The sequence below is a fragment of the Adiantum capillus-veneris genome, chromosome 15, assembly GCF_014529385.1.
Source record: "Adiantum capillus-veneris isolate H3 chromosome 15, ASM1452938v2, whole genome shotgun sequence".
Lineage (NCBI taxonomy): Eukaryota > Viridiplantae > Streptophyta > Polypodiopsida > Polypodiales > Pteridaceae > Adiantum > Adiantum capillus-veneris.
This window is the reverse complement of record NC_140945.1, coordinates 38,150,886-38,217,082: the sequence shown is the minus strand read 5'-3', so window position 1 is coordinate 38,217,082 and position 66,197 is coordinate 38,150,886. Positions and strand designations below refer to the sequence as shown.

The 66,197-nt window shown below is 41.7% G+C and overlaps 2 protein-coding genes across 2 annotated transcripts; both read right to left on the bottom strand.

Annotated features, from left to right (window-relative positions):
* Window positions 1-21,269: 21,269 nt before the first annotated feature.
* LOC147440538 (uncharacterized) lies at window positions 21,270-26,939 on the bottom strand. Its single transcript, XM_086483534.1, has 2 exons — window positions 21,755-26,939; window positions 21,270-21,674 (listed from the first exon to the last, which is right to left on the bottom strand). Exons 1-2 carry the CDS (start codon window positions 22,070-22,072, stop codon window positions 21,537-21,539), a joined length of 456 nt encoding a protein of 151 aa, XP_086339660.1. The 5' UTR covers window positions 22,073-26,939; the 3' UTR covers window positions 21,270-21,536.
* Window positions 26,940-30,647: 3,708 nt separating this feature from the next.
* On the bottom strand, window positions 30,648-39,944 carry LOC147440537 (large ribosomal subunit protein eL19y-like). The gene is made up of 5 exons (XM_086530256.1): window positions 39,784-39,944; window positions 31,900-32,022; window positions 31,499-31,812; window positions 30,993-31,042; window positions 30,648-30,885 (listed from the first exon to the last, which is right to left on the bottom strand). The coding sequence occupies exons 1-5, from the start codon at window positions 39,893-39,895 to the stop codon at window positions 30,861-30,863; spliced, it is 624 nt and encodes a 207-aa protein (XP_086386382.1). The 5' UTR covers window positions 39,896-39,944; the 3' UTR covers window positions 30,648-30,860.
* Window positions 39,945-66,197: the final 26,253 nt, after the last annotated feature.

The following is a 66,197-nucleotide window of genomic DNA, read 5'->3' as shown; positions in this document are numbered from 1 at the left end:
GTAGGTACCAAGGTTAAATGCTTCAGATCCGACAATGGAGGCGAATATTGCAGCCAAGCTTTTGAAAGCAATGGAATCCGGAGGCAAAGGACAACCCCAAGGACACATCAACAAAAGGGAATTTTTGAAAGGATGAACAGAACAATCATGGAGTGAGCATGAAGCATGCGGCTACATGCAGGAAGTACGTCTGTGTACTTGATTAACCGATCATCCTCAACGGCATTGGATGGGGGAGTTCCGGAGGATGCATGGATTGGTAAACCAATGAATTATTCATTCCTCACAGTTTTGGGTTTGAGGCTTTCATGCACATAGATAGAAGCCTAAGATCAAAGCTAGATGCAAAGTTCAAAAAGTGTTTTTTCATTGTCTATGGAGAAGGTTACTTTGGGTATCGCCTATGGAATCCTGAAGATGGTAAAATCTTTAGAAGTAGGGATGTAATTTTCAATGAAAAAAATATGTACGAAGATTACTTGGAAAGAAAACAAACAAAAGAAACAGGTGATGAGTACATGGAGCTTGAGGACGGTGAAGACTCAAGGAGTGCAAACTGTGACAACGTACAACAACGTCAACCAAATGAGGAGCCTCAACCTATTCCCCGAAGATCTACAAGAGCAATCAGATCTCCAAAAAGGTTTATTCCTTCCTTCAACCATCTCTTTATCTCAGATTTTGGAGATCCGGAATCATACAAGGAAGCTATGCAACAAGAATCCAAAGAAGAATGGTTAAAGAGCATGCAAGTGGAGATGGACTCATTGCATTGCAACCAAACACGGGAGCTGGTTGAGTTGCCTAAAGGTAAGTGGGGACTTCAGAACAAATGGGTGTAAAAGCTGAAGGAAGAAGAAGGCAGAAGAAAAGGTACAAGTCTAGGCTTGTGGTAAAAGGGTTTTCTCAAAAGAAAGGTATCGATTTCAATGAAATATATTCTCATGTTGTAAAAATGAACTCAATTAGGCTTGTGTTAATTCTTGTGGCTGCTCATGATTTAAATCTCGAGCAAATGGATGTGAATATGGAATTCCCTCATGGTGACTTAGAGGAGGAAATTTTACATGCTTCAACCAAAGGGGTATGAAGTAAGGGGTAATGAGAAAATGGTTTGCAGATTAAAGAAGATCTTGTATGGTTTAAAGCAAGCATCAAGACATTGGTACTTGAAGTTCGATCGATGGATGTTGGATCATGGATTCAAAAGATGCAATTCAGATCATTGCATCTACATGAAGAATTCGGGAGATGGGAAGTTCATCATCATAATGTCGTATGTTGATGACATGTTGATTGCAAGCTAAGTTGCATTTATATGCCCGTATATTATAAATTGTACGTATATTTACGGATTTATGCGATGTATATCCATATTATACGCGCATATCCAAATAAAAAAGAGTTTGATCGAAATATATTTATACTTATAAAAAAAGAGACGCCGCGGCAGTTCGAACGAACTGTTGCGATTGTGATTGCTAGAGAGATAGAGATAGAGTTGCTAGAGCTTTAGAGAGAGAAGTAGACAGCGAGCACAACACATCCAAAGCGAGTCACAGAGCAGGTAAATTTTCTTTCAGTGTTTTTTCTGTTTTTTTTTGCTGTTAATTTGTTAACACTGTTGTTGTGGAGCTTTGCTCGCACCTCAGTGTTAGTTTGTATTTTGTTTTTTGCTAGCGCTGTTGCTGTGGAGCTTTGTTCACACCTCAATGTTAGTTTGCAGGTTTAAACACCCGTCCTTGGCTGTGTTGATCCTCGTGACACACTGCAAGGGGGGTTAGACTTTAGATGCTTCGTCCTTGACTGTTTCTGACCTCTGTGTCGCACTTCAGGGAGTAGCTTAGGTTGTACAATTAGACTTTCTGTCCCTAGTTGTTGCTGAACACTGAGTTGCACTATAGGGAGGAGTTAGCTATCATGCATCTTTTCTTCCTAGTTATTGCTGACCATTGCGTCGCAATATTGGAAGATTGGATTTAAAAAAATAGATTCCTCGTCTTGGTTGTTGCTGACCATTGTGTCGCACTGCAGGGAGAGGTTGAGGGTTGTCAAATCCATCGTCCTTGGTTGCTGCTGACCATCATGTCGCACTCCAAGGAAATTAGATTCAATAGATTCCTCGTCTTTGGTTGCTGCTGACCATCGTGTCACACTGCAGGAGAGGTTTAGGATTTTTATATCCATCGTTCTTGGTTGTTGCTGACCATCGCGTCGCACTTCAAGGAGATTGGATTCAATAACTTCCTCGTCTCTGGTTGTTGCTGACCACCGTGTCGCATTGCAGGGAGAGGTTTCGAGTTTTTAAATCCATCGTCCTTGGTTGCTGCTAACCATCGTGTCTCACTCCAAGGAGATTGGATTCAATAGATTCCTCGTCTCTGGTTGCTGCTGACCATCGTGTCGCAGTGCAGGGAGATTTTAAATCCATCGTTCTTGGTTGTTGATGACCATCGCGTCGCACTACAAGGAGATTGGATTCAATAACTTCCTCGTCTCTGGTTGTTGCTGATTATCGTGTCGCACTGTAGGGAGAGGTTTTGAGTTTTTAAATCCATCGTTCTTGGTTGTTGCTAACCATCGCGTCGCACTGCAAGGAGATTGGATTTAATGAATTCTTTGTCTTTGGTTGCTACTGACCATGTGTCGCACTGCAAGGAGAAGATATATATTATACATTCTTCAATCTTGAATGCTTTAACCATCACGTCTTTCATTACTGTTGTATTATGATGCATGAAATGTTTAGATCTTTGATTACTGGAGGTTATTATTGGCCATGAAATGTTTTTGTTTAGATTTATTAACAATCATATATGTCAAATTTATTAACAATCATATATGTCAAATTTTTATCTATTCTAGATTTACCTTACTTATTTTTATATGTTTTTGTTTAGATTTATTAACAATCATATATGTCAAATTTTTAGATTTTCTGGATTTACCTTACTTATATTTCCTTCATGTATTTTCAGGCTTCAGTCATGGTAGAGACAAAGTTAACGCGTCAGCATCGCAAAATTATTAGTGATGCGCTTATTTTGTCTCTCTATGGAGCTTCATACGATCATTTGCGACGAGCATTTGATCCACTGCAGGCAAAGTTCGATGATTTTGTGATTGAACTTGTGGAACATTGTTGGCTGAAGTTGTACAGTGCATTCCCAGTTTCGTTTGACCCAGCTCTGCGCACTAATGGAGTGATGCATAACACAGTAAAGCAATTATTAAGCCAGATCACTAGAAGTTTTGAAAGTATGGTTCATCCAAAAATCAAAACCAAACCTGGAATCAAAGAGCAAATGCAGCTTGTAGCACATCTACATTCAGAATTGAAGAGCAAAGATAAGATCGAAGGCTCTTCAAAACGTCCTAGGACAGAGGAGGATGTACCTCCTTCATCAGGTGCTCAGTCGTCCGCTGTAAACCTGGTTGATCACGATGTGTCCTCCTGTCCTACACTTACTTGGGGAGCATTCCATCTTTCACTTGCAAGCACCCCATTAGGTGAAGGACGTTTTGCAAATGTGAAACAAGTATCAATGACTCATCCTCTCTTCAAAGATCCCGTCTATGCGGCGAAGATATACAAAGGCCAAATAGGAAGCAAGCCGACATTGCAGATCGTGCTAGAGGAGGCAACTACTACAACTGTTTAGCATTGTGGCATGATATTGCCCCGTGCTCTTGTTCGGTATAGCAAAAGACCTATGTTGATCTTCAAGCTTTGGAATGGAGGTCATCTTGAGCAATGGAATTGGCCATGTCATCATGATGGAAGCAAGCCTGCAATCAGAGAGTTCCAACACACTGGAACTATACAACAGTTCACACACAACATTTTGCCAATATGCAATGCTCTTCTACAGACGATTAAATTCGTGCATAGTCACGAATTTATGCACAATGATCTACACACTAGACATATTCTACTCCATTTTGGTGAGCAAGGATTGTATGCTGGCATTGCGGACTGGGGACAAAGTACACCATCAAACACTTTGGCAACATTTCCAAAGCTGCCAAATCTCACCCCTCAATGTAGAGCTCAATTTGAGCGAGATTATCCATGGACTGCCCCTGAAAATATCAGCGCCAATCCTCCTCCATTCACCAAGGCATCTGATATATATAGTCTCTCCTATATTCTTAGGCGCTTGCTTGCATGTATTCCAGAGCCCGTCGAAGTTCTCAAGCGCGAATTTTTGCGCAATGTAAACCTCTTTTTGATATGTAAATCTCTGTTTGTTGGAACAAATAGATGTGACAAATGTTGTTGCAATTGTGTAAGTTATGTTCTCTTTACTACCCTCTTTTTAACAAAGAGAGAGAGAGAGAGAGAGAGAGAGAGAGAGAGAGAGAGAGAGAGAGAGAGAGAAGGTATGGATTGTAAAGCTAAACTCCACATAATTTTTGCATTGCAAAATTAATTGATAATATAGTACAAACTTTACAGCTCATCCGTCCCCTCAATCACAGGCACCATGTCATCAATTTCTTCGACATTTGAAACATTCCGGATCAATATCTTCCGAGTTCCATTCCATTTCATCATCAGAGTTGAGCTCATTTGCAACTGCTTCGTGTGTTTGGAAGCGCCCAAAGCTTTCTTCTATGGCACATGTGGCTAACTTCGCAGGCTTATGCATAAGTCGCATGTTACAAAAGACATACACCAAGTCCGCAGCTCGTTTAGGACTTAATCGATTTTGTTTTTTAGTATGCACGAAAGCGAATGAAGACCAGTTTCTTTCATAGCTACCACTTGAGGCGGCAACAGACAATACTCTCGCAGCCACATGTTGAAGTTCCACTTTTTCTCCACCGTACTCTTTTCACCAAACTGGTGCGCTCATCGTCTTGATAGCATCTATATGCCAAGGATCCCCAAACGTTCCCTCTCTACTAGTGTATGCCGTCTTCTGTGTGTATGCCACCTATCCATCCACATTGCCTAATAGTTGAGCACACACTTTCTTGAAATCACTGATCACTTCATTGTTTGAAGATTGCTCATGCATCTGGAACTTGGGATCCAAGACAAAACCTGCTCCATGTCAAGGAGTATGCAACTGCTCCCATCGTCTTTTGACAAATGTCATCATCATGGCTTTCTCTTTTCCTGCATAAGATGTACTATCTTTTAGCTTGCGAGTGGCTTCATGCATGTAGCAGTAAACCCGTCCAAAGATAGAGGCTTCTTTGTCCACTAATCGTATCAGATAAGTGAAAGGTTCTGTGATAGTAACTATTTTGTCTACATTTCTCCAAAAAACAGGAGAGTTAACAAGCTGATAGCATTTGGAAGCAGCAGGTTCATACTTGGGATATTTATCAAGCCAAATGTCCCATCTTCTATCTGCCACTGTTTCAACAAGGGCTACTTTTACCTGCTCTGTAGTGTGGAGAGAACGTAATATGCTGTCGCAAAGCGGGTCACACAAAATATCTGTAAAGTTTTTGTTGGAGACTTTGTTCTAAACAAAGCGTAAGAAAATGAATGCTCTCTTATAAACTTCACCAAGTGGTTTGCATCTAGAAGAGTTTGCTTAATAGAAGGAACTTTTTCAAAGTCCTTTAAGAGCAAATTCAAAGTGTGAGCAGCACATGGAACCCATGTAATCTCTGGATACTTTGCTTCAATTGCTTTTCCAGTTGCTTTGTAGTTAGATGCATTATCTGTGACAATGGCTGTCACATATTTAGTTTTCTCCCTGCTCTTCTAATCAAACGCTCATAAACACCAGCAAGATATCCACTAGTTTTTTCTTTCACGGATGTATCGATCGCTTCAAGAAAGAAGGCACCTCTTGGACAAATCAACATCACATTAATCAATGGTTTCTTCTGACAATTTGTCCGACCATCTAGAGCAATTGTGCATCCATACGCCGACAAAATCAAGAGTTGTGCGCTGTAAAATATTCTCTGATGTTGTTTTTACTTTATCTTAATATTCTGTACGCATCTTATTATAATCAGGAACCACAAAAACCTTCTTCGCCGTGCTCATTAAAGCATCTTTGAAGATAGGATTTCGAATGACATTAAAAGGAATTCCACATGCAACAAATGCTTGAGTCCACTTAAGATGGAGTTCAAGCAGCCATTGTTTCCCAAATGCTTGTTGCAAAGTAGGATCACTTGGTGCAAATTTTCCTCCAGTCCATGCTTCACTTCGGCTTATGTTAGCAGTTGAGCTTCCGGTAGGATTAGAGCTACAATTCCCAGCAAAGGATGAATGGCACCCTCCTTGACTTGTTCCTTGACCTGTAGTAGGGGTCGAGTGAGGGTTTTGATCATTCTCGAGCGTCATCTCGATGTCCCTAACCATAGATGGAACCATCATTTTGGGACCTCCCTTTTTTTTGCCCTCAAGAATTCTCTTTGCCTTGAGCGCCCACTCGGGAAAATTTTCAGCAATACCTCTTGGGGGGTATTTGCAAGCTAACACGTTTCCAGGGATTTTGAAAACATGTTCTTTTATCTTGTGAGCGTTTCCACTAAAATTATGGCCACAGGTCTTACACCTCAGCTTTGATGTATTCTTCCCATTCACCAATTCATCTACGTAGTTCCACTCGTATCCTTTCACCATCTTCTTCAGATATGCAAACTCAAACAGAACTAGTTACTAAACGCACATCTAAAATCAAACTCTAATACCATTTACATTACTCTATTCATCAACGTTTTGTCCTTCGTTAAATTATAAATACCAAAAATAAATTTTTAAGTGTGAGCTTTCACTTTACACATGAATCATGATAAATAAATCGCTAAATCTATCTCAATAACTTCCAAGTGTGAGTAAACTCTACACAAAGCAAGATATCTTTAAAAGACCTATCCAAATTGCCTCCAAGTGTGAGTGTAACTCTACACGTGGCAAGCAATCAAAATTCACTACTCTGTAAATCTCTTCTAGGTGTGAGAATACCTCTACACAAAGAGAGAGATTATTATTTAATCTACCTAAAGTGTCTATAGTGTGAGTATTACTTTCCACATGACAATCAATCATTAGATAAATCTAACGTAAGTTACTTTTAGGTGTGAACATAGTTCAACAGACAACAAGTAACTTTTAATTTTAACTATTTAACTAAAGTTACTTCTAAGTGTGAACATAGTTCAACACAAAACAAATAACCGCTAACTTTAACTACCTTGAATCACCTCCAAGTGTGAGTTTCCTCTACACAAGGCAAGTAATCATTAATTATCTTACTTAACTTACCTCTCAGTGTAATATATACTTCACACAGAGCAGGTAACTCAAAACTCCAAAGCCTATAAAAAAAATATATACAAGCTGTCATAATAATCAATATCTAATTCTCCTAAATGATTTTCTCATATTAAACTGATCATTTAATGTGGGGAAGACCAGGGGAGAAAAAGCTAGAATATTGGTTAAGCTAGCAGACCGGCCACAGTAGGGATCCAAAGGAGGGAAAATAGGGATCCATAGGGGGGGCCATCTGCAAAAGAGCCATGTGCAACAATGGGCTAAAAAGACCCTAAGGTTCAACCCATTAAAACTTCCAAAATGCTAAGGTTCCAAAATTCAAAGGTTGTGTCCAAAGGTCAACCCTAGGGAAAATTGGATGCTTTGTGTGTGCCCTAAAAGTCTTTGCACATCCCTACATGGGAGGGGGCGAGGCCTAAAGGTAGGGGATGAGAGAGACAGCCACACACACACACAGGCTCCCTTTACACAAACGGAATGAGGGACACATGTCAGCTCCCTAGGCCAGATGCCCACAAGGTGTGCCCAATTCCTATTGGATGACCCTTGAAGTGGACCAATGAGAATTAAGCTAGAGTAAATCTAGTTTAATTAATTTAAAAACATATAATAAAAGAAACCAATGAGAATTAAGTCTCCTAGAAGACTATTGGGCAGTCTCCCAAGGGGTCCAATGAGCATTCAGGAGCCCCATGGCTTGCCTGATTCATATTGGCCAAGAGGCAAAGGGGTCCAATGAGAGTTTAGTTTAATTATTTAATTACCTAAAGCTCTCACAAAAGGGGAAAGGGGGACACATGTCAGAAGGCTATCACTTATGCTCCTTAATTGTAATTGGCTTGACTTGGGGAGGGCCAATGAGGCTTCAGCAAGAGCAATTAGCAAGAGGGCTCCCCCAAGAGAGAGAGGGGGCTGATTTTTGCAAGGCATTATCACACACACACTCACACAAGCTCATGTGTGAAGAAAGAGAAGACTATCTCTTCCCAAGCTTTAATGGAGAACTCATCACCTACTCCAAGCTTGTGAGATAGAACCTACATCAACACTCTCTTGGCATGTGGATGCAAATCCAACCAAGAGCCAAGCTTCAATGCATGCTCATCTCCTCTACCAAGCTAATTACTAAGCTAAGCTATGCTACATATGAGTGATTATGTGAGGAGATGTACATCTTTCTCGTAACATACTCCTTCTTCCTCTCAATCTACTCTCATACCCTGCTAGCTCTCACCATCTTCGAAGGTGTGTGAGGTCTTGGGTCTGAGAACGGGGATAATTCAAGTTGTGTTTGTTAAGTGTTTTGCTTAGTGCATGAAGTTTCCATCTTCATTGCACTAGCTAGTCTTGAAGGAACACAAAGAATTGTATTGTACAATGTCTCTCTTGATGGGAGAAACCATAATACAAAGCCTTTTGGAGGGGGGACCGGCTCCATGAAAATCTGGTCCTCAACTGTTGTCAATAGCTTAATTTCTCTCTCTTTTGAAAGTATTGTCGATGCTATCTTACTAGGTGTTATGCTTTTTGTTGCTCTCTCCACCCAAGCACTCTTGTAATTCTCATTAGGAATCTATTCTAATGAAATGCCCACTAAATGTTACATTGGTATCAGAGCTCAAGGTTTCTCTTTTCTTGCTCAAGAAGGGAGGTCCTCAAGCTAGCTACAAATGGTTGGTATTATTAATTGCCTGTGAGTAAGTAGAATAGGGATTTTTCAGCCTTGCAGTGCGCCTGCCTTCGTGCAGTTAACGGGGTATCACTGTCGAGAGCTATGGTCTTAATAGTGGAGTCCTACGGGGCTTGCCTACGGCTTAACCACTATTGAGCTATGAGAAGCTTGACAGGAGCCGGTGCTGTTTTGATGTCGAAAGACCCTCTCTTCTATTCCTTGCAATTAATGGTATTCGAGCCGCGGGTACAGTAGCTTGAGTGCTTTTTCTAAAGGGGTAAAGAGGAGTAGCAACTAGGGCTTGAAGTGCCAAAGTACACCTAAAAAGTTTACACCTAAAAGTTGTTAGAATGGCTGACAATAGTAAAGAGAGTGAAATTAATGTTGATAACTTTGATTTTGCTCATGAGCAAGCTACTAATGATGCTTCAATGCTTGTTAACTATCTTGTTTCTAGGCTTCAACAAGCCATGGGCAATCCATCTCTCCAAAGTGAAATGCAACGGTAGCTTCGTGCTCACAGGATTCTCCAAGCTCATCACCATGACGAGAGAACACCTAGGAAGCCTCCTTGTGAGACTACCAAAAGAGGTCTCTCTCCGATTCGGGAAGAAGAAGAGAATCCATATGAAGGGCTCAAGAATTTACTTCTTGATGATGCATCTCCTTCCCAAAGGAGAACTCAAGAGCTTCCACCGAAGGAACGAGAAAGAAGCAAGTCTCCCGCCACCTCGGCGGAGATGGCTCCACGAAGACGGCGGGCTAAACGCTCTCCATCACCACCAAAGCGGAGAAGACCATCACACTCTTCTCCACGCCATAATTCAAAGAGGGATGATAAAAAGCAAGAGAAGAAAAAGGCGAGAAAGAGGACACCCTCTTCTCCATCTTCTTCATCCTCTTCCTCTTATGAAAGCTATGGTGAAGACGACAAAGATCAAGACAAGAAAAAGGAGATAAAGAGGTCACCCTCTTCTCCACCTTCTTCAAATTCTTCACCTTCTGAAGAAAGTGATGGTGCAACCTTTGAACCATCAAAAAGAAGAGGCCATAGGAAATCCTATGCCGCATGGAAATAGTCGTCCAAGTTGAAGAAATTCAAAGAGGGAGAGAAGAGCATCTCTTTCCTTACCTATGATGGTACCTTTGGTGCTACGGACAAAGTCTTGTCCTTTATCCAACAATTCGATGCGGCGTTTGGAGATGAGGGCTTCACGGAGTCCTCTAAGCTACGCCATGTAGCTATGCACTTTCAAAAGTCCGCTAGACAATGGTGGTCTAGCCTACGAGCCAACGGTGAAGCTCCACGAACATGGAAAGCTTTAAGAGCTTCCATTATGAAGCAGGTTTTGGCCACCGATGCCAAAGACAAAGTACTAACCGAATGGCGAAGCCTAAAGCTCTCTCCCAATGAATCTATCCACAAATATGTAGACAAGTTTTGGGACCTAAAATTCAAAGCCACTGTCTTCAAAAAGTTGGATTTTGGAGAGCAAAAGCAACAATTTTGTGTTGGCTTAACCGAAGAAATGGCGGAGTATGTCAACTCCCAAAGACCACGTACCATATCGGCGGTAATACACCACACTATGGTCGCCTCTCGAATCAATTTCCAAATGGGGGCAAAAAGAAATAATAAGCCCCTGGAAAACAAGGGTTCCAATGAGCCTAAGGGGAAGGACAATGTCCAAAAGTCTCCTAAGGGAAACTCCAACAAAGCTAAAGAGAAGGGAGTTTACAAAGGTAAGAATAAACTCTCTCCTGAAGAGCTTGAGCGTTATTGTAAGGATAACCGGTGTTTCAAGTGCGGCGAACAAGGGCATGCGTACGGCGCTTGTCCCCAAAAGAACGACCGCCAAGATCCTCCTAGAGCTTCCTTGGTTGAAATCCAAGAGGAGGAGACTCACCAAACTCACCACAAAGGATCTCCTCTATGCCATGCTTGGGGAAAGGTAAGAGAACATGATGCTTTTATTCTCTTTGACCCTGGTTCTACTCACAATTTTATATCTATAAAGTTGGCCACCAAGCTAGGAATACAATCCTACAAGATGGGAGATGTCCTACCCGCAGACATTGCCTTCAAGGGGCAAGAAGCTTCAGTCACTCCCTTAATCGGGAAATTGAGGCTTCATGTCCAAGGCTATGTGGACAAAGAGGACTTCTTTATCTCTCCTCTCAAGGATGAGGATGTAATCCTAGGGGCACCATGGTTTGATCGCCTGGCTGCCGATGTTAAATTTCCTGAAAGGAGAATCTCCTTTAAATTCAAGGAAAAAGACATGTATATAAATGCTAAGGAAATGGGTAGCACCATCCCCATTGCACATACACCAGCTTTCAACAAGTCAATAAAGAGCTCTATTTCCGTGTACATGATTTTTGTTAAAGATTCTCAAAATGAACCTAATGCTTTAACAAAAGAAAATAAAAGCACCCAAAAGGAATTAGAGTTATCCAATTTTCTCAAGGGGTTTCAAGATGTTTTTATTGACGACATCCCTTGTGAGCTACCTCCTAAACGAGGTAATGATGACCATGCAATTGAACTTCTTCCAGGAAGTTCACCGCCTAATAAACCTCCTTATAGAGTTTCTCAAGCTCAACAAGAGGAGATTATGCGGCAAGTGCATGAGTTAGTTGAGAAGGGTATGGTTAGGCCAAGCTCATCTCCATTTTGCTCACCTGTGCTATTAGTACAAAAGAAAGACGGCACATATCGTATGTGTGTCGACTATAGAGCACTAAATAGGATCACTATCAAGAATAGGTTTCCCGTTCCACGGGTAGAAGACCTATTTGATAAGCTACAAGGATCGACCTACTTCAGTAGGGTTGACCTAAAAAGTGGCTATCATCAAATAAGGATAGTTGATCAAGACATTGTAAAGACCGCATTTCGTACTACATTTGGTCTTTACGAATACATTGTCATGCCTTTTGGCTTGACCAATGCACCAACCACATTCAACCGCTTGATGGAGAAGCTGTTCAGGCCTCATCGAACCTTCACTGGAGTGTTCTTTGATGATATTATCATCTACTCTAATTCATTGGAGGAACACAAGCAACACCTCCAGGTAATATTTCAAGTTTTAAGAGAGAATAAACTTTATGTTAATCGAAAGAAAAGTGAATTTTTCTTGCAAGAGATTCAGTATTTAGGTCACATTATCTCTCAAGATGGCATCCAAATGGATCCTTCCAAGTTAGAGGTAATAAAAGGATGGCCTAAACCAAGGAATCTTCATGAACTAAGAAGCTTCATAGGTATGTGTGCATACTATAGACGCTTCATAGAAAAGTTCTCACAAATTGCTGGACCATTACATGACCTAACAAAGAAAAGCGTTAGGTATACATGGTCTGCTAAGGAGAACAATGCTTTCGAAAAGCTTATCTCTCAACCTGTGCTTACACTACCGGATCTCTCAAAACCATTTGAGGTCCAATGCGATGCTTGTGGTGATTGCCTTGGAGATGTTTTGCTCCAAGAAGGGCACGCCATAGGCTATGAGAGTCGAAGGCTCGACCCTGTTGAGCAAGCTCTAGGCATATACGAAAAGGAACTCCTTGCAGTTCTACATGCCTTAGACTTATGGAAGCACTATTTATTGGGGACTCCTTTCATTCTGCGAACGGATCACCAAAGTCTTAAGTACTTCATGACGCAGACCAAGCTCTCCGACAAACAAATGAGGTGGGCAAATTTCCTTTCGCAATTTCATTTTAATATTGCTCACATTGCTGGCAAGCATAATCAAGTAGCTGATACACTCTCAAGACGGCCGAGAGTGAATGCGGTTTCCATAGCAACTCACAATGATCTATCTTCAATGATAGATGAGTATGCTATTGATCCCGATTTTAGAGATGTGATTTCAGCCCTTGCATTAGGGAAGAAAGAAGAACCATTTACTTTACAAGATGGTTATCTTCTCTATGGCAATAGACTATACGTTACTAACTCACTACGTGAGAAAGTAATGTATGAATCTCATGCTCCACCTTATGCGGGGCATAGAGGGATTCAGTCTACCTTAAAGGGAATTGAAACATATTTCTATTGGCCTACCATGAAAGTGAACATACAAGAGTATGTTTCCAAATGTGTGGTATGCCAAAAGACAAAATTTGATAGAGGGAAGCAACTTGGATTGCTTCAACCCTTGCCAATCCCTAATTCACCATGGGAGAGCATATCCATGGATTTTATCTTTGGATTGCCTAAGTCTATCCATGGGAATACGGGAATATGGACGATAGTAGACAGGTTTAGTAAACAAGCTCATTTTATACCTGTCAAAAAGACTATCAAAGCCCATTAAATGGCAACCCTCTTTATTTCACAAATTTTCAAGTACCATGGCTTGCCCATGTCCATAGTGTCGGATAGAGATCCTAGAATGACCAGTAATTTCTGGAAGGGTCTCTTTGAGAATTTAGGAACAAGGCTAAACTTCTCTTCGGCCTATCATCCACAAACCGATGGCCAAAGTGAAATAGCGAACCTAACCATTCTCGATCTACTAAAAGCCTATGTAAAGGAAGTAGATCAAAGATCCCAATGGGAGAAGTACTTACCCTTAGTGGAGTATGCTTACAATAACACTGTACATACTTCCACGGGAAAAGCACCTTTCGAGGTAATTGAGGGAAGATCAAAAAGTCCCTTGCTACTTAAGGTAAATGGGAAGATCTTCGCTGCAGATGAGTATAGCCGAGACCTACAAGAATCTTTCCAAAAGATTAAGGATGCTATCTCTATCTCACAGCAAAGGCAAAAGGCTGCTGCTGACAAGCACAGAAGAGCCCAAGCCTTTAAAGAAAATGATTGGGTCTTGTTAAAGTTTCCCAAGGCTCGATTGAGGCACACGACGGGCAAGAATCCTACGGGCCACCAAAAGTACTATGCTAAACTAGCAAAAAGGTACTATGGTCCCTTTCAGATTCTTAGGCCAATCAATGAGATGGCCTATCAACTCAAATTGCCCAATCATTGGCTCATACACAATGCTTTCCATGTGAGCCTATTAAAGCCTTACAAAGGAGAGCCACCTCAAGAACCAACTATTGAAGACCCACCGAAGATCGAGGACCAAGAGGAGGTGTTGCAGCCCGAGTCCATTCTCCGACATGAAGACAAGGTACTAAGAGGCAGTAAGACTATCCGACGATATCTTATTAAGTTTAAGATATATCCTTTTGAAGATGCTAGATGGATACAAGGCATACAATTAAAGGATAACCTAAACCTTGTCAATGCTTACAATGCTTCCCAAGAGTAAGCAAATGTACAAAATGTTAAAAATGAACAAAGTTTTTGTCTTATAAGACTCTCTTTTTCTTTATTTGTGCACAAAAATGAAGTAGTATGCATGCTTAGATCAAGTTTGCGGAGACGACGTCTCCCAAACACCAAGTAGAGCTTGTCACTCTACTATGGAAGACTGATACGACTAATGTGCAGACATGCTTGCGGCAGCCTCAGGCTCTCAAGCACCAAATGGACTAGTCATCCATTGCGGAATGATGTTGTAGGGTAACATAGGGATCCTCTACCCACTAAGAAAAGGACTCATGAACATGCTTTATCTTCTCTACACCATAGTCGAGGACGACTATGATTTCAAGAGAGAGGTAATGTCATAATAATCAATATCTAATTCTCCTAAATTATTTTCTCATATTAAACTGATCATTTAATGTGGGGAAGGCCAGGGGAGAAAAAGCTAGAATATTGGTTAAGCTAGCAGACCCGCCACAGTAGGGATCCAAAGGAGGGAAAATAGGGATCCATAGGGGGGGCCATCTGCAAAAGAGCCATGTGCAACAATGGGCTAAAAAGACCCTAAGGTTCAGCCCATTAAGACTTCCAAAATGCTAAGGTTCCAAAATTCAAAGGTTGTGTCCAAAGGTCAACCCTAGGGAAAATTGGATGCTTTGTGTGTGCCCTAAAAGTCTTTGCACATCCCTACATGGGAGGGGGCGAGCCCTAAAGGTAGGGGATGAGAGAGAAAGCCACACACACACACACACACACAGGCTCCCTTTACACAAAGGGAATGAGGGACACATGTCAGCTCCCTAGGCCAGATGCCCACAAGGTGTGCCCAATTCCTATTGGAAGACCCTTGAAGTGGACCAATGAGAATTAAGCTAGAGTAAATCTAGTTTAATTAATTTAAAAACATATAATAAAAGAAACCAATGAGAATTAAGTCTCCTAGAAGACTATTGGGTAGTCTCCCAAGGGGTCCAATGAGCATTCAGGAGCCCCATGGCTTCCCTGATTCCTATTGGCCAAGAGGCAAAGGGGTCCAATGAGATTTTAGTTTAATTATTTAATTACCTAAAGCTCTCACAAAAGGGGAAAGGGGGACACATGTCAGAAGGCTATCACTTATGCTGCTTAATTGTACTTGGCTTGACTTGGGGAGGGCCAATGAGGCTTTAGCAAGAGCAATTAGCAAGAGGGCTCGCCCAAGAGAGAGAGGGGGCTGATTTTTGCAAGGCATTATCACAAACACACTCACACAAGCTCACGTGTGAAGAAAGAGAAGACTATCTCTTCCCAAGCTTTAATGGAGAACTCATCACCTACTCCAAGCTTGTGAGATAGAATCTACATCAACACTCTCTTGGCATGTGGATGCAAATCCAACCAAGAGCCAAGCTTCAATGCATGCTCATCTCCTCTACCAAGCTAATTACTAAGCTAAGCTATGCTACATATGAGTGATTATGTGAGGAGATGTACATCTTTCTCGTAAGATACTCCTTCTTCCTCTCAATCTACTCTCATACCCTGCTAGCTCTCACCATCTTCGAAGGTGTGTGAGGTCTTGGGTCTGAGAACGGGGATAATTCAAGTTATGTTTGTTAAGTGTTTTGCTTAGTGCATGAAGTTTCCATCTTCATTGAACTAGCTAGTCTTGAAGGAACACAAAGAATTGTATTGTACAATGTCTCTCTTGATGGGAGAAACCATAATACAAAGCCTTTTGGAGGGGGGACCGGCTCCATGAAAAACCGGTCCTCAACTGTTGTCAATAGCTTAATTTCTCTCTTTTTTTAAAGTATTGTCGATGCTATCTTACTAGGTGTTATGCTTTTTGTTGCTCTTTCCACCCAAGCACTCTTGTAATTCTCATTAGGAATCTATTCTAATGAAATGCCCACTATGTTCATGCTAATTTCCGCTACACATAAGTTATTAGGCCATTAAATGTTACACAAGCTCTAAATTTTCACTAGAAAAAATATGCATATTTAAACTAACATTTTTATATTTTTCTTCGTGTTGTAAGGCTCACCTATAGGTGAGATGAGGGAAGAGAGATCAATGGAATGAGCAAATTAGTCCGTTTCAACGTATATAAACAAATGTATTTCGATCTAATTAATATTTCGATCGAGTATGATTTCGATCGAACTAATATTTTGATCGAATTGTTGAGAAATTATACAATACGGTGTTTTTGCTGATGTGGCACCGTATAAGACGACCGAATAAAAATGGGTGTCGTATAATACGCCTGTTTAAGGCGTATTATACGTACACTGTATAACGTACAATGCAACTTAGATTGCAAGTGCTAACATGAAAGACCTAAAACAGGAGTTTTCTAAATCTTTTTCAATGAAAGATTTAGGTGCTGCAAAGAGGATACTTGGTATTGAGATATCAAGGGACAAGATGAAGAAGACATTAAAGCTATCTCAAGAGGTTACATCAAGAAGGTACTAGAAAGGTTTGCAATGAAAAATGAAAAAATGGTTTCTACACATTTGGCTTGTCACTTTAAACTAACCAAGGATATGTGTCCAAAGACACAAGAGGAGATAGCCTATATGTCTAAAGTTCCATATGCTACAACGGTAGGTTCTCTTATGTATGTTATGATCTGGACAAGGCCAGACATTGCACATGCAGTGGGAGTTGTAAGTAGGTTCATGGACAACCCAAGTAAAGAGCACTGGCAAGCTGTGAAGGGGATACTTGGGTATCTGAAAGGGACAACAACCAATGCTTTGTATTTTGGAGGAACTGATATTTTTCTTCAAGGGTATGCTGATGCAGATATGGCAGGTGACGAAGATACTCAAAGGAGCACTACTGGCTATGTATTCACAATTGGAGACACAACAGTAAGCTAGCCTTTAAGGCTGCAGAAAGTGGTCTCACTTTCTACCACGAAAGCAGAGGATGTAGCAATGACAGAGGCAAGCAAAGAAATTATGTGGCTTCACATATTCTTAGAAGAGCTTGGGTTCAAACAAGATAATTGTGTCTTGTATAGTGATAGCCAAAACGCTATCCATCTTGTGAAGAACTCAATTTTTCATTCAAGGACAAAGCACATTAAGGTGAGATATCACTCCATATGCATACTTTTGAAAGAGGGACAGCTAAAGCTAAGATAGGTGCATACAAGTGAAAATCCCATAGACATGTTTACAAAGGTGGTCAACAAGGAGAAGTTAAGCTTCTACTCATCTTCAATCAGCATTCAAGGAAAAGAAGCCAGGATGGAAAGTAGTCACAGGTTTGGTGTGGAGATCAGTCTCCAAGTGGGAGATTGTTAAGTATGGAGCCTGATTTGCCCCTTGTAAATTTTTGTATTAAAAACGCACATTTGTAAGGCAACCGTTAAGCCATGGTGCGTGAAGAAAAATCACTCGCCGAAATCCAAAATTTTCACAGTCATTTGCCGGAATTTTATGGCCGGCTGACGACCAAAAAGTGGTCGAAAAATGGCCAATCGGTTGGCTGGTGACCGATAGTCAATGACCGGTGGTCGGAAGTCAATGGCTGGTGGGTGGTGGCCGAATTCAATGGCCGATAGCCGATTTCAAGATGGAGTTGGGCGGCCACACATGGACACATTGGAGAGTCCAAGTTGGACTTGTCAACACAATGGCGTCTACACACGGCTGCCTCTCATGAAAGAGGGCAACCCTTTTGGCCTATAAAAGGAGGCCTCTTCTACACACAAAAATGGATTGTGAAGTATAGTGCATTGTGAAGTTGACGTGAGGTGGTGAGAGTGAAGCAAGGCGAGAGCTCCAAAAGGCTACAATCCCTATGTAATCTACTTCTTGTTTTGAAGTATTAAAGCCATTGAGTGGCTGTTTCCCGTGGACGTATCCCACATTGGGTGAACCACGTATATCGTGCTCTCTCTCTCTCTCTCTCTCTCTCTCTCTCTCTCTCTACTCTATAATCTCTCATGTGTGAAAATTATATCTCTCCATTAAGTAAACTACTCAATTATCTACTTAGCTACGTCATATTTCCTAGCAGCATTCTCTCTCTTTCTCTCTATCTCTTTTCAACTTCTCTGCGGGAAAGGTGAAACTAAGCATGATTTTATTGAAATCTTTCTATGTCAATACAATAACAGGAAGGACTAATATCCATCAATTGCCACCTATTTTGGAATGATTAATAGCCATCTGTTTGTAATCCATCAATGATTGCTTTCAAGATCGAACAATTCTATTCAATTGAGTACACATCGATTTAATGAACAAGCAAGAGTCTTTCCATTTTTTTGGACATTATTTTAGCACTGCACACTTTAAGTGTGAAAATCAAGTTGAGTTTTTGAACATTTTGAACTCATAAGGGCTTATCTACCAAGTGTTTAGATTAAGTCATCATTTCATACAACACGAAGTCGTTCACAATAACCCAAGATTATGGATTTTTGGGTCTGAAAAAGATCTAGTTGTGAACACGATTCCAACTTCAATGGATCTCCTATTTTATCTATAGCACTAAGAGTGTCTATATGAGTACAGTTTTGGGGTAAGACCCATCTCGTGACTTATTAAGAGTTGATGGTCGATTCTTGGAACTTTCACACTTGTAATTTTAAGGTAAGAAACCCACAAACTACCAAGGAGTAGTGGACAATTTCAAGTTCAAAAGTAATGCAATGCCAAGGGCAAACCCAAGGGGGGTCACGGACACAGGCTAAGGGCCGACTGCTAGTTGAGCAGTTTTCTTGCAAAGTTTAACCAAGGGGTTTGACAATGTCAATTTTAACAAAGAGGTTTGGATTGCAAAAGCAACACCCAAGGTTATAGCTGCAATACTACTTGCATTTCACTAATTTTCAACTAGTATTCCTAGGCCTTTGTAGGCGGAAAATTTGGGCAAGTGCCTTTCACTACTATAGATAAGTAAACACTATGTTCAACCTCCAGGTACGCATCTGATTTGGTTTTATTTCTTTTTTTAATATGTTTTTGTTTACTTTTCCAAGAAGGATGCATAAACTTCTATGCTTTCTTCCATTTTTGCTCTTAAAATAGATGACAAGATCATGTAAGAGCCAAGAATTTAGGACTGTAGTGTCCAAAATAAGATTTTGCATTACGCAGTAATAGACCCACTTGTAGGGTTTGATTTGGCACATGTTGTCACATGGGATACAACATGGTCTAGGAACTCAAGGAGTTCGGTTTAGCCAGAGTGGAGTAAGGATAATGAGGGTCCCTCTCACTCATGTCGCGGAGTGTTTGCAGTTCTCTCCACACAAAAGTACTTCTACTTGAAGGATGTTCTTTTTTCAAACATCTTTACATGAGACATATTTCCACATGTGGAGAATATGAGTCTCTGGGATTGACATTGGCGTCTCTCATATCAATTATGTGTCGCGATAAAGTACCTAGGTGCTGGTCAAATCCGTTTTCTAGACCATTTTCAGCTTGACGTATTAGGAAAAATGTCAATGGCAAAAAATTGTTAGATACTCAAAATGACTTGTTAAGGTACAAGGGCTGCTAAAAAAGATTAACGAATGGTAGTTTATGCTTAAAACAAGGCTATGTGTTGTTAACGAATAAGATTGTTTTTACCTAGAAGTGATTTATGTTTCACCTTCTATTACGGTTCAAACGTTTCAATATGGCTTGCAAATGATGGCAGTACATAGTATTTAGTTCTTTCTTGCACTATTTACACTCCTCTTTCATGTGTGCTATGAGTATCACATTTTCCATAAGTATTGGAAAGTATGATTATGGATATGGAGGTTTGGATCCATTTTTGCTAAATGCATGCATACTAGGTGCTATGGGCCCTAGCATTTAACAAAGGATGATTTGGATCGGCATGCATATTCATTGCATTAGTTGCTTATGAAGCATTCTTCACTCTATGTGTAGTATCTATGAGACTACTTTTGGATCTACCAATCACCAATAGAGGTCATGGCTCCGTTTGGGTGCTTGTAGGTATTTCAAGTTAACCATGATGGTTATTTAGGACATTGTTGATTCCTCAACAATGTTGTACGACCTTGTGATCCCCGTTTATCAGTCATTTGGGAAGACTCTATGTAAATCGTGGGGAATCACACACACCTCACTACTGTCAATATCCAAGGGGATAGGTAGATTATAAAACCTTAGTCCTACAATATCCAAGGTGATAAGCATATTACAAAGTGTAATCTTGTTTTTAATTCATTTGGCACTTCACTTCAGGTGTTTAGTATGTAGTGTCGAAACACCTGAGAGCAAAGACCGTGCATACGCAAGATCACCTTCTTGCCTTCGTTATCCAAGATGATACCGCCGTTGATGTCAATCGAGTATGGGAAGCCCTCTTGCCTGTGACATGTGAACCTGGGAGTTTTAACAGGGGTCTCGAGTGGTGTCTCTAGCGGCATCTCGATGGGGGTACAGACGTCAGGTGTCTCCACTTGAGTTTGGGCCCCGAAGCGAAGAGTGTCGACTGGGGTGACTCTCGGAGGAGTAGCTGGTGATGTGTAGCTAGGAACGGCCGATGGCTGCACAAAACTTGGCGTGGATGATGATGTCGTGGCTGGTGTGGGGGCAGACAAAGAAAGGGAAGGTAAGGAGCCTCGTCGAACAACACGAGGCGGTGTCGAGGCATCAGCGGTGGCATCCCCACAGCAAACGCCACTGCCACCGCTAGAGTGTCGGTGCCTAAACGAGTGTGAAGATCGTCTCGTCGACACCAAAGCTTTGGAGCACATTGAATGCTTCGAAACAGAGGAAGACGTTGAAGGAGTGGAACGACGTGATGGTGCTCCAGAGCAATGAGGCTCCTTGTACCACCTCCTCTGCTGGGGTGACAAAGAAAAAAAAAACTCATCATCATCCATACCTGCATTAAACACACAAACATTTAATCTTAATATTGAATGGAGAATAAAATATGGACAAGTTATAATCTATACTATTAAACATATTGAACAAAGTCATATGGACAAGTTATATGGACAAGAGAGAGAGAGAGAGAGAGAGAGAGAGAGAGAGAGAGAGAGAGAGGAAACAATGACGATTAACACAATTTAAGTATCTCAAGTATACATATAGACAAGAATAGACAAAAAGCTACGTGAATACAATGTATATTATAAAATGGAGAATAATCATTCAAATATAATGTTTATGGCTTTAAGAGGTCTCTCTTTCATCCTCGCATAGCTCAGCATAACTCCCTATGTCTATATAGAGCTCTCCATTTAGGCAGATGTCCTCCGTTTTATTTTTTAGATCCACTACATGCACCCCATAGAGAGTAGCAGTTTGATGCTCGTCTGGCACCACCTTAACGGCTTTTGACTAAGCATCCTTTCCGATCTCCTTCATTAATGCCGATGTGATTGGCACATGGTAGCTCTCATACGTCCGTGCACTACGAGGGGCTACTTCTATGACGTACCACCAGTTTGATGCAGACTTTGAAGGATGAAATATCACCTGCCAGAGCCACATAACTTACATGAGTGCTTCTAGGTACATAGCTTCTAAAATTGGATGTTAAATATTTACAGACTTACTTGTTCACAATGCTCAGGTAGTACGAAAGTGTCTCTTAGGTTGGTCCATTTTTTAGTCGAATCCACCTCAAGGAAACCAGACTCTCCTCTGCGCACAGTAGCATTGTGACCCTCCATGTTTATCTTGAGCCATTGCACATCGAACAAGTCCACATAAAATCCTCTGTAATCAATCCTTAAAATCTCTTGTAGCGTACCGAAGTAAGTGAGTTCCGCCACCACGGGATCTGCATCAGAGGACCGTTGTCGAATAGACTGTTCAATTTTTGCCATGATTCCACAATCTTGTGTAAAACACTTTTTGTCGATCCATTCCATCCTTAAATGTCGACCTTTACACCATGCTGTTATATGACTTACACTATAACCAACAAAGATTATAAGTGGTCGTTTAAAAATCTAGAAAGTCGCGAGTCGTACATTGCAAACTTACCTTGGTTGCACAACCCCAAGAGTACTCCAACTCCTCCTCAGTCACTTCTTCACCGCACTGTTGTGCGTTTTTCAATTGGTTGTGCAATCATCTTAAGCTCATGAATGTTGGTAGGCTCTCCAGACCTACCGGATAATGCATCGGTGGTCGTCTTTCTCGTCTCCACTCGATTTGTGCCCTTTGTCGCTCTTACTTTGCATCCTCGTATTGTGAAATCCACTTTTGCATCATTGGATTGTGAAGCATGCAAAATCGATTGATTTTAGCCTCGTATAATGCATCGGTGGTCGTCTTCCCCGTCTCCACTCGATTTGTGCCCTTTGTCGCTCTTGCTTTGCATCCTTGTATTGTGAAATCCACTTTTGCATCACTGGATTGTGAAGCATGCAAAATCGGTCGATTTTAGCCTCTAGATCTTCTTCTCAATATCGATATTGCACATGACAATCCCATATATGCGCTCATCATCTATGGTTCGCCATAGCGTGTCTCGGGCTTTATCAAATCCGTCTAGCCACTCTCCAATGTAAACTAGGGACTCTAATACAGCGAACCTTCTACCATGCTACCCTCCAGACGTGCCTTCTGACACACATATCCCTTGAGCATTTTCATGAAGCGTTCTAAAAATAAAATCCTTCTGGAATGTATTGTGCCTGCTATTTCCACCTCATCAACTATGTGAACAAGAAGATGCACCTGAATGGTTAGCATGGTAGTAGGAAAGTGTTTCTCAAACATGCACACAACCTCCGCAGCGTTTAGTTTGGCGAATGGTATGGAGTCTACATTGATCTCCTTTGTGAGATCCATTGCACCAACTTCACAAGTTTGTAGATTGTGTTACGAATGTCAGGAGACAAACATCCCTCAATGGCCACCGGTAAAATAAACTACAAAACACATCTAGCAATGATATTAAAGTCCACACACGAATTTGTTAGATAATTTCCACTATGATATATTCCACTTCAAACATACCTGACACATTTTATGCCAGTCGTGTGACTTCAAACCAGTAGGCTTCCCTTCTTTAGTGAAACATCGGAGCGAGTGCATTATGCCATTGGGGGTCCGCACAGATCGAATGGTCTCTTTTACTTTGCATTCTTGGGCTCTTGTCAAAATCCATGGCGCTTTAGGGAGTTTTATCGATCCATCAGGTGCTGTCTGCGGCCAATAGTGCTCCATATGATCCAACTTTGGCTCCCAAAGTAGCTTTCTTGCCGGTCAAATGGTCCCACAACAGATTACCCACATTCTTGAATATGTGCATTGGATTGAGCAAGTGATTGACCATGAGTCTGGGCCAATATGGTAACTCGTACCATAGAGAGAGTCTCTTCATCCCTGGGGGCCCGTCATCACACATCTCCTTCTGCTCTAACCATGCTTGTGCAGACATCCTCGCTGGCTCTCTTCCCAAAAAACCATCGCGCAACTCATGATTCTCTAGAAGATACGCTTGATGACCTTCGTAGATTTGCTTCTTCAGTGAGAGCGCCCGACGTGCATTAAGTCTAGGTCCACATGTGACACATGCTCTGTATCCACTTGTTTGAAGCCCTGCATGTATACACATGACAATAGATAAGCTTGAGAAAAACCAAGACTTATAGTGTTTGAGTTTGAGTATAAATCACTTAAGCATTCTGTTAGTCCGGGATAGTCATACATGGTTCACATTAGAATGCCTCTGATCAAAGCATTCCGTCGACCTGTATGTCGGCTCATATCCACCACTTCTATGCTAATCCACAATTGTTGTAGCTCTTCCAATAGTGGACAAAGATACACATCCATATTCTTCACTTTATACCGCCCCGGCACAATCAAGCTTAGAAACAGGTGCCCCTTCTAGTCAACCACGGGGGAATGTTATAGTTGACGATGACAATGGGCCATACATTATAAGATGTTGACCTCTAACCCAATGGATTTACGCCATCCATAGCTAGGCCTATGTGCAAATTTTGAGCTTCCCTGGAAAAATCCGGCCATGTATCCTCTATATGTTTTCAGGCTGCACAATCTACAGGAATCTGTAGCGCACCACCCGAAGATCTATTCTCCTTGTGCCATGTTGCTAGGGCAGCCATGGACTTACATTCAAAGAAATGCTTGATGCAAGGAAGCAAAGGAAAATGTCGCAAAATCTTTTGTGGAATTTTTGGTCCGTGGAGATCTACTCGATATCTCTCGGAATCACATTTCGGACACTTCTCCATGTTTATGTATTCCCCTCTGAAAAACAATGCAGTCGTTAGGACAAGCGGGAATCGAATTGTAATCCATCCCCAAGTTTTGTAAGATCTTTCTTGCTTCCTCTTTGGAATCTGGCATCACATTATCAGCTGGAAGTATGTGCTCTTTGAGCAATCTACACAACGAAAAAAATGCGGTACACCTGTGTAGGTAATCTATCAGATCATTATACATCTAGATTTTTTTATTGAAGTAAACACATTGTAATAGATCACCTGAAAGCGCTGTGACGCTAGTTTCACTCCATCCAAACTTTGCCTGCATGTTGAAAAGAACTAGGAGCGCCTTCAATCTAAACACACATGCTCCATCATACAATGGCGTATCGGCTTCACTTTTCATATCATCATGGATAAGCCTTTTTGAATCCATATCGTCTCGATCATTTCATCGATCTCGTGCTCAAACATAGTCTCATTGGGAATGTGGTCTGCATGATCATCCTCCGAGCTATCAGAGGCTACATCTTGTGGCCTCACGTATGCTGCTTAACTAAAGCGCCTGCGAACACGTCTATTGGGTTGCAAGATTGCTGCCTGTTGGCCAGCGACAGAGTCCGACAAGTTATAATTGGCAACAACACGATCTATAATAAATGGATCAAACTCGCCAAATTCACGAACGTGCTGCAAAGAAATGCGTCTTGTCCGTCGCACAGCATGTTTGCATTGATTACAAGGACATAGGATTCTTATTGCGAGATAGGTGTTTCGGTTGGACGGCCCCACATCATCGTCACTACTCATAATGAATGTAAAAACCTTATAACCTGGACATAAATTTAATCTTCTATTGGCATCCTCCGTCTTTTATCTCTCTCTCTCTCTCTCTCTCTCTCTCTCTCTCTCTCTCTCTCTCTCTCTCTCTCTCTCTCTCTCTCTTTGTTCACACTGTAAACTACCTCACATTCTCTAGTCAAGTTCGATCCCCGCACACCTCGGTCTAGAGGTGCACGGAGATCAGAACTCCGGGTTGTAATCTCATCTTTATTGGTCAATGCCTATATTTATGGGTACAAGAAATCTACACACCCACGTTTACATGACACTGCATGTAGTGGACAAAAACCCTTCGCCTCTTCTCTAGCTGTAGCAATTCACAGCATCTTAACATCTCTTCACAACAGATCCTTGTTCGAGGGATTACTTAGCACATTACATGTTGGCCTCCAATCTGAGTATCATGCCGTCGAAAGCTTTCCAACTTAAGGTCGCATCCGTAGAGAGAAAGAGAGGGATCACCTTTTGCCTAACTCTATTTTTTTCAGTAATCTCGAAGGTAGACTTTAATATAAAAACTAAATCCAAAATCTAATCTTAAATCTAACCTAATTGAGCATATGGTGATTCTGCGCTAATTGGACATGGTTAGTGGATGAGTTAATAAATGTCAGATTTTGATGAGAATATACATATTGTTGTATACCTAGTGTTTGCTCTTTAGGCAAAGCCTTGAGCTTAATTGGAACTCCCCCTTCATTCACATGCTCTAAAATCTAACATAAATCTAAATCTAATCTTATTTTAAATCTAACCTAGCTAATCTTAAATCTTGCCCTAATCTTAAATTTAACATAAATTTAAATCTAATTCAATTTAAACTCAACATAAACCTAAATCTAATCTAATCTTATATCTAACCTAAACCTAAATGTAATGCAATTTGTAGCTTGCATTTCGTGTAGCTCTTACCTGCAGGCAGCAGAGGTGAGTTATGCTAGTGCAATCATGCTGAGAGAGAGAGAGAGAGAGAGAGAGAGAGAGAGAGGTGCCTTTGTTTTGGAGTAGTGCTAACATGATTGAGTTGCAAATGCACGGTGCGATTGGGAAGGTGGCAACTTCGGCCGGTCGTGTAAGAACGCAAGGCTGTCTGTAGGCGGGGAGTGGCTGAGGACCGACTGCGAAAACGCCAATGGGGCAATGCAGGAGAGTACCATCTACCTCAACGACAAGGTGTTCAACAACAGAGGCCAACTCGTCTGCCACAACTGCAAGGGCAGGCCCTTCAATGCGCTCATGAAACGTTGCGAGTCCTCTCACTCCTGCTCCAACATCAGCCTACAGGACAGCCCCGTCCTTTCCGCCTCCTGCACAGCCCCCAAATCATCCTCTCGCGTCTCAACCTCCCTGCACCTCAATCGCTGCATCACCAACAAACATGGTGCTTGCAAATACGTCTTTTGGGTTGCAAGATTGCTGCCTGTTGGCTAGCGTCAGAGTCCGACGAGTTATAATTGGCAACAACTCGAGTTATAATCTAATCTAATCTTAGACTCAACATAAACGTAAATCTAATTTAATCTTAAATCTAACATAAACCTAAATATAATCTAACCTAATTTTAAATTTAGCATAAATTTTAAATATAAGTCAAATGTAATCTAACATAATCTTTGATCTTAATCTAACCTAATCCTAAATCTTAATATAACATTTCATTAATTCATATTTTCTCTACGTTTTTTATTTATCTATCTCTCTCTTTGTTTTTTCCCCTTACCTATCTCTTTTCGTCTTCTCCCCTCTCTCTCTCTCTCTCTCTCTCTCTCTTTTCTTCTCTCAATGTGTGTGTATGCATTCTTTGTTTATGCATATGTGTGTAATTTTTTGTACATTCAATGTGTGTATATGTGTTTTGTTTATGCATGTGTGTACATTCTCTCTCTCTCTCTCTCTCTCTCTCACTCAAAGACACAATGTGTTTTTGTGTGTGTGTGTGAGATTGAAAGGGAGAGAGAGAAAGAGGGGAAGGGAATATGAGAGGGAGGAGAGGGAAGGAGCATATCTGGCTCTCCTTCTTCTCCTCGTGTGTGTGTGTGTGTGTGTGTGTGTGTGTTTTGGGGGAGGAAGGGGGAGAGAGAGAGAGGGAGAGGCGCGGGTTTACCTGTTTTGCTAGAGCGCCAAAACTCAGATCTGAGATCTGAGTTTTTGGGCGCTCTCGGTTTACTTTTTACCCTTGTTGGCGTCGCTATGCAACAAAGAAAATAGCGATGCCGTGGATTTTAACTTTTGAGCCTCGCACTGCGAGCGTCGCTAATATGAAGTACCTCTTGTAGTGTAAGGGTTTCCAGACCATTCTACTTTGACTCTAGCTAACATAACATTTTGAGTATACATAAAAAGGGTCAGATGATCCAAAGCACATTCACACATGCCACTACCCTATCATGGGTATAGTAATAAGGGTTCCCACTATCACTTGTCTAGTTTGAATCTAGCAGACTGATTATTTTAGATATAGATTGATAAGTCATAAAAATACGTGTTAGAACTTAGTAGAGCTGGTCTAGCATAGAATGACTATCCGGACGTTCATTAAGTAAAATTTTCTTATATCACCCGCGTTCACCAAAATGGATTTTAAGTATCCCTCATACCTCTCTTGTACACATGAATCTGTAAATTTATAATTTAAAAAAAATCCCTTCAATTGAACGCACGTGCTATGTTACATATACTTTAGTGAACTCCCTGGGAATGACTAACTCATCCATATCATGGCAAATGTTCCATTTGTTTAGAAATCATGATAGTGTTAGCATTAAATAGTCTACAAGTTTGAGAGGGGAAGCAATAGAGGGACCCACAACTATCTTTTTCACACGTTTGAGAAAGAGTCGTGGTGTTGTTTTACAACTATACCGCCACAACTAACATCACTAAACTACAACAGCAAGGAATTCAAATTCTTCAATAAAATTTAAGTCTTTGTCATGGTTAGAGCAACAATGCAATTGTGCTCTACAAAAAAATGCTAAGTTCATATCAATAAACAAACCATAGTGGACAATATTAACTCGCTTAGACATTATAAATTGCAGCCATTTCATACAAAATCAAATTTGAGTGATTTAATATGTGTGTGTGTGTGTGTGTGTGTGCGCGTGAGAGAGAGAGAGAGAGAGAGAGAGAGAGAGAGAGAGAGAGGCAGATCCTGTCGTACTACATACATCAAGTATCACTACAAAGTAACCCCCCCCCCCCCCCCCCCCCCCCTTTTTTTAAGTACTTGTGATTATGGTCCTAGTTAGACTAGTGATGTCATTAGTTATGTTCTTTCTCATGTGCTTTTGATTGGCTTTATATGATAGCTTGCTCTGACCCCCTATCCAATGCAAGGAGGGCTCTCACAAAGTGGATGTCTATCTCTTGGTATTTCCTCAATGTAAAAAAATATGTGGAACCTTTGGTGTTGAAGACTACCTTATGGCAGTGCCAAGGAAAGCGTCCAAATAATCAAGTACACCTAACCACAAGATGTCTTTTGGAAATTAAAATTATTTTTTCTAGTCTCTTACAACTAACACACCATACAATTCCTCATTAATATCGTGTTACTTAGCCCATTGTTCATAGACTTAAGTACAATGCATAGCTTGGGCTAGAGCATGTACCAAAAGATTGCTTGAATGATTAAGATTCCCACTATATTATTATCTATAAAACTATATATCAATGAGGACTAGACACCTTTGCAAATCCTTGGCCTACCATTAGTGCACACCTCAAACGATCCCCATGTACATATCTTTAGTAGGCAAAGCCTTTCGAGCTTTGTGACTTTGTCCATAAAGTGATAGTTAGGTGTACATCATTGCAAGGTTAGTGGTCCCGATATAAATACATCATTGGTGGTCCCAATGCAAATCATTCTGAATCAAGGGAGACATGATCCTACGGAACATCGACACCATTAGAAAAATAATCCTCTTTAGCAATGTCTCACCATTGTCCCTAGTATTCTTATTGAATCTAGCATGGTCCTCTTTATAATAACCAATACTAAGGACCTAGCAAGGAGCTTTGTTTTGTGCTATCCACCAAGGCTGATTGGCAAGATCATGACGACTGTGTGTGTATTGCGATTCACCCACTCATAAACGGAGGTGAGTGTTGTAATCTAAAAATAGCAACCACGAGGTAGAGAGTATAATTCATGTAGAAACTTCTTCTCTCTAAAAAAAGGGGGAAAAACAAAGGGATAGGGCTAGAATGCTAAGGAGATGCATCAAGTACCAATTGACTTATATTGTGTTATCAAACCTCACTCCATGTTCTACACTCCTTGACAAGCTACCAAGACTCTCCTACCCACTAGTCCTCCTCGGACACACTTAAAAGGACACATAGGAACAAAAGACACAAGATACGACACAACATGTCATCCTTACGAACTCTTTAGTGTTGATCATAACATCTCCAAGTGCATGTTCGGATTAAGTGCTACTTTTAAACAGCCATCTCTTCCAATTTTAAGTTTTGAGTGATCACAAGGTCATGTACTATCCAATTACAAGCGGGTTGCAATACAATCCCAAATTTACCCATACCCACTCTGTAGGCTTTGACTCAATACTTCCATCTCCTTTTTGGCATGCTAAAATGTGAACTTATGAATTTCATATCTTTTGTTAGATTGTGTCAGTGTCCATCTATTCTCCATTAATTGGCCTCATGTGACTTACTTCAAAATGCCCACATAATATCACCTTTTTACTTTTGAACATCTCCCTCCAATAAGGGCTCTCATGTCCTCACACTTATGTGCAAAAAAATAACCAAGCTATACTGACTATGATCTTGTTTCTAATAACAGACGATTGGAAACAATGAGTGTTTCTAACCCTTTTTTAAACTTTCAGAGACCTTGAACTGCTACTCAATATTAATCAACTTAAGCCACATTTCAAACTTCTTACATGGATATAAGGGTTTAATGAAGGGTTTAATGAAGGGTTTAATGCCAGAACTTCCCCTCATGTGCTTGTCCAACAAGAAAAAGCTCCATTTCGGTCGAGACCGTAGGATAACCAGTTGATCTTCACAAAAAAGCGTGATCAGCCTTGATCATCTTTACTTCTCAAGGTGCACTTTCTGATTTTCATGTTATTGCTAAGTAATCATCTCTTGCCATGTTTCACGTACATTTGTGCGATTCTAAGGGTCAATCCACGACCTTATAATATCTCTCTCTCTCTCTCTCTCTTTTGCTTAGTTTTAGGAGTCGGGTTTGGGTACTCTTGGCTGTTCCCCTCATACACCAAAAAAGTGCTCCAAAAGAATGACCGAGACTATGCACCCAGGCTCCTAGGGCAGACGCTTCTCTCTCTCTCTCTCTCTCTCTCTCTCTCATTCATACAACACACATGTACACAAAAAGAGCCCGTCTCAACAGCAAAGCTTTTCCACATCAGAGTGTACACAAAGAGCTTTTCATTTACTACTTGCTTATACAGTACAAAAGCAAAGACTTAGAAGTAAGTTTAGATTCATAAAGCATCCCTCTTTCACTACACCTAAAACTTCTTGTTTACACTCTCTCATGGTAACCGCAATTTCACTCAACTCACACAAAACCAAAAACGATCTAGCTCTCCAATTCCGCAAAGCTCACTTATCAAAGCTCGGGTCACTTCTTCAATTTCTTTGTAGCCCTGTGAAAAAACAAAAAATATGAGCATGCCTTTGTCCAATCATGAACAATCAGAGCAGAAAAAGAGGGTTGGAAGGGGGGGTTTAAAGAGCAGCAGTCGCATCTCACTCCTGGGCAGTAGTAGTTGTGACAGCAGGAGGCGTCAGATCAGCAAGACCCTGCAGACAAAAACCACGAATGCTTGTATTCAGACCGTCATTCGGATGCTGTGTATTCTCCTAATGATCCCACTTCCTAATGACTATCTTATGAGTCGTATTTCTTCATGCTTTGTTTTGTGATGACTATCCTTTGGTTTAAGGGCTTTCCTGGCCTGTGGGATTCTGCCAATTGTTCCTTCCCTAAAGGATAACCTCTAAAAACTGCCTTCTCTGGCCTCTTTACACTTCCTACCATGCACCTCTCTTATTAAATCATGGACTCCTATGGTTTTGAATTTGCAGTTCACAATACTTAAAAGAGAAACAACAAGAAAAAAAATCCCTTCAAATGAGTAAACAACCATTCTCAAAGCACTAAAATAGTATCTACCTCCTAGAGACTTCAAAAGTGATCAAAAGCCAAGTACCAAACAACAAAGAGAATTCTTACTGCAAGATAAAGCTTATCCCTACCTGTGCTAATCGCTCTTCTCGCCTTGCACTTTTCCTCTCCCTGATGGCTTTGCCTTTAGCTCTCCTCGCTTCAAACTGATCTGACAATGTTTTCTCGCGAACCTTCTCAGCTTTGGACTTGTGAATGCTTTCCATCAGCACACGCTTGTTCTTGAATACATTACCCTTGACTTTCATGTACATGTCATGGTACATGTGCTTGTCAATCTTCTTGGCCTCTCTATACTTTCGCAGCAAGCGCCTTAGAACACGCATTCTTCTCAGCCACAGAATTTTAGATGGTAGCCTTGCCTCCCTGGTACCCCTCCTTTTACCTAAGGAATTCAGGCATCACATCAGCAGACTGACCAAAAAGAGAAAAGCTAAAGAAAAAAACAGAAGTTAAAAAAAGAGGAACACACCGTAACCAGAATGGCGCCCTTTCCTTTTAGCCTCCAAGGCACGCTTTGCTCGTGCCCTTGAGTGAATCTTGGTCGGCTTGCGAATGACAAACCCGTCTTTCACCAGCTTGCGAATGTTCTGGCCTGCATAGCAGAAATAACATACTCAGTATTGCTTGAATCATGGGTATGTTTTTGTGGATACATTGTCTTGTACTAGCAAGTATGACGACCTTATGTCCATCTGTTTGCTCTGAAAGAGAGAGAAGACTTTTCGTCTAATTTTCCTCTTTATTGAAAGGTTTCTTAGGTTTGCAAGCAACCACTTAACACTGCCGACATGCCAGCTACCCTTGCTTACCATCTCTTTTCACCCCCTCTTAGCTAAGGACAATACCCAACAGGACCAACAATAATCCCACACATACTTTAAAGGAATTAAAGTTTGCCTTCTCCATTTGGCAGCTTATGTAGATTTTTCAATGGAGTACCGTCTAGAGGGCAGCTATCCTGTCTGTGTGCAGAAAACATAACCAAAATAACATGAACACCTGAAGGCATTACAACAAGCTTGTAGGCAATACAGACAAACTGGCAAAGGAAAAATCCCTGATATAGAGCATAACAACAAACCATGGGGAAAAAACCACCAAGGATGAAGGGATACAACATAGGGAGAAACAATCAAAGAGCTGGATGGCCAAAGGAGGAAGGGAAGAATATAACGGAGAGCTACAACAGAATACGCAACCTGACAATCTTGTTGGGGTATAGGCGTCTGTGCCTTGCCCGGCCGCCCAGAGTCTGGGCGCCCACTGACTTGTATACCTTATACATAGCATAAGTGTATAGGGGGCTGCTCACTCTTTGAGTCTCCCCACCCACATCGTGTGTGTCTCCTTCTCTCTTTCTCACTCTCCGTCTGTGGTGCTCCCCGATCACCTTCAATTGGTATCAGAGCTATGGTGACAGCGGAGAGCACGACGGCTTTGAGAACTTCGAGGCGATAGCTCGCTCTCTCTCGACGGTAGAGAGATTAAGAAAGCAGAAGACTTGCTGTGAGAATGCAATGGGAGCTTGTGAGCTCAATTGAGAGTGATGTATGCTCTTGTGGAAGCTCAGAAAGGAGTGTGGAAGATTGTGTGTAAGTGAAGGTGTTGCCCTTAAAACTGTGTGCGCAGCAGCACTATTTTCAGATCCGTTTTTCTCCTTGTAGAATGTAGATATGAGAATTCTGTCCGCTAAGCCCAACCGTTTCGACATGGTCTACAACTTTGCAGAAGAAACTTTTTGCAAATTCCTCACCGTTTTGCTGATATTCAGCTCAGACTGACTGTATACAGAAATTCCAGATTTTCTGTTGTCGCATTGTGTGCGAGTTTGATGCACTTTTGGAAGCACGGGAGATGCTTGAAGTTGAGTGCATAAATTCTGAGCTGAAGATGCAATTGCAGCTTGTGTTAAGCTTGTGGTTTGAGGGTTTTTGGTAGACTTGGGCAACGAAGTACGGAGACGTTTACACACCACCGAGGCGGTCTCTTGAGAGACGCAGTTTTTTGGAGCACACAGGTGGAGCTTCTTTCACTGGTTTTTCACAGGATACTTTGGCAGTGATTTTGTGCTTGGATTCATGGTCTTTGCGGATGGTTTTCATATGGTTATGGCGCATGGTTGATGCCCATTATATATGCATTTTGACGAGCACTTTCAAGTGCCTGTGAGCTCTCTTGAGAGCATTGTTTTCGCATTGATCAAGTTTCCGGATTGCAAATCTTTTGGCGCTTGCTTATGCGCGGTCACTCCCTTGATGTACGTTGAGTGCGGATTGCCATTGTATGTGAAAATGTGGAGCCATTTTGGCATTTCTACTCATTGGCATTGAGTAGTATTATGGTTTATGGTAGAGATTGTACTTGAGTTTTTTGCTCAGTTTTCATGGGAAATTCTGTCGGATTTTTCCCAGATTCTCGCCATAGTTTGTGATCGAGTGTTTACTCTCACTTTGACAGGTTTTGTCAGTTTGGACACAGTTTTGTGTTTTTGTATCCACTCTCGCAAGAGTGAAGAGTTGTGTATCTTTCTTGGCTTGAGACAGTGGTTTGCTCTCGGGTGGGAGAGTCTTGTGATCTCGAGCATTGTTTGCCATAGTTTTGCAGAGCTTATGCATGTATGTTGAGTGTAGTTTGATGCGCATTGATTGCTCATTGTATTGAGCTTGCAGGACAATGGTTATTTTGTGTTGATAGCCATTGTGCGTCAAAACTCTAGCGAAATTTTCCCAAGAGTTTTATGCGTATCATTTATGCGATCTAGGTAGAGATTGTGGGTTGCACTCAGCATTTGCGTGCGGTGTTCTCTTGCAGGTGGGAGATTTGTGCGTGTGTATGCATCGATACCGCACAGTGTGGGCTTGGTGATTAGCTCACAGATTGCAGTGTGATACTAGAGCAGGTGAGGCTTGTATTGACATTGCGGGAGCTCTATTTTGGAGTGTGTCTCACAGGTTTTACATTGTGTTTCTGGCCATATTTGTAGACAGTTTCCAGGTGTTGTTGGTGAGGTGGTTTTGCTTTCTAGTTTGCTACATTGTGCTCATGGTAGAGACAGGTGATCGATTAGATTGTGACCTCTCACAGATGCGCGTGTTTGATGGGTCAGACTTTGCGGCATGGAGAGAGTGTATGCTTGATGCATTGACACAGCGAGGGTTGCATCGACCATTGAGTGGTGATGCAGGTAGACCTTCAAACATGTCTGACGATCAGTGGCAGGAGCTAGAGGAGATGGCACTATCTACACTCTCTTTGCACCTTGCGGAATCTGTATATGCTCTTGTTATGTATGAGGCTACTTTGAGAGCACTTTGGCGCAGATTACATGATATGTATGATAGATATGAGTCATCACAGACTCGTGTGAGACATGTACATTCACGAGCACGCCGACATGTGACATGTTGGTATTGTGGTCATTCTGGACACGTTAGACGGCGCTGTTTTCGTCGTATGCGACATCGTAGGAGACATGGCAGTCTCAGAGATGTATGTAGTGATGCCATGGACTCAGTTGCTTTGACAGTTGAGGCACATGTAGTGTCGGAGTATACTAGTGACGGGGATGTCACTTTTACCTCGAGCTATGCACGAGATGCTATACATGTGGATAGTGCACTCCTTTCGCAGTGGTTGCTAGATGCAGATGCTATGTTTCATGTCACGCCGCATCGTGAATGGTTTTGTAGCTATTCTAGCGGGATGCTTGGCAGTGTACGTTTGACCGATGGATCGGTGCATGCGATAGCAGGTGCAGGAGATGTGAGACTGTCATTACCGAGTGGTACATCTTACTTGTTACGACATGTGCGCTATGTACCAGATTTGACAGTGAGTTTGATCTCGATTGGTCAGCTTAGAGATTGTGGATGTCAGATTTCGCTACGAGAGCGAGATTTTGTGATGCATTTGGGTTCGCTAGTGATTGTGAGAGGTGCCAGGAGTAGTACAGGTTACCCATTGCATGTGGATCACGCGAGAGACGGTGCTGTCTCTGTGATCATGCAGCCAGGTAGAGAGCGAGAGAGCAGGCGAGTCTCTTTCGCTTGTGGGTTGCAGGATGCTTTGCATGGAGTGCAGAGTAGTGAGTTCATTGTGCACACAGTTGGGGCACGACTTGAGCAGTCACACAGAGAGGTGACAGAGTCAAACATGCATGCTTTGCTAGTGACTGAGCAAAGCAGAGAGTCAGTTGTGCGAGATACTTCTATGCAAGATAGACAGGTAGAGCGGTCTTGCTCTAGTGAGTCACGACAGGAGGACGTTGTGCAAGAGTCTATGCATACGGAGTTAGAGCATGAGAGCTCTAGTGAGTCACAGCAGATTGAGTGGTCATGTTTGCAGTGGATGATTGCAGAGGAGACTGAGATGTCAGCGATTATGTAGTCATTCCTTTCTATGCTCGACAGTGAGCATGGGGATATAGTTGTGCAGGATATGTCTTCCAGCAGACACCTAGAGCAGCTGGTTTGCTCTGAGGTTGCACGACAGGTTGATGCGTCTTTTGCGGACATTCAGGAGATGCATGTGGCTGACACGCCTTGTCAGTCAGAGATGCCTATTGCCAAGGATATATATGTTGATGCATGCTCCGTAGAGCTAGCAGGGCCCGCTAGCATTGCATCGGCATTCGGTGGTCTCATGTATGAGATGCTGATCTTGAGACCGGATATCGCAGCTGTAGTGGGAGCATTTGCAGTTGGGGTTGTCAGTCGTTTGTTGACTGATGATGGCATAGTGCACGAGGGAGATATGCAGGTATTGCATACATACTTGCAGTAAGTGTGCGGTACGTCTGGTGGTGTATGGACTTACACGGGAGCAGGACAGCCGGATGCACACGATCACAGCCAGCCAGTGGGCATCGGTTGAGAGCGGTTTTCTCTCGCCTTTTGTAGTCTTTAGACTAGGTTCCCTTGCTTAAAGTCACAATCGCCTTTAAGTGGGAGGTTGTTGGGGTATAGGCGTCTGTGCCTTGCCCGGCCGCCCAGAGTCTGGGCACCCACTGACTTGTATACCTTATACATAGCATAAGTGTATAGGGGGCTGCTCACTCTTTGAGTCTCCCCACCCACATCGTGTGTGTCTCCTTCTCTCTCTCTCACTCTCCGTCTGTGGTGCTCCCCGATCCCCTTCAAATCTCCCGCAAGAAGCCGAAAACCCCACTTCCAAAATCCCCATTATCAAACTCCGAGCTCGTAAACCAGTCCATCAAAGTGAGTGTACCAATCCAGGAAGGAGAGTCTCGACTTGCATGAGCTGAAACATAAAGGAACCTTCCCCAACCACTCTGCCCTGCCCCACACCACCCAAGAACCCCATGTCAATCTGCCACCAAACGAGAAAAAACAGCAAACTGGAAGAAAAACAGCAAACAAAGAAAAGAGGAGAAAACAAACAGCAATAAAACTCATTGTCACACACACCCAAAATACACAAAGAAACCGCGGAAAACAAGAATAAACTAACAAACAAGAAATATCGAAATGAAAGAAAGACTGTCGAAAACTGAAAGCCAAACGCAATTAAGAAAGACATGACAAAGCTGAACACAGCAGATATGTAAAGAAACATGGAGGGGGAAGGGAGGAGGGGGGATTATGGACTCGGGTGTGATCCTAGCAACTGCATTCAACAGATTTGGTTGCTCATAAATAGTAAATATCACGTATCGACTTGTCAAGCAAACACAATTTTGTGAACATTTCGCAGGCACAAACAATCTCTTGGTTTGTTCAATTCCTATCAATGTATTGCGTGCAAAAGTGGCTACAGTGATTTGAAGTTAGGCTAGACATCTGAAGAGAAAGTGTCATCTTTGTTTGTCCCGGTAGAACCGGTTTGCTTGTTAACACAGCATTGATACCACTATAACCAACTGGCACCACGTGCAAACTAAAAGAACAGAATTGAAACAAAATTTAGCCATTCAAAAACACCTCAACACACACACACACACACATAGAGAGAGAGAGAGAGAGAGAGAGAGAGAGAGAGAGAGAGAGAGAGAGAGAGAGAGAGAATCCACATAGTAGACACAGTGGCGGAGTTCGACTCCCAGATGCATTGGCCCCAAACCTTGGCGCTCCTTTTGGTATTTCCTTTATATTGCTTTGACAAAGGTACAATTACCGAAAAGAGCCTTCTCTGTAATTTGTACACATTGCAATACCAGAAAGGTTCCAAGGCTCATATTTAAAAGCCCCACGCTCAAAAAGCATCAGATACAAAAGCTAGCACCGTTAGAGATATTTCCTTTCCGTACAGTTCCATGATTTGTGGTGCAATTTATAGGATGTCCATACACCAGCCACGTCATCACTTTTTAAGTGTCCATACTTGTCCTCTTCAATTCAGCCACTTTCGAGCGCTTTAAACAGGTCACACCATCACTTTGTGACAACGTGGCAAGAGGTGGTCAACCCTAAATCCGAGTCCAATATGAAGGTGTGAGCAAAACCAAAGCCAACATCCTCTACCAAAAAGAAAGCTTCTAATTTTCCTGTTACATCAGAGGATATCAGAGGCAGATAGAGCGCCACATGAGCAAACATATGAAAAGCTTAGGACACTCATCGGCTCGCAACGGCCATAAGTCTAAGTCTTTTCTAGGCTACTTGATAGGGTGCCTTCTTTTTTCGTATGCGTCCAAAGAATCTCTCTTGGTCATCTGAAGATGATTCCAAGCAGTTTGTATATCTCGTTCGTACTCCCGAGTCAGCCAAGAAGAAATAAAAAGCCTTTTAAATTTCAGCCATTTAACTGGTGCTTCTTGTTCAATAGAAGAGTGGACCAGCATGTTTGAGCATTTCCCTTGAAGAAAGAGGTAGCCCTCCGAATCTTGGAGTGCTCTGAGTAATGCCCTCCAGAGAAAGCTATATCAAACTGCTGTATGAAGGCCAAAGCCCTCGAAGCATCTCGGAATCCAAAAAAAGTGTCAAATTTAATTGACTGTTCACCTTCTTTGAATTCTCAAACTTTCTTGCTTTTAACTTCGAGAAAGTCATACTGGTTGGCTTCATAAAAATGCTTCTATTATGGCGAAAAGGGATCTAGAGGTGAACCACATGTTTCTAGGAGGAAACATTGTCAACATGTTAATGACTTTGACAACAAGCACCCAACGGACGAAGACGACCAGCGGCTACAAAAGAGAAGACGCTGAAAAGACAAGTTTCACAAACACAAAACACACCATGAATATTTTGAGGATAATGAGGATGAGAATGAGGAGGATGACACGCCTCCATCTTTTGGTTCGACTTTTGGACAAAAAAGGAGCCATATTTTGCGCTTGCCAATGTATAGTAACTTTGACTGATTTCTACCCTCTACGCTTGTCTATGTGTGAGTATGGCTTGTGCCATGTCGTGTGCAAAATGGATCCAGCGAGAAAACAACATCGGTATCACAACCTGTTCTTGCTTGAGCATTTTTTGGCCCTTGGCTTATTTTTCAGGGCCTGACAAGGTGTTTTGCAACTTATTGCATTGTGCGTATATTTTTCTCCACTTCTTCTTGAAATATTCTCCACTTCTTCTTGTAGTGGGGGACATGGTGGGAGTCGGGAGTCGGTAAGATTTGAGCAACAAACATGCATGTGCTATCCTTTGGGAAGATCATTGTATACAACATTATTGTGGGAGTACATGGAGCCTTGCCGCGTTACCACATCTCTCTCTCTCTCTCTCTCTCTCTCTCTCTCTCTCTCTCTCTCTCTCTCTCTCTCTCTCTCTCTCTGTGCAGCTTATCTATCCAACATTTTGGGGTCACCATCCATCTCTATCTCTCCCTACCCCAAACCACTCTCTATCTTGATGCCTCTCGCTACATATAAGGTTTATGTGAGCATTGTGCACTTAAAAGCACTACCTTATTCTTGAAAAGGTAAAAATGTAAAGGAGACGAGGACAAGAGCAAAGAGAAGAAACGTCTACATTGAACCATGTCGTGTTGATTAATTCCTCAAACAGAGGAAGCCAAACCGACAGCTAAATAGTTTTGAAAAAATTGCACCACGAGAATAGAGAGAAGTTTTCAACATCAAAAATCCCATGAAAAAAAAGGGCTCTCTATCTAGCAAAATTTTGAGCTCAAGATCTTCTACTACTAAGAGAAATGGGCTTAAGAATGTAGAAGAGTTGGATGATAGAACATTTAACCTGATTCTGAGTGAGGTGAAAACTTCATCTGTTTTGCTAACTATCAATAGATGGGTTGGTCTACTGTTAAGTGATACACACATGCTGTTTCATCTCACCAAAATTACCCAGTAAGATTTGATCTTCTCTGTGTGTGTGTGTGTGTGTGTGTAGAGAGAGAGAGAGAGAGAGAGAGAGAGAGCAGGGCTTACGCGAATTGGCCATGGATATTTCGTTACACTCATTGGGATCAAGCCATACTTTGCCTTTCCCACACTTGAGCACGCTGGCCGCCAGGCGCTTCTGCAGCTTCAAGGACACCATCGTTACACAGACTCTCTCTCTCTCCCTCTCTCTCTCTCTCCCAGACTTTATAAGTTCCGAAAAAAATCAATAAACTTGAGGAGAGGTTTTCCTCCTTTCTCTCTCTCCTCTTTCTATCAATGATTTTTCCCAAAAATCGTGGAAACTCTCAAAATACCCCTCAAATTTGAAGATTTGTCAATATACACTTGGCATAACTTTAAAAAATACCCAATACTCTTCAGATTCCCTCCCGAGATACTCTCGTCCCCATCCCCCTTACGTCCATTATACGTATGTCGTCTCTGTCCTCAACTGTTTGCAACTCATTACGATAGCAACCCTCCCTGCATCAGCTGGCCCGCAGCCTTCACGCCCTCCAGGTTCCATCAAGACTCTCAACACACGACTCAATCGTGACTCAGTCGACTAAGCTGAGGCTCATGGAGAGAGAGAGAGAGAGAGAGAGAGAGAGAGAGCCTACTCCTACCCAACCCTACCCCACCCGTTGCCTGCACCGCTTCGTCTCCCTGCACCTTCCACGCCCCTCGTACAAGAGCTTCAACAAGAGGACAAAGGAGCGCAGCTATTTATAGAGCGAGAGGTCAACAAGTGGCCACCCACCGCCTTCGCACACTGTGAGAGAGAGAGAGAGAGAGAGAGAGAGAGAGAGAGAGAGAGAGAGAGAGAGAGAGAGAGAGAGAGAGAGAGAGAGAGAGAGAGAGAGAGAGCCATGTGTCCTAAACCTTCGCCTCCTCACTTCGCCGCCACCTCGACGATGACCCTTTATCCCCTTTGCATTTTTTTGAGGCATCGTCCATTCATTCTCCTTTTTTGACGACTTTCCTAAAATCATCCAGACATACTCTTTTATCATTATTGGATGGATTTCTCGAGTTTTTTCAAATGTTAATTTTTGGCTTTCTAGAAGAAGCATGGAGGAGACAAAAATAGGACAATTGAAATTTTATCATTTTTTAATGGATTTTTGGACTACATAAGTAGTCCTTAGTAAAGGGCTGGATTTTGTGACTTTTTGCATGAAGAGAAGCTCAGAAAGACTACAATTATGCATATGTAGAAATTAGAGAAATGCTTTGATTTTTTAGATGATTATTGGGGCATCCATGATTTTGATGGCATCTTGTGCAAGGTGGATAAAAATTCTATTGTATGTAAGTGCATGATAGCTTCTTAGAATGTTATAGCTTCCTTCCACTACATAAGGTGGCATTGAGTGGATGGTCATTCCAGTTGTGGATGAGGATTTCTCTGATAACATTAACAATCCTTTGAGTATCCTTGAGGTGTGGTGTGGACCTAGCCTGGTGATAGTTCTTAGCATTCAAGGAAATGTCACTCTATGAAAAGTGCTTGAGGACTTGGAGAATGATGACCTCAACCTACCTCCAAGATTTCTTTTCCAGTGCAACATGTGAAAGGTAGTATGCTTCGAATGTACACATTATCATTGCATTTATTCCTTCCATGTTTGTCATTGTCATAATATTTTGGTCTAATCTATATGTTGGAATGACTCTTGTCAAATAGGTCCCTCAAAGAAAAGAGACGAGGATACTATGTGCAAAGATAAGAGATGATCAACTGTTTGTAGTGCAGTGTAACTCTCCTTATGCAAGAAGGCAGCTCACACAAAGCACCATGATGCTTTGACCTTTGATTTTGTAACGATGCTGCATCCAGTACTTTTGTGATCATTATGCATACATCAATGCAAAAAAAGATTCTTAAAACATAGCTTGAGCGCGATTGTTTTCTCAATTGTGACTCAAATGTCTTTAAATTGAATTGATACATTTTTAACTCTTATTTACAATATCGGAGGATCCTGTTAGGGATTGATAATTATCATTAGAATGTAAAGGCTTGCTCTACGAAGTTCTAGATGGAGACATAGCAAAGACGGAAGATGATCGAGTGCGTATCGGAGTAGCCTTTGTAGCACGAGCAACTGAGGGTTCTGGGTCATGTTGGGGAGACAACCGGTGTGTTGGTTGATGGGCTCAAAGATTGAGGAGAGGATTGAGCAGTGGCTTCCTCATCCTTAGTAAAATTGAATATAACAAAAAAGTTGAAGGTACATTAATCAGAAAGACAAGTAGAGGCTAAAGGATGTGTAGTGGCTTCATCATCAAAAAAATTGAGTATAATAAAAAGGCTAAAAGCAGATCGATCAAAAAGACAAATAGAAGCAACTGCAAAAGCTTGTTGTGTTGTTGGGGGCACCTCTTTGTACCTCCGCGGTGGAGTCCATGGTTGCGGCCTCGGTTGTGCTGAGACAAATGCATCGGGGGCTCCCTCGAGACGTATCTCCACAAGATTAGTCATATTTTGTACCATTGTCGTTTTGGAGACCACAACATGAACATCAAAATAATTTGTCAGTTTCTTAACCTACAAGATGATACCCTAGCCTCAGTGACTATAAAAAAGATGATTTGTCACTCATGAAAAAAAAACGATTCAACTTACACTTCTACGCTCCTCAAAATAAATGCACTCTAGTGGAAACTCTGCATTTGTTAGAACTCTATATCCACAAGAATGACCATCATCCTATTTAGGCACCTTGCAAACTCAAAAGGAGCATGTCGTCTCAGATTTTCTTTTGGGTCAACGCTTCCACGACAGCCATAAGCTTGTGAAAAAACTTGCAAGATTAGGCAGAGGGTGATGATATGATGCATCAAAATTATAAAATTTAATAAAGCAAAAATTACCTCTAGAGAATCCCATGATATCCATGCGTAGAAGTTGCAATGTAGCAATGCTTGCGCTCAATATTTAGTCCATTAAGGCTCCAATTAGAACTATTTGTCAATATACTTGGCATAACTTAAAAGAAAACCCAATACTCTTCAGATTCCCTACCGTGATACTCTCGCCCCCATCCCCCTTACGTCCATTTTGTGTATGTCGCGTATGTCCTCAACTGTCTGCAACTCATCACGATAGCAACCCTCCCTGCATCGGCTAGCCCGTAGCCTCCACGCCCTCCAGATTCCATCAAGCCTCGCAACACACGACTCGGTCATGACTCAGTCGACTGAGCTGAGGCTCATGGAGAGAGAGAGAGAGAGAGAGAGAGAGAGAGAGAGAGAGAGAGAGAGAGAGAGAGAGAGAGAGAGAGAGAGAGACCCTACCCCACCCGCTGCCTGCACCCCTTCGTATCCCTGCACGTTCCACGCCCCTCGTACAAGAGCATCAGCAAGGCGAGAGAGGAGTACAACTATTTATAGAGCGAGAGGTCAACAAGCGGCCGCCCACCGCCTTCGCACACACACACACACACACACACAGAGAGAGAGAGAGAGAGAGAGAGAGAGAGAGAGAGAGAGAGAGAGAGAGAGAGAGAGATGTGCCCAAAACCTTTGCCTCCTCACTTCGCCACCACCGACGATGACCCTTTATCCCCTTTGCATTTTTTCAAGGAATCGTCCATTCATTCTCATTTTTTGACGACTTTCCTAAAATCATTTAGACATACCCTTTTATCATTATTGGATGGATTTCCATAGTTTTTGCATATGTTAATTTTTGGCTTTCTAAAAAAATCCTAGAGGAGAAAAAAATAGGGCAATTGAAATTTTTTCATTTTTTGAATGGATTTTTGGACTACATAAGTAGTCCTTAGTAAAGGGTTGGATTTTGTGACTTTTTCCATGATTAGAACCTCAGAAAGACTACAATTATGCATATCTACAAATTAGAGAAATGCTTTGATTTTTTAGATGATTGTTGGGGCATCCATGATTTTGTTGGCATCTTGTGTGTCATAATAATCAATATCTAATTCTCCTAAATGATTTTCTCATATTAAACTGATCATTTAATGTGGGGAGGTACCAGGGGAGAAAAAGCTAGAATATTGGTTAAGCTAGCAGACCGGCCACAGTAGGGATCCAAAGGACGGAAAATAGGGATCAAAAGGGGGGGCCATCTGCAAAAGAGCCATGTGCAACAATGGGCTAAAAAGACCCTAAGGTTCAGCCCATTAAGACTTCCAAAATGCTAAGGTTCCAAAATTCAAAGGTTGTGTCCAAAGGTCAACCCTAGGGAAAATTGGATGCTTAGTGTGTGTAGTAAAGTCTTCTTCAAAGCCTACAAAGGAGGGGGCGAGCCCATTTAGTAGGGGATGAGAGAGAAAGCCACACACACACACACAGGCTCCCTTTACACAAAGGGAATTAGGGACACATGTCAGCTCCCTAGGCCAGATGCCCACAAGGTGTGCCCAATTCCTATTGGAAGACCCTTGAAGTGGACCAATGAGAATTAAGCTAGAGTAAATCTAGTTTAATTAATTTAAAAACATTTAATAAAAGAAACCAATGAGAATTAAGTCTCCTAGAAGACTATTGGGCAGTCTCCCAAGGGGTCCAATGAGCATTCAGGAGCCCAATGGCTTGCCTGATTCCTATTGGCCAGGAGGCAAAGGGGTCCAATGAGAGTTTAGTTTAATTATTTAATTACCTAAAGCTCTCACAAAAGGGGAAAGGGGGACACATGTCAGAAGGCTATCACTTATGCTGTTTAACACCCATTGGCTTGACTTGGGGAGGTCCAATGAGGCAAAAGCCAGACCAATTTAGCAGGAAGGGCTCGCCCAAGAGAGAAAGGGGGCTGATTTTTGCTTGGCATTGACACACACACACTCACACTTGACCATGTGTGAAGAAAGAATACTCTATCTCCTCCCAAGCTTTAATGGAGAGCTCATCACCTACTCCAAGCTTGTGAGATAGAAGCCTACATCAACACTCTCTTGGCATGTGGATGCAAATCCAACCAAGAGCCAAGCTTCAATGCATGCTCATCTTCTCTACCAAGCTAATTACTAAGCTAAGCTATGCTAATATGAGTGATTATGTGAGGAGATGTACATCTTTCTCGTAAGATACTCCTTCTTCCTCTCAATCTACTCTCATACCCTGCTAGCTCTCACCATCTTCGAAGGTGTGTGAGGTCTTGGGTCTGAGAACGGGGATAATTCAGGTTGTGTTTGATTAAGTGTTTTGCTTAGTGCATGAAGCTTCCATCTTCATTGCACTAGATAGTCTTAAAGGAACACAAAGAATTGTATTGTACAATGTCTCTCTTGATGGGAGAAACCATAATACAAAGCCTTTTGGAGGGGGGACCGGCTCCATGCAAATCCGGTCCTCAACTGTTGTCAATAGCTTAATTTCTCTCTCTTTTGAAAGTATTGTCGATGCCATCTAATTAGGTGTTATGCTTTTTGTTGCTCTCTCCACCCAAGCACTCTTGTAATTCTCATTAGGAATCTATTCTAATGAAATGTCCACTATGTTCATGCTAATTTCCGCTACACATAAGTTATTAGGCCATTAAATGTTACATTGGTATCAGAGCTTTCAAGGTTTCTCTTTTCTTGCTCAAGAAGGGAGGTCCTCAAGCTAGCTACAAATAGTTGGTATTATTAATTGCCTGTGAGTAAGTAGAATAGGGATTTTTCAGCCTTGCACTGCGCCTGCCTTCGTGCAGTTAACGGGGCATCAGCGTCGAGAGCTATGGTCTTAATAGTGGAGTCCTACGGGGCTTGCCTACGGCTTAACCACTATTGAGCTATTAGAAGCTTGATAGGAGCCGGTGTTGTTTTGGTGTCGAAAGACCCTCTCTTCTATTCCTTGCAATTAATGGTATTCGAGCCGTGGGTACAGTAGCTTGAGTGCTTTTTCTAAAGGGGTAAAGAGGAGTAGCAACTAGGGCTTGAAGTGCCAAAGTACACCTAAAAGTTGTTAGAATGGCTGACAATAGTAAAGAGAGTGAAATTAATGTTGATAACTTTGATTTTGCTCATGAGCAAGCTACTAATGATGCTTCAATGCTTGTTAACTATCTTGTTTCTAGGCTTCAACAAGCCATGGGCAATCCATCTCTCCAAAGTGAAGTGCAACGGCAGCTCCGTGCTCACGGGATTCTCCAAGCTAATCACCATGACGAGAGAACACCTAGGAAGCCTCCTTGTGAGACTACCAAAAGAGGTCTCTCTCCGATTCGGGAAGAAGAAGAGAATCCATATGAAGGGCTCAAGAATTTACGTCTTGATGATGTATCTCCTTCCCAAAGGAGAACTCAAGAGCCTCCACTGAAGGAACGACAAAGAAGCGAATCTCCCGCCACCTCGGTGGAGATTGCTCCACAAAGACGGCGGGCTAAAAGCTCTCCATCACCACCAAACCGGAGAAGACCATTATATTCTTCTCCCCACCAAAATTCAAAGAGGGATGATAAAAAGCAAGAGAAGAAAAAGGCGAGAAAGAGGACACCCTCTTCTCCATCTTCTTCATCCTCTTCCTCTTATGAAAGCTATGGTGAAGATGACAAAGATCAAGACAAGAAAAAGGCGAGAAAGAGGTCACCCTCTTCTCCACCTTCTTCAAATTCTTCACCCTCTGAAGAAAGTGATGGTGCAACCTTTGAACCATCAAAAAGAAGAGGCCATAGGAAATCCTATGCCGCATGGAAGAGGTCGTGCAAGCTGAAGAAATTCAAAGAGGGAGGGAAGAGCATCTCTTTCCTTACCTATGATGGTACCTTTGGTGCTACGGACAAAGTCTTGGCCTTTATCCAGCAATTCGAAGCGGCGTTTGGAGATGAGGGCTTCACGGAGTCCTCTAAGCTACGCCATGTAGCTATGCACTTTCAAAAGTCTACCAGACAATGGTGGTCTAGTCTACGAGCCAACGGTGAAGCTCCATGAACATGGAAAGCTTTAAGAGCTTCCATTATGAAGCAATTTTTGGCCACCGATGCCAAAGACAAAGTACTCACCGAATGGCGAAGCTTAAAGCTCTCTCCCAATGAATCCATCCACAAATATGTAGACAAGTTTTGGGACTTACAACTCAAAGCCACTGTCTTCAAAAGGTTGGATTTTGGAGAGCAAAAGCAACAATTTTGTGCAGGCTTAACCGAAGAAATGGCGGAGTATGTCAACTCCCAAAGACCACGTACCATATCGGCGGTAATACACCACACTATGGTTGCCTCTCGAATCAATTTCCAAACGGGGGCAAAAAGAAATAATAAGCCCCCGGAAAACAAGGGTTCCAATGAGCCTAAGGGGAAGGACAATGCCCAAAAGTCTCCTAAGGGCAACTCCAACAAAGCTAAAGAGAAGGGAGTTTACAAAGGTAAGAATAAACTCTCTCCTGAAGAGCTTGAGCGTTATCGTAAGGATAACCGGTGTTTCAAGTGCGGCGAACAAGGGCATGCGTATCGCGCTTGTCCCCAAAAGAACAACCGCCAAGATCCTCCTAGAGCTTCCTTGGTTGAAATCCAAGAGGAGGAGACTCACCAAACTCACCACAAAGGATCTCCTCTATGCCATGCTTGGGGAAAGGTAAGAGAACATGATGCTTTTATTCTCTTTGACCCTGGTTCTACTCACAATTTTATATCTATAGAGTTGGCCACCAAGCTAGGAATACAATCCTACGAGATGGGAGATGTCCTACCCGCAGACAGTGCCTTCAAGGGGCAAGAAGGTTCAGTCACTCCCTTAATTGGGAAATTGAGGCTTCATGTCCAAGGCTATGTGGACAAAGAGGACTTCTTTATCTCTCCTCTCAAGCATGAGGATGTAATCCTAGGGGCACCATGGTTTGACCGCCTGGCTGCCGATGTTAAATTTCCTGAAAGGAGAATCTCCTTTAAGTTCAGGGAAAAAGACATGTATATAGATGCTAAGGAAATAGGTAACACCATCCCCATTGTACATACACCAGCTTTCAACAAGTCAATAAAGAGCTCTATTTCCGTGTACATGATTTTTGTTAAAGACTCTCAAAATGAACCTAATGCTTTAGCAAAAGAAAATAAAAGCAACCAAAGGGAATTAGAGTTATCCAATTTTCTCAAGGGGTTTCAAGATGTTTTTATTGATGACATCTCTTGTGAGCTACCTCCTAAACGAGGTAATGATGACCATGCAATTGAACTTCTTCCAGGAAGTTCACCGCCTAATAAACCTCCTTATAGAGTCTCTCAAGCTCAACAAGAGGAGATTATGCGGCAAGTGCATGAGTTAGTTGAGAAGGGTATGGTTAGGCCAAGCTCATCTCCATTTTGCTCACCTGTGCTATTAGTACAAAAGAAAGACTGCACATATCGTATGTGTGTCGACTATAGAGCACTAAATAGGATCACTATCAAGAATAGGTTTCCCGTTCCACGGGTAGAAGACCTATTTGATAAGCTACAAGGATCGACCTACTTCAGTAGGGTTGACCTAAAAAGTGGCTATCATCAAATAAGGATAGTTGATCAAGACATTGTAAAGACCGCATTTCGTACTACATTTGGTCTTTACGAATACATTGTCATGCCTTTTGGCTTGACCAATGCACCAGCCACATTCAACCGCTTGATGGAGAAGCTGTTCAGGCCTCATCGAACCTTCACTGGAGTGTTCTTTGATGATATTATCATCTACTCTAATTCATTGGAGGAACACAAGCAACACCTCCAGGTAATATTTCAAGTTTTAAGAGAGAATAAACTTTATGTTAATCGAAAGAAAAGTGAATTTTTCTTGCAAGAGATTCAGTATTTAGGTCACATTATCTCTCAAGATGGCATCCAAATGGATCCTTCCAAGTTAGAGGTAATAAAAGGATGGCCTAAACCAAGGAATCTTCATGAACTAAGAAGCTTCATAGGTATGTGTGCATACTATAGACGCTTCATAGAAAAGTTCTCACAAATTGCTGGACCATTACATGACCTAACAAAGAAAAGCGTTAGGTATACATGGTCTGCTAAGGAGAACAATGCTTTCGAAAAGCTTATCTCTCAACCTGTGCTTACACTACCGGATCTCTCAAAACCATTTGAGGTCCAATGCGATGCTTGTGGTGATTGCCTTGGAGATGTTTTGCTCCAAGAAGGGCACGCCATAGGCTATGAGAGTCGAAGGCTCGACCCTGTTGAGCAAGCTCTAGGCATATACGAAAAGGAACTCCTTGCAGTTCTACATGCCTTAGACTTATGGAAGCACTATTTATTGGGGACTCCTTTCATTCTGCGAACGGATCACCAAAGTCTTAAGTACTTCATGACGCAGACCAAGCTCTCCGACAAACAAATGAGGTGGGCAAATTTCCTTTCGCAATTTCATTTTAATATTGCTCACATTGCTGGCAAGCATAATCAAGTAGCTGATACACTCTCAAGACGGCCGAGAGTGAATGCGGTTTCCATAGCAACTCACAATGATCTATCTTCAATGATAGATGAGTATGCTATTGATCCCGATTTTAGAGATGTGATTTCAGCCCTTGCATTAGGGAAGAAAGAAGAACCATTTACTTTACAAGATGGTTATCTTCTCTATGGCAATAGACTATACGTTACTAACTCACTACGTGAGAAAGTAATGTATGAATCTCATGCTCCACCTTATGCGGGGCATAGAGGGATTCAGTCTACCTTAAAGGGAATTGAAACATATTTCTATTGGCCTACCATGAAAGTGAACATACAAGAGTATGTTTCCAAATGTGTGGTATGCCAAAAGACAAAATTTGATAGAGGGAAGCAACTTGGATTGCTTCAACCCTTGCCAATCCCTAATTCACCATGGGAGAGCATATCCATGGATTTTATCTTTGGATTGCCTAAGTCTATCCATGGGAATACGGGAATATGGACGATAGTAGACAGGTTTAGTAAACAAGCTCATTTTATACCTGTCAAAAAGACTATCAAAGCCCATTAAATGGCAACCCTCTTTATTTCACAAATTTTCAAGTACCATGGCTTGCCCATGTCCATAGTGTCGGATAGAGATCCTAGAATGACCAGTAATTTCTGGAAGGGTCTCTTTGAGAATTTAGGAACAAGGCTAAACTTCTCTTCGGCCTATCATCCACAAACCGATGGCCAAAGTGAAATAGCGAACCTAACCATTCTCGATCTACTAAAAGCCTATGTAAAGGAAGTAGATCAAAGATCCCAATGGGAGAAGTACTTACCCTTAGTGGAGTATGCTTACAATAACACTGTACATACTTCCACGGGAAAAGCACCTTTCGAGGTAATTGAGGGAAGATCAAAAAGTCCCTTGCTACTTAAGGTAAATGGGAAGATCTTCGCTGCAGATGAGTATAGCCGAGACCTACAAGAATCTTTCCAAAAGATTAAGGATGCTATCTCTATCTCACAGCAAAGGCAAAAGGCTGCTGCTGACAAGCACAGAAGAGCCCAAGCCTTTAAAGAAAATGATTGGGTCTTGTTAAAGTTTCCCAAGGCTCGATTGAGGCACACGACGGGCAAGAATCCTACGGGCCACCAAAAGTACTATGCTAAACTAGCAAAAAGGTACTATGGTCCCTTTCAGATTCTTAGGCCAATCAATGAGATGGCCTATCAACTCAAATTGCCCAATCATTGGCTCATACACAATGCTTTCCATGTGAGCCTATTAAAGCCTTACAAAGGAGAGCCACCTCAAGAACCAACTATTGAAGACCCACCGAAGATCGAGGACCAAGAGGAGGTGTTGCAGCCCGAGTCCATTCTCCGACATGAAGACAAGGTACTAAGAGGCAGTAAGACTATCCGACGATATCTTATTAAGTTTAAGATATATCCTTTTGAAGATGCTAGATGGATACAAGGCATACAATTAAAGGATAACCTAAACCTTGTCAATGCTTACAATGCTTCCCAAGAGTAAGCAAATGTACAAAATGTTAAAAATGAACAAAGTTTTTGTCTTATAAGACTCTCTTTTTCTTTATTTGTGCACAAAAATGAAGTAGTATGCATGCTTAGATCAAGTTTGCGGAGACGACGTCTCCCAAACACCAAGTAGAGCTTGTCACTCTACTATGGAAGACTGATACGACTAATGTGCAGACATGCTTGCGGCAGCCTCAGGCTCTCAAGCACCAAATGGACTAGTCATCCATTGCGGAATGATGTTGTAGGGTAACATAGGGATCCTCTACCCACTAAGAAAAGGACTCATGAACATGCTTTATCTTCTCTACACCATAGTCGAGGACGACTATGATTTCAAGAGAGAGGTAATGTCATAATAATCAATATCTAATTCTCCTAAATTATTTTCTCATATTAAACTGATCATTTAATGTGGGGAAGGCCAGGGGAGAAAAAGCTAGAATATTGGTTAAGCTAGCAGACCCGCCACAGTAGGGATCCAAAGGAGGGAAAATAGGGATCCATAGGGGGGGCCATCTGCAAAAGAGCCATGTGCAACAATGGGCTAAAAAGACCCTAAGGTTCAGCCCATTAAGACTTCCAAAATGCTAAGGTTCCAAAATTCAAAGGTTGTGTCCAAAGGTCAACCCTAGGGAAAATTGGATGCTTTGTGTGTGCCCTAAAAGTCTTTGCACATCCCTACATGGGAGGGGGCGAGCCCTAAAGGTAGGGGATGAGAGAGAAAGCCACACACACACACACACACAGGCTCCCTTTACACAAAGGGAATGAGGGACACATGTCAGCTCCCTAGGCCAGATGCCCACAAGGTGTGCCCAATTTCTATTGGAAGACCCTTGAAGTGGACCAATGAGAATTAAGCTAGAGTAAATCTAGTTTAATTAATTTAAAAACATTTAATAAAAGAAACCAATGAGAATTAAGTCTCCTAGAAGACTATTGGGTAGTCTCCCAAGGGGTCCAATGAGCATTCAGGAGCCCCATGGCTTCCCTGATTCCTATTGGCCAAGAGGCAAAGGGGTCCAATGAGATTTTAGTTTAATTATTTAATTACCTAAAGCTCTCACAAAAGGGGAAAGGGGGACACATGTCAGAAGGCTCTCACTTATGCTGCTTAATTGTACTTGGCTTGACTTGGGGAGGGCCAATGAGGCTTTAGCAAGAGCAATTAGCAAGAGGGCTCGCCCAAGAGAGAGAGGGGGCTGATTTTTGCAAGGCATTATCACAAACACACTCACACAAGCTCACGTGTGAAGAAAGAGAAGACTATCTCTTCCCAAGCTTTAATGGAGAACTCATCACCTACTCCAAGCTTGTGAGATAGAATCTACATCAACACTCTCTTGGCATGTGGATGCAAATCCAACCAAGAGCCAAGCTTCAATGCATGCTCATCTCCTCTACCAAGCTAATTACTAAGCTAAGCTATGCTACATATGAGTGATTATGTGAGGAGATGTACATCTTTCTCGTAAGATACTCCTTCTTCCTCTCAATCTACTCTCATACCCTGCTAGCTCTCACCATCTTCGAAGGTGTGTGAGGTCTTGGGTCTGAGAACGGGGATTGCCTAAGTCTATCCATGGGAATACCGGAATATGGACGATAGTAGACAGGTTTAGTAAACAAGCTCATTTTATACATGTCAAAAAGACTATCAAAGCCCATTAAATGGCAACCCTCTTTATTTCACAAATTTTCAAGTACCATGGCTTGCCCATGTCCATAGTGTCGGATAGAGATCCTAGAATGACCAGTAATTTCTGGAAGGGTCTCTTTGAGAATTTAGGAACAAGGCTAAACTTCTCTTCGGCCTATCATCCACAAACTGATGGCCAAAGTGAAATAGCTAACCTAACCATTCTCGATCTACTAAAATCCTATGTAACGGAAGTAGATCAAAGATCCCAATGGGAGAAGTACTTACCCTTAGTGGAGTATGCTTACAATAACACTCTACATACTTCCACGGGAAAAGCACCTTTCGAGGTAATTGAGGGAAGATCAAAAAGTCCCTTGCTACTTAAGGTACATGGGAAGATCTTCGCTGCAGATGAGTATAGCCGAGACCTACAAGAATCTTTTCAAAATATTAAGGATGCTATCTCTATCTCACAGCAAAGGCAAAAGGCTACTGCTGACAAGCACAGAAGAGCCCAAGCCTTTAAAGAAAACGATTGGGTCTTGTTAAAGTTTCCCAAGGCTCGATTGAGGCACGACGGGCAAGAATTCTACGGGCCACCAAAAGTACTATGCTAAACTAGCAAAAAGGTACTATGGTCCCTTTCAGATTCTTAGGCCAATCAATGAGATGGCCTATCAACTCAAGTTGCCCAATCATTGGCTCATACACAATGCTTTCCATGTGAGCCTATTAAAGCCTTACAAAGGAGAGCCACCTCAAGAACCAACTATTGAAGACCCACCGGAGATCGAGGACCAAGAGGAGGTGCTGCAGCCCGAGTCCATTCTCCGACATGAAGACAAGGTACTAAGAGGCGGTAAGACTATCCGACGATATCTTATTAAGTTTAAGAATTATCCTTTTGAAGATGCTAGATGGATGCAAGGCATACAATTAAAGGATAACCTAAACCTTGTCAATGCTTACAATGCATCCCAAGAGTAAGCAAATGTACAAAATGTTAAAAATGAACAAAGTTTTTGTCTTATAAGACTCTCTTTTTCTTTATTTGTGCACAAAAATAAAGTAGTACGCATGCTTAGATCAAGTTTGTGGAGACGACGTCTCCCAAACACCAAGTAGAGCTTGTCACTCTACTATGGAAGACTGATAGGACTGATGTGCAGACATGCTTGCAGCAGCCTTAGGCTCTCAAGCGCCAAATGGACTAGTCATCCATTATGGAATGATGTCGTAGGGTAACATAGGGATCCTCTACCCGCTAAGAAAAGGACTCATGAATATGCTTTATCTTCTCTACACCATAGTCGAGGACGACTATGATTTCAAGAGAGAGGTAATGTCATAATAATCAATATCTAATTCTCCTAAATGATTTTCTCATATTAAACTAATCATTTAATGTGGGGAGGTACCAAGGGAGAAAAAGCTAGAATATTGGTTAAGCTAGCAGACCGGCCACAGTAGGGATCCAAAGGAGGGAAAATAGGGATCAAAAGGGGGGGGCATCTGCAAAAGAACCATGTGCAACAATGGGCTAAAAAGACCCTAAGGTTCAGCCCATTAAGACTTCCAAAATGCTAAGGTTCCAAAATTCAAAGGTTGTGTCCAAAGGTCAACCCTAGGGAAAATTGGATGCTTAGTGTGTGTACAAAAGTCTTCTTCAAAGCCTACAAAGGAGGGGCCGAGCCCATTTAGTAGGGGATGAGAGAGAAAGCCACACACACACACACACACACACACAGGCTTCCTTTACACAAAGGGAATTAGGGACACATGTCAGCTCCCTAGGCCAGATGCCCACAAGGTGTGCCCAATTCCTATTGGAAGACCCTTGAAGTGGACCAATGAGAATTAAGCTAGAGTAAATCTAGTTTAATTAATGTAAAAACATTTAATAAAAGAAACCAATGAGAATTAAGTCTCCTAGAAGACTATTGGGCAGTCTCCCAAGGGGTCCAATGAGCATTCAGGAGCCCAATGGCTTGCCTGATTCCTATTGGCCAGGAGGCAAAGGGGTCCAATGAGAGTTTAGTTTAATTATTTAATTACCTAAAGCTCTCACAAAAGGGGAAAGGGGGACACATGTCAGAAGGCTATCACTTATGCTGTTTAACACCCATTGGCTTGACTTGGGGAGGTCCAATGAGGCAAAAGCCAGACCAATTTAGCAGGAAGGGCTCGCCCAAGAGAGAGAGAGGGGGCTGATTTTTGCTTGGCATTGACACACACACACTCACACTTGACCATGTGTGAAGAAAGAATACTCTATCTCCTCCCAAGCTTTAATGGAGATCTCATCACCTACTCCAAGCTTGTGAGATAGAAGCCTACATCAACACTCTCTTGGCATGTGGATGCAAATCCAACCAAGAGCCAAGCTTCAATGCATGCTCATCTTCTCTACCAAGCTAATTACTAAGCTAAGCTATGCTAATATGAGTGATTATGTGAGGAGATGTACATCTTTCTCGTAAGATACTCCTTCTTCCTCTCAATCTACTCTCATACCCTGCTAGCTCTCACCATCTTCGAAGGTGTGTGAGGTCTTGGGTCTGAGAACGGGGATAATTCAGGTTGTGTTTGATTAAGTGTTTTGCTTAGTGCATGAAGCTTCCATCTTCATTGCACTAGCTAGTCTTGAAGGAACACAAAGAATTGTATTGTACAATGTCTCTCTTGATGGGAGAAACCATAATACAAAGCCTTTTGGAGGGGGGACCGGCTCCATGCAAATACGGTCCTCAACTGTTGTCAATAGCTTAATTTCTCTCTCTTTTGAAGGTATTGTCGATGCTATCTAATTAGGTGTTATGCTTTTTGTTGCTCTCTCCACCCAAGCACTCTTGTAATTCTCATTAGGAATCTATTCTAATGAAATGCCCACTATGTTCATGCTAATTTCCGCTACACATAAGTTATTAGGCCATTAAATGTTACATTGTGTAAGGTGGATAAAAATTCTTTTGTATGTAAGTGCATGATAGCTTCTTAGAACTTTATAGCTTCCTTCCACTGCATAAGGTAGCATCGAGTGAACGGTCATTGGTGGTAGTTTTGGATGAGGATTTCTCTGATGACATTAACAATCCTTTGAGGATCCTTGAGGTGTGGTGTAGACCTGTCCTGGTGATAGTTCTTAGCTAGTTCTTAGCATTCAAGGAAATGTCACGCTATGAAAAGTGCTTGAGGACTTGGAGAATGAGGTTGACCGCAACCTACCTCCAAGATCTCTTTTCTAGTGCAACATGTGAAAGGTAGTATGCATCGAATGTACACATTGTCAATGCATTTATTCCTTCCATGTTTGTCATTGTCATAATATTTTGGTATAATCTATATGTTGGAATAACGCTTGTCAAATAGGTCCCTCAAAGAAAGGAGAAGAGGATACTATGTGCAAAGATAAGAGATGATCGACTGTTCGTAGTGCAATGTAACTCTCCTTATGCAAGAAGGCGGCTCACACAGAGCACCATGATGCTTTGACCTTTGATTTTGTAACGAAGTTGCATCCAACACTTTTGTGATCATTATGCATAATCAATGCAAAAAAAGATTCTTAAAACATAGCTTGAGCACAATTGTTTTTTCAATTGTGACTCAAATTGTCTTTAAATTGAATTGAATCATATACACTATATTGTCGTATTAAATACATTTTTAACTCTATTTACAATATCGGAGGATCCTTTCTGGGATTGATAATCATCAGTAGAATGTAAAGGCTTGCTCTACGAAGTTCTAGATGGAGACATAGCAAAGAGCAAGATGATCGAGTGGGTATCGGAGTAGCCTTGGTAGCACAAGCAACTGAGGATTGTGGGTCATGCTGGGGAGACAACCGGTGTGTTGGTTGATAGGCTGAGGGTTGTTGAGGATAGGATTGAGAAGTGGCTTTCTCATCCTTAGTAAAATTGAATATACTAAAAAAGCTGAAGCTAAATTGATCAGAAAGACAAGCAGGGGCTAAAGGATTGTGTAGTGGCTTCCTCATCATCAAAAAATTTGAGTATAATAAAAAGTCTAAAGATAGATCTATCAAAAATACAAACAGAAGCAACTGCAAAAGCTCGTTGTGTTGTTGGGGGCACCTCTTTGTACCTTCGAGGTGGAGGCCGTGGTTGCGGTCTCGGTTGTGGTGAGACAAATGTATCGGGGGCTCCCTCGAGACGTATATCCACAAGATTAGTCATATTTTGTACCATTGTTGTTTTGAAGACCACAACATGAACATCATAATAATATGTCAATTTCTTAACCTACAAGATGATACCGTAGCCTCAGTAACTATAAAAAAATATGATTTGTCACTCATGAAAAAAAAAGATTCAAGTTACACTTCTACGCTCCTCAGAATAAATGCGCTCTAGGGGAAACTCTGCATTTGCTAGAACTCTCTCTCCACAAGAATGACCATCATCCTGTTTAGGCACCTTGCAAACTCAAAAGGAGCATGTCGTCTCAGATTTTCTTTTGGGTCAACGCTTGCATGGCATCCATAAGCTTCTGAAAAAACTTGCAAGATTAGGCAGAGGGTGATGATATGTTGCATCAAAATTATAAAATTGAATAAAGCAAAAATTACCTCTAGACAGTCCCATGAAATCCATGCATAGAATTTGCAATGTAACAATGCTTGCGCTCGATATTTAGTCCAATAAGGCTCCAATTAGAACTATTTGTACAAAAAAATGAATTTAGCTGCCATTCATAGTTGACAGTTCCTAAAGTTTGACAAAAAAACAAACAAAACTTACTTTTCATTATAAGCTAAAAATAAAACAGTGTCCATGTTGATGGATTGAAACCAATCAAGGACATCAATCAAGGAGGTAGAATTCGAGGCGACCACCAATGACAGTTGTGCGTGTAGCACAACCACCTTGGCTTGAAGATTCCATGAGAGGTTAGAACTAGCATGCTACGAGTAGAAAAAAATTCAATCAGGAATATACATGTCTGAGTCAACACCATGCTTTGCAAAATGAATTTCACAAACCATATAACCAAATTCATCGTTTAGTCCATCAGTTCCCTTCTACCATCTCCCAATATGGAAATCTCGTGATGGCGGAAAAGTGTAAAATACAGCCCCACACAAAAAGGGCAGCATTAAAATTGGGACCAAGAAAGACCAGGGCTTCCATGTTGGCTTCATCAATGGCCACCATTATCTCTATGTCTCTTGACTCAGTGTGAGGCTCTTCATCTATTCGTTCCATGTTAAGACGTGTGCCATAAGCATCTTGGGTAGTACTCACAGCCATTACCTTTAACTTATTTATTGGTGGGATTGACAAGAATTGACGTCGGCACAAGAGTCTTATTGTATCTGAATCGCAAGAGGGAGAATCGATATCCAGGGGCATCACAATCACTTTGTGGGCATGGGCTATCAGCACAAAGCTATCTTGAAAAAGCTCAATAAGGAATCCTTTGGTTGCCTTATGAAGGCAATCCATTGCGCATCTATCCACCTAAAATTGAGGTTGCTCTTACTTAGATTATGTGCACAATTCTCTGAAAAGGGAGCTTGAGGATATCGAGGGAAATATGCCTCTAGAGTTTACGGAGATCAAGTAGAATGGTTCGGTTTCTACTCATGCCTTTGAATTTGCATAGTTTCACGTAAATATGGTAGATTTTTTCCTGTAGCACGAGAAAAAAAAGGTTGGCTAGGGTCTAGGTATATCTTCCTCACTGTCTTCTTTGTGCGAGCCATGCGGTTCAAGTTTTGCAAGATATAAAAATCAAAGGAGATAATTGAGCAATAAGAGAGCATTAACGTGAAAGATAGCTCTAAGAGGGGAGGATAAGGTCTAACAATAGTGGGGTCTATGAAAATAGAGTCGTTATATATGCGGGTGGACATCGTCGTCAAAATCTGGGATATTCAAAAGGCGATGACTACATTATATAGACTTGCTCATTGCAGGAGGGCAATTACCTTGGGAAGTGTACACAACATGCATGAAGGACATGTGGGAGCATTTGTTAGGTTTAATGGCCATGAGGCCGACCGCCCATCACTAACTGCTACTAACCCTAAGTGTATAGTTATACACTTGTGTGAGCCACTAACACAAAGTACAGTGGGTATTCTACCTAAGTGCATAAGATAGAGAAGAAAGAAAGGGGGCACACAGTGTGTGTCGGCTCTCCCCCTCCAAACTGTGTGTGTGGCTATGGTGGTGTGCCTGTGAGTGTGTGTGTGTGCGTATTCATCTTCCTCTTCCGTTGTGAGCCGGCTCCTCTCCTTCATCTGGTATTAGAGATGTTTCATTCCCGAAATCGCTTCCGTGCGCACGCACTTTCAAGAGTGCAAACAGGGTTCCCACTTCGACATCGATAAATTCAGTATCCCGAGAACATTTCCAGCAGGTATCCTACGGTTTTCCTCTCTTTCAGAACCATTCGTGCCATCAAAAACCTCATTAGAGCTACAGTTTATGACTTGCATTTTTCAGCTCTCTTTTGGTAGTTAGTGCTGCAGAGCTTCCATAGCCATTACAGGTACCATTGTTGCAGTCTCTTCCATCTACGAGAGCCCACGGCTCATTTGGGAGTGTGTAGCCTCTTTTGGAGTGGCCTCATACACACACATAGAGGGCATTGTCTTCTTCGACTACAGGTACAGGTACATAGAGCAGCTTTGTTAGCTTCCTTTGTGCTTCTCAGCTTCGATTTCGGCTTTGGCTACAGCATTGGCATTGACTCACAGGCTACAAGTTTCAGTGTTTGCGATATCCTGGTTCCAAAGGGAGCGGTTTTTTATGCATGCATGCATATGTTGGCACTTTTGACAGTGTTTGAGCTCTTTTGAGAGCAATTTGACTCCCCACAGGAATATTTCTTTGCATGCACATGCTTTTGGCACCTATTTAAGAGTCATGACAGACTTGTACGTCTTTGTGGATACTACCATTGTACGCTTTTGTGGAGCCATCTTTTGGCTAGTACGGCAGTCCCGGCCATTTCTGAGACTTGGTCCGGATGATAGCCATTTCTGAGACTTGCTATATGTTTTGCTGCATAACTTACATTGTTGAGGGTCGATAGCATGAGGTTTTCATCGAGCTGAGGTATTCTCAAATGTGGAGATACCTTAGGTGATACAGGTAGCTGGAGCATCCCTTACGAGGCCTCGCCATAGGACATGTATAGAGTGGTATAGGTGTTTTTGACACCGAGTTGGCGGTCTATGGTCAATTTGACAGTTTATGCGTCTCAGTTGGTCTCTATACAGTGTGCTTTTGAAAGCCATTGCCCTCATTTATGCTTTGTGAATGACATACTTGGTTATCTTGTCTCATATTTCGGTTGACATAGTCCCAGATACAAAGGAGTACTGAAATTTTCCCAGAATCTTTTGGTAGTTTTGTCACCATGTCTTCTAGCAAAGACCATGACATTTATGACATAAATAAGTTTGATGGCACTTATTTTCAGGTTTGGAAGAACCAAATGCATGATGTGCTTGTCCAAAAGAAGCAAAAGTTGTGTATTGCCTATGCGGCTAGAACTGAAGATATGCACATGACTCAGTTTCAATAAGATGAGCTTGATGAGCTATGCAGGTCTACGATTAGACAGCACCTTGGTGAGACGGTGTACTTTTCAGTGTTAGAATGCGAGACTGCTCGTGCTTTATGGCAGAAATTATGCAACACTTACAAAAAGGATACGGCTAGCAATAAGGTTTTCATGATGCGAAAACATTTCAACCTTCATATGAAGGAGTCAGCTAGCGTTGCCATCCATATCAATGATTTTGATTCCCTTTTTGCCCAGATTTGTGCACAGTGCATGACCATTGATGATGAGATGAAAGCAATCTTTTTGCTTTGTTCGTTGCCACCTTCTTGGGATATCTTTTGCATAGCTGTTAGTAACTCTACTCCTAATGGTACACTAAAATACGATGATGTTACTAGTGCACTTTTGTCAGAGGAGATGTGTCGGAAGACCATGACTAGCTCGCATTATGGCAAAGCTTATTATGTGCAAAAGGATGATAAGGAACGTAAGGACCATTCTTCGCAACTGAGTCCAAGAAAGAGGGCAATAGAGATGCATCAAAGGGATGATAAGGAACGTAAGGACCGTTCTTCGCAACGTGAGTCCAAGAAAAAGGGCAATAGAGATGCATCAAAGGGTAGATCAAAGTCTTGTGGTCACATAAAGAAGGATTGTTATGCTTGGAAGCATGACAAAGAGAAGGGAAAAGCTAAAGGCAAAGATCATGATGATAAAGAGGAGAAACCAAAGAGTTCAATTAAGCTTGAAGAACTATATATAGTTCAGGATGACAGTGATGCACAAGACATTAATATGTTGATTGAAAATAATGATGTCTGTTATGATGCACATGAAACTCTATCTTTGTAGAGTTCTATGCCAGCTAAACTCCTTGTTAGTGGTGAAGTATCTCATACATGGATTCTTGATTTGGGTGCTTTGTTACATCACACCTCATAGGCATTGGCTTACTACATATGAGGAAACCATTGGCTCTGTTACACTTGGTGACAGTTACTCTTGTGACATTGTTGGCATAGGTGATATTGTCATGGTTATGGAAAATGGGGTGAAGTTTATCATCCATAATGTGCGTCGTGTTCCAGTCTTGACATGCAATCTGATTTTGGTTGGACATCTTGATGACTTGGGTTACAAAGTCACTTTTAATAAGCAATCTTGGCGTGTTGCAAACTCATCTTATTATAGCCCATGATCATAAATTTGGTTCACTTTATCCTCTTCATGTATCTGATAAAAACAGTGTTCTTTCTGTAACTGAGCTGCCAACCGTTGCTTGTGGCATAGCCGGTTAGGACATATGTCAAAGAAGGGAATGGAGACACTCTCTCGTTTGGGCTACTTACCGTCTTTCTCATTTTTTTATTTTCCCTTTTGTGAGCATTGTCAATATGGAAAACAAACACGGACACATTGTACAAATTCTTTTGACAAAGAAAGAAAACCCTTAGAGCTTGTACACAGTGATTTATGTGGGCCTTTGCCTTCTAAATCCCATGGTGGTGCGTCCTATTATGTTACATTCATTGACGATGCAACACGGCACGCCATGAAATCTAAAGATGAGACCTTTTCTTGCTTCAAGAAGTTCTTATCTAGTGTTGAAACTTAGTCTGAACATAAGTTGACAGCTTTGCACTCAAACAATGGTGGAGAATATGTCTCCAAAGAGTTTACAAACTTTTGTTCAAGTAGGGGAATTAAGTGTGAGTTTACAGACCCTGCACAAAATGGTGTTACGAAACGAATGAATAGGACCATCCAAGAGAGGATTATGTCTATGCTATCACATGCTAATTTATCGTAAGCCTTTTGGGCTAAAGCATTATACACAGCTGTGTACTTGATCAATAGATCGCCACATGCTTCATTATAGATTCATGTACCTTTGGAGTTATGGTCATGACATAAATTGTCTTATGAAAAACTGCACATTTGGCTATGAAGCTTATGCACATGTACCCCAGAAGTTGCGTGCTAGGCTAAATCCTAAGTCCAGGAAATGTATCTTCATTGGCTATGGCATAGATGGTCAATTTGACTATCGTTTATGGGATCCGAAAAGTCGATCAGTGATCTGTAGCAGTGATGTTGTTTTTAATGAGACTAAGATGCATAGACAGCCAGTGAAAGAGGTTAAATTCCAAAAAGTGGCGTTTTTTGATGTATCACCTCCTGTCCAGCATCTCCCGAGCCATTTACTACATAGGCTAGTATGAGTTCTGCTCATCCATGGAGATCTCAAAGAGTCTCATCCGCTGGAACGTTTTGTTCCAGGCGTGGATTTTGTTTTGTTGACAGATAGTGGTGAGCCTTCTTGTTACAAAGAGGCTATGCTAGCCAATGATAAGGTTCAATGGGAACATGCTATGAAGAGGGAGCTATCCAGTATTGCAAAGAACAAAACATGGGAACTTGTTCTGTTGCCAAAAGGTAGGAAAGCATTGCCTTGTAAATGGGTTTACAAGAAGAAGATTGATAATTACAAAGCTCGTTTAGTGGCCAAAGGTTTCAAGCAAGAATATGGTGTCAATTTCTAGGAAATCTTTTCTCTAGTGGTCAAGATGACCACGCTAAGAATGTTGCTAGCTTTGGTTGCCATTGAAGATATGGAGCTTGATCAAACGGATGTCATTACAGCTTTCTTACATGGTGATCTCAAGGAAGAGATTTATATGCAGCAACCTAAGGGTTTGTGCTAAAGGGCAAGGAACATTTGGTCTGTAAGCTTCTAAAAAGCCTTTATGGCTTGAAGCAATCATCCAAACAATGGTATCAAAAGGTTGATGCATTTATGAGTTCCCTAAGCTATAAGCGCAATAATGAGGATCCATGTCTTTACATGAAAAGACAACCCAATGGAAAGCTTATTATGCTTATCCTTTATGTAGATGACATGCTTATTGTTGGTCATTCCAAGAAGGACATTGCTGACTTGAAAACCAAGTTAAAAAGTCAATTTGACATGAAAGATTTGGGTGAAGCCAATCACATTTTGGGTATGCGCATTACTCGTGACCGTAAGAAGAGGTTGTTGTACCTTTCTCAAAAAGATTATGTGCACAAGGTTCTTGATCGTTTCAACATGCAGAAGGGGAAGGCTTTGAGTACTCCATTGCCTGCATATTTGAAACTTAGCAAGAACGGCTGTCCCAATCTACTGAGAAAAAAGCTATGATGGCTAAGGTTCCTTATACTTCAGCTTGTGTGTGTGTGTCTGTCGCACGTGTCAATGCAAGGGACTTGCCCCACATTGTGTGCGAGCCACAAATGGCTGCAAGCACACAACCAGACTAATCTCGCAAGCTCAAGAGAGCAAGGCTATGTCACTCACTGCCCTACGCTCGCCTTCGTGGAGGATTCCTCGCCACGAAGAAGAAGGAGCTATTGTCATGCCACACTCAACCGCCTCGCCGCTGTCGTGAAGTCATTGCAATGCTCGATCGCTCTCTCTCTCTCTCTCTCTCTCTCTCTCTCTCTCTCTCTCTCTCTCTCTCTCTCTCTCTCTCTCTCTCTCTCTCTCTCTCTCGCATACATGCACACACAAGGAGATGAAGAAGAAAAATATGGAGATGGAGCAAGAGCACTCTTAAATTGCACAAATGAGAGAATGAATGATTTTTAGGTTTAATTGACTTTTATATGAGCTCACCTATGCACACTTGGGCAGCCATGCTTAGCCAACTAACCCTTGAATGTTCCAGTTAGAGTGCGCCTCTCATCGGTGCTCACTCTTACCCTTTTCCTATTGGACCGACAAGCCCGGTCCCTGACTCTACCAAATAAATGATACGGCGTCTGTCTCGTAGGTGATCGGGTGTCCGTGATCCGTGAGGGTTAACATGACCTCCTTCCTGATGTAGATTCCATGCTCGAAAGCTATTGATTTGAAGCTTGTTCGTCGAGGTGGAAGAGCATTTGAGATGAATGCCCTTAGCCTTGTTCAGTCATTGCAAAATCAAACAACATTGGCACAGTAATTGCATTCTCATATACAAGTAAAAAGCATATGCAGTCGTAGTCAGACAAATTGATCGGTAACAGAATTTTAAACCATTTGTTAGCCATAAACATTAAATTGTAATATAATCCAACGCATAAACAGTTGTAAAGGTTAAAAGCTAAACAAGTTTGGTGTTGCTAATTTAACGGTTGAAAGACACTAGAGATTAACTATTAATACCATGGGCAAGCTTCTCAATTTTCTTTGGTCAATTAAGTTGTTTAATCGGGAGAGCCAAGTATTTCATGTCCAAGGGCTGACTAGAGGCTATACCTAGAAGGCCTTGTAGTTAAGCTACGATCAAAGGAATTTCTCATGAAATCATTGCCTGACTTATTTCCTTTCCTTTGACTCCCCAAAGTCTTTTCACAGTGATTCAATTTTGATGTGCGTGCTTATTTTGTATGCCTTGGATTTTTTTCTTTTCAAGGAAAAGCGCCCACACTAGGAACCTCTAGGCCTCTAGTACTATAGGCGATACATGTGAGTGGAGTAACAAATCAAGCTGGGATTTCTCTTCCAGCTTAAGATTTTACATTGTGGCACTTTGATTTTTTTGTTTGTTCGTTTTCAACATTTTAATTTGTAACTTTGGGGGGTCATATAACATTGTTACCCTCCCCAGGCTCAGCACATTAGTAAACTCCCTTTATAATACTTAAGCTACAGGTCAATAGGGTCTAAGCCCACTAGAAAGCCCTAGTACATTGCACACAATGCTGCCTAAATCGGATTAAGAACCTAAGTAACCATTGATTATTAGGAAGGCATTCCCCATGGTATTAAGAGAAGATATCTAATGCCTAGCTTGGTCAAACTAGCTTAGCTAGACTGCTTGCTTTTTAAACCTAAACAAGTGATAATGTCAAAACTTACATTGAATTTAATGTTTGGTACTAAGCAAATGCGCTGAATATTATGCTACCAATCAAAATTAAAGAACACAAACATAGATGTAAAAAAGATAAGAGACAATGCTAATGGACAAGAAACACCTGTTTGTGTTGATGATCGTGCTTCCATGAAGGTCCAAATCCTAACAATAGCAACACGTTCTTGTACACACAAGAGACACAAATAATACCTCTAGGAGGCACATCAGTGGGAAAAAAGAACTTTGCATATCACTAAACTCTAAAACAAAAACACTCCTATTGTACTAATCCTACCTACCCTCCATCACTGGAGTGATGAGGATCAAAGGTGTTTGATGACATAGGTTTATGTTTGAGTGTATTGAATGTGAATCTGTAGGTCTGGGTCAATGTTTTGACTTTTATTGTGCACACTCGTTTGCTAATTGCTCTTGCTCTTTACTATTTTCTTTTTTTGTGAGTATAAGTATATATACATTCCCTAAGATTAAGAGATTGAGAGGTCAGGGAGGAAGGTTGAGAGGGAAGCAAGTGAATGATGACTGTCAGCAAACACTCCCCCCTTCCTTGGGTAGATCATACCTTTTGGAATGATGTCTTCACTTTTTGAAACCAATTGTTCCAAGTTTTTATGGATGAAGGCTTTAACCAATAGTTTCCGACCGCCCTATGCGTTTCATCTAGTTGCAAGTGTGGTAAGGTACTCTCCCATGATTTTATTTGCAACGTTGTTGTAGGTGGTGAACTTACAACGGGAGGCGCAAACTCTTTCTTGTTTGTATGGATATGTACAATGGTAGGTGGAGGTTGTGTCGAAGCTTCTATTTTCGTATAGGAACTACATGAAGAGCAAGAAGCTTTATTTGACTTCCATGTTCCTGAGCTAGGTGGAACAAATTGTTCTTTCTTCGGTACCCAAACTAACTTTGGAGCGGGTGTGTAGTATTCCGTGATTTTTTTCTTTCCACGGTCTTCAATCTGTTTTGGAGCTACGCAGCGTAACCGCGAAACGTTTCAAGGCTGAAACGTTTCACCCTGTAACGCGGCGTTTCACCACGAAACGTTTCAGTCCAAAATGAGAGCACGGTGAAACATGAGACCGAAACGTGCGTTTAGCGACTTTGAAACTAAAACTTGGTAACTTGTTGTTAGTGAAACGGCTTGTGTTTCACTTGGTGAACGAAACGTTTCAAGGCCGAAACGTTTCACCTGTCCTGACCTGTCGAAACGCGTTTCATGGTGACGTTGGAGCTACGAGGATGGGCTCACATGGGTTAGGTGATAGGTAAGAACACAATATATGTTTTGGCACCCAGATTTGATCATTTGCTTGATAGTAGCCTTGGGCTTCCAATAGTTGTTTAGGAATCCATTGCCACGTTTCCTTACATTTCTTGGAGCGAGTGGGACGTTTCTTACAAGGGTTTTGTTTTTTAGTACTAGCTATGGTCGCTAAAGAAGCTTTAGGGAACCACTTGTATGTTTTCTTTGTTATATTAGGATGAGTCTTGTGAGAAGCTATATGCA

Bases quoted from the DNA above. Each gene is read 5' to 3' on its own strand.
- LOC147440537 (XM_086530256.1), bottom strand. From the start codon at position 39,895: ATGGTGTCCTTGAAGCTGCAGAAGCGCCTGGCGGCCAGCGTGCTCAAG. The intron at 32,023-39,783 runs GTAAGCCCTGCT...TCTGCTATGCAG, and splicing joins AATATCCATGGCCAATTCGC to GCCAGAACATTCGCAAGCTG. The intron at 30,886-30,992 runs GTGAGATGCGAC...GTTTTTTCACAG, and splicing joins ACAACTACTACTGCCCAGGA to GGCTACAAAGAAATTGAAGA.
- LOC147440538 (XM_086483534.1), bottom strand. From the start codon at position 22,072: ATGGAATGGATCGACAAAAAGTGTTTTACACAAGATTGTGGAATCATG. The intron at 21,675-21,754 runs GTAAGTCTGTAA...TGGCTCTGGCAG, and splicing joins TACCTGAGCATTGTGAACAA to GTGATATTTCATCCTTCAAA.